General features: G+C 40.4%; 4 protein-coding genes across 4 annotated transcripts; 3 read left to right on the top strand and 1 right to left on the bottom strand.

Moving 5' to 3' along the window:
• Positions 1 to 12,271: 12,271 nt before the first annotated feature.
• gjb9b (gap junction protein beta 9b) lies at positions 12,272 to 19,010 on the top strand. Its single transcript, XM_079368179.1, has 3 exons — positions 12,272 to 12,358; positions 16,774 to 17,254; positions 17,844 to 19,010. The coding sequence occupies exons 2-3, from the start codon at positions 16,865 to 16,867 to the stop codon at positions 18,270 to 18,272; spliced, it is 819 nt and encodes a 272-aa protein (XP_079224305.1). The 5' UTR covers positions 12,272 to 12,358; positions 16,774 to 16,864; the 3' UTR covers positions 18,273 to 19,010.
• A 422-nt stretch (positions 19,011 to 19,432) lies between these two features.
• pef1 (penta-EF-hand domain containing 1) lies at positions 19,433 to 23,938 on the top strand. The gene is made up of 5 exons (XM_079368715.1): positions 19,433 to 19,557; positions 20,332 to 20,557; positions 21,857 to 22,012; positions 22,511 to 22,654; positions 22,757 to 23,938. Exons 1-5 carry the CDS (start codon positions 19,537 to 19,539, stop codon positions 22,984 to 22,986), a joined length of 777 nt encoding a protein of 258 aa, XP_079224841.1. The 5' UTR covers positions 19,433 to 19,536; the 3' UTR covers positions 22,987 to 23,938.
• A 4,230-nt stretch (positions 23,939 to 28,168) lies between these two features.
• On the top strand, positions 28,169 to 30,322 carry smim12 (small integral membrane protein 12). The gene is made up of 2 exons (XM_079368412.1): positions 28,169 to 28,271; positions 29,342 to 30,322. The coding sequence occupies exon 2, from the start codon at positions 29,363 to 29,365 to the stop codon at positions 29,633 to 29,635; it is 273 nt and encodes a 90-aa protein (XP_079224538.1). The 5' UTR covers positions 28,169 to 28,271; positions 29,342 to 29,362; the 3' UTR covers positions 29,636 to 30,322.
• A 10,469-nt stretch (positions 30,323 to 40,791) lies between these two features.
• Positions 40,792 to 45,167, bottom strand: gja4 (gap junction protein alpha 4). Its single transcript, XM_079367879.1, has 2 exons — positions 45,032 to 45,167; positions 40,792 to 42,889 (listed from the first exon to the last, which is right to left on the bottom strand). Exon 2 carries the CDS (start codon positions 42,878 to 42,880, stop codon positions 41,756 to 41,758), a length of 1,125 nt encoding a protein of 374 aa, XP_079224005.1. The 5' UTR covers positions 42,881 to 42,889; positions 45,032 to 45,167; the 3' UTR covers positions 40,792 to 41,755.
• Between the last annotated feature and the right edge of the window lie 26,922 nt (positions 45,168 to 72,089).

A 72,089-nucleotide genomic window follows, 5' to 3' on the forward strand; every position in this document is an offset into this window, starting at 1 on the left:
ACACTGAACAATGGATATGAATGCATCAATACTCTCAAGGTTCCTTTCATGGGGACTTAAAACACTTCTTGGTGAAACCCACATTGCTACGAGCAAGGGTAAAATTAAAATGTCTATTGAGATATTCAAAAGATGAAGAACATCAGTCTTCCATTTGGTCATTTAAATGTACATAACTCTACAAAGCATGCATCATGCTAAAGTTAATCTCACCGTGGGTTTTTTTTTTTTTAAACAAAGCACAACAACAAAAACCCTTACAACTTCCCCCATTCCAAAGTCCAATTTGGTACGTTTACGATTCAAACTACCTGGTGAAGTGTGGTGCATTCATGTGCGCATGTTCATGAGAGAACCATCTTTAAAGTTGATCTCATGAGAGAAGAACATTTAATGTTTAAAGCAATGAGATACAAGAAAACAACTACTTAAGGGTAAGTAAAGCACATCACCGAGCACATAAACTGATGATAACACATAAACAACAACCGGATATTCAAATAAATGTTAAATAAAGATTTCCCCTGATTGTTGAGCAATTGATGTTCCCTCACACGTTGGCTGTGAAAAAAAAATACTTTTGGCTGTATTAGATCCTAAACAGGACTTTGTATCTGCAGAGATACAAACTTGGCTTAAACCTCAGTGGCTGATTAGTACACGATCCAAAAAGCAAGGAGATAAATTCATAGAAATAGAATTCTTCAGAGGTTAAATTCGCAAAGGAATATTTATAATATTACTCAAAAATGCTTTCATTTAACTTCAAAACACAGCCATTTTAAAAAAGTTTTTTTGGGGAAAACAAACTGTGACAGTATGTGTCATACACCAGCCCAGCAGAATACAGATTATGTAATCCTTTTTATTAGGATAAAGGAAAAAGGAAAAGTGAGAACAGTCAAAAAGCTGCCTGTTTTTTGGTTCAAACTAAAATATTTAAACAGCTGTTGCATGGATTGATGCCAAATTTTGCAAAGACATTCATGTCTCAAGGGGATGAATGCTTCATGATGCACAGGCCTTTTATTTTTTGAAAACCTCAAGTTCGATTCCGTTGTTTATTTTCTTCTCTTTTCACTTTTGTGCACATCAATTTGGAGAATGTGGACAACACTATAAATGATCTCCCGCAGAGGAACTTGTAAATCCCATTTTAAAATGCATGATGTCCGGCTTTGCTCTCTGCGTTAACGAGGAGCTGGTCAGATCAGTTATCAACACTTTGGATAAATAATGGGGAGAAAGTGGGATGATGTTGCTAGGAAATCCTGATGGCTAATGTGTGTATGTAAATGCTCACTACTATCCTCCTGACTCATTATACAGACACAATTAGTGAATGATTTTCTGTGAATTCACTGGTCCTCCTGGAATTAAAGTCGTTGCATTTTAGAGTGGATCATCAAGCCTTTTCTGCAGTCAGAGATGCTTGTCCTTGTGCGCTTCTGTCTTTTGGCCTTATTTTCTTCACAGTTTGAATTCAGACTTTTGTGAAAGTATCAGGGAATTATTCGAGGTATTTATGCTGTAAACACCAATATATACAATCAATTTGAAATACACTGCTCAAATAAATAAAGGGAACACTAAAGTAACATCCTAGATCTAAATGAGTGAAGTATTCTAATTAAATACTTTGTTCTTTACACAGTTGAATGTGTTGACAACAAAATCACACAAACCTGATCAATGGAAATCAAATGTATTAACCAATGGAGGTCTAGATTTGGAGTAACACTCAAAATTAAACTTGAAAAACACACTACAGGCTGATCCAACTTTGATGTAATGTCCTTAAAACAGGTCAAAATGAGGCTCAGTGTGTGTGGCCTCCATGTGCCTGTATGAACTCCCTACAACACCTGGGCATGCTCCTGATGAGGTGGTGGATGTGAACCTGATTTCACCTGTGAAGAGCACAGGGCACCTGTGACGAATTTGAATGCCAAATGTCTTGCACGGTGTTGGGCTGTAAGCACAACCCCCACCTGTGGACGTCGGGCCCTCATACCACCCTCATGGAGTCTGTTTCTGACCGTTTTAGCAGACACATGCACAATTGTGGCCTGCTGGAGTTCATTCTGCAGGGCTCTGGCAGTGCTCCTGCTGCTGGGTTTGTGTCCTCCTACGGCCTCCTCCACATCTCCTGATGTACTGACCTGTCTAGCGCCTCCATGCTCTGGACACTACGCTGACGTGCACTGATGTGCCATCCTGGATGAGCTGCACTACCTGAGCCACTTGTGTCGGTTGTAGACTCCTTCTCATTTTACCATGAGAGTGAAAGCCCCGCTAGCGTTCCAAAAGTGACCAAAACATCAGCCAGAAAGCATCAGAACTGAGAAGTGGTCTGGGGTCACCACCTGCAGAACCACTCCTTCATTGGGGGTGTCTTGCTAATTGCCTATAATTTCCACCTGTTGTCTATTCCATTTGCACAACAACATGTGACGTTGATTGTCAATCAGTGTTGCTTCCTAAGTGGACAGTTTGATTTCACAGAAGTGTGATTGACTTGGAATTACATTGTGTTGTTTAAGTGTTCCCTTTATTTTTTTGAGCAGTGTATATTTGCAGCAGGAAAAATATTTAGACACTTGTACTTGTGTATTTCAATGCATCCTTGAAGAGAAACAAAAAGGTCATGACAATGTTTTTCAGACAGTGAAACATTAACACCCTGTCGACACTTTCACATGCTTCCGTGGGGAGTTCCTGGCTGATCGAAGCCCGTGGTCAAGCTGATTGCACTTGAGACACTCCAGGGGTCTGGCTGATCTAACATTGTTGTCTGGCTGTGCACACTGGAGACTCTGCATGGGAAGGCGGTGCTCTGTCTCTGGTGCCTGCTACTCTTTTAAAATTGTATCCAAAATAAACAAAACCAATGCATTTGACTTAGTTATTTAGAATATTTAAATGATCATACAGAGACTGTTAAGCTTTGTTTTGAAAAAGTTGTCCTTACTGGTGTCTGTGTAAGCAGTGTTTGTGTGTTAGTGTTTTGCTATGCGTTTGCTGATTGTGCCTAAAGTCAGGAAAAAGACTGTTGGTGAGCGAGCCTTTTCTTTCCATGCACCTCATGTCCAGAGGAAGACTGGAACAGTCTTCCTCTGGACATGAGGCGGGAATGCTCTGTGGTTGTTTTTAAAGCAAAGCTCAGGACCCACATGTGTACTCTGTGCTATATGTTTTGATTTGTTCTTGTGTTAATACAAATCAAGTACCTGTACAGAACTTTGATTTTTTATTTTTTTAAGTTAAGTACTGATGTTTGTGGCTCAATAACAAATATTTCCTTTGCTGATGAAGTTGAAACCTACAAAGGAGCTATCTGCACAAGATCCACACAAATATAACGTCTGTACATACCCTAGCATCATGCTGTATTGTTAAGCATGCAGAGGCTTAAGGCATCATTATCTCCAGGTATTAGATTATTCAGTAAATCATTTGTGTATTAATTATTGATCAGAGGTTAAATAATTATTGTTTTTTTTAAGAGATGTATGTGAGTGTTCAAATATATGAAACATTCATCACATAAATCAATTAAAGTTTGAACAAATTTAATTAACAGGATCAGCAATTAAGTTAAACCTCGAGACGATAGCCCCCCAATTACTCCCAGACAAAAGGCATCAATTCATTCACTATTTAATCACAAAAAGCCAAATTTCCTGCTTTAGCAGACAACAAAACAATGTTGTTTGACATGCAGCTCACTGCTCGCTCAAACACCACCATCAGCACCGGACCCACATACAAACAGGAATGCTCGCTCTCTGGAATAGCAAATCCTGGCCGACTCAAAGTGGCAGAGAAGACAATAAATAACACATTCTTAAACAACAGCACAGAAATTTCCTAAAGCTCTATCACATGTACTTAAGTGTGACTGATTTTAGAAAGGATGCATTAGCAGCAATAATTTAAACTAGATTAAAGTGATCACAAATAAAGCAACCTTTAGTGGAGGAATTTGAAAAACTTTACAAGACAGCACATCATTAAAACGAGATGATATCATAAAAAGATACATCATTGAAGCAATGCATGGTTACATGTGAGGGATGTTAAGCACTTATTTCAACAAGTGCAGAGTAACAAGTTCAGACCGTCTCTGATCTTGTTGAGCGGCTTGTTGCCCCATCATGTAAAAAATGTGATGCCTCTTCTAGTACACATCCTGGACATCCTGAACCTTTGCACTGAAGTTCAAAGTCAATTCAGTGGGTTTCCTGTACCTGCACAATGAAGTTAAAAGTAGATATTTCATAGTGGACATCCTGTGCAGGTTCACTGAGTGTACTTGCATGATGAAGTTAAAAGTAAATATTTTGTTGTGCATCGTGTACCTGATGGTGCAGTATAAAAGTATATATTCAATTGAGAGTGATGCAGATAGTAAAGAACTTGTGGGCCAAATTTAATGTGTATTGGTCTGTCTTGTAAGAAATATGGCACTTTAGTTTCCTATTTGTTTTCCGACCTAGTTTGAACACCCTGTCCATATTGTTCTTGTTGTGTAAAGACAATGCCTCCCAAAAACACTGACTATTACTTTCAGTGTAATTCTTGTGGGCGATACACCAATCAGAGTATGTTCTTTTCTTAAACAGTTGGCTGTGATTTTCCTCACAAAAAAATAAATAAAACTCATTCAGAGTCAGTAACTGTTCATTTTGTCGGGCCACGCTATCAAAAGCTAAGTTTGAGCTTTCGAGACTTAAAGGTAACAAATGATAGTCCTTGTTGAAATAAGTCTCAGAGCTCCCTAAAAACATGTCTTTGAAGTTTCTTGCTAAAAATCCACTCTGATCCATTATTTTATCATGCCATATAAACCCTCCTACTTCTTCTCAGAACAGGCTGTTTCTCTGTTTATAGCACCAACCCCACGATGAGCGTTGCAAATCCCACCTCGAGAGGGTTCGAATCCAGCCTGGGTTACTCTTGTGTCTCAACTCATAAACCAGTGTTTCTCATCAGGTGTTATTGTTAACCTTATATATCAGTAATCTAAAAGCATGCACATCTGCAATGTTCAACAATTTACGTGCAAACATAAAGTAACAAGATGAATCAACAATAAAGTAACATAAGTGTTCTTGATCTATGTTTTACCCCGCCCCCTCTCTGGTAGGGGATGTGCCTCTCGCTCCATGCCCAAAGCATTGTTTACTGTGAGAAGGCAAGGGAAAATCTCCAAATAACCTGTTTAAGCACACATTTTCTGAAAAGCCAAGCAGGCAAAAGACAGAGATGATGGAAGTATTTCATAATTGGGAGATTTGAAGATAGACTTGGGACTCGTATTTGTTAGAAAACCTGGGTAAAGTGCATATTTCATAATATGTGACCTATAAGATTATTTTATTTTGTCACTTTTATGTCTCAGACAGAACAGGAAACGTGAGGAGAAAGAGTGAGGCACAACATAATACGCCTAATAGCGTCAGGACCATCAGCTGCATTACGTGGTGGTGTCATATGTTGTGTATAAGTTACTGAGACACAACAGAGGATATTGAGAATGAAAGTCAATTAAGTTCCACCGTGCAAGGCAAAAAGACAATACTTTATTCATAATAATTGTTGCATACAGTCATAAATAAGAATGTAACATGGGATATTCTGTAACAAGACATATTTAAATTTAACCACATGGCACTCTGGGAGCCGGCATTAGAGTACCAGTTACATTTTACATGCTTTACATTTAACACTGCAAGTTTTAAACAAGTTACTTCAGTAAAAAGCTGTAAACTGTGAGCAGATAAATCTAAACTTTAATCCTCTCCACACACTTGCACCCTTGTTTTTTTGAAGTTTTGAATCCTTAAAAAAAAAAAGAAACCAACTGCCAAACTCTTGAGACACAGTATCACTCAAGAGCCTCAGGCAAACTCCCACACACGGAAATTAAAGCTCGACGGGCTTGTCATGCCTAGTAACAGTTGCTAAGCTGTAACTGGACTGTTGCTGTTTGAGTGTGACGTTTACAGACCTGTCGATTTAAATGATCCAGAAAGTAGACACAGTTTACCAATTAGCTCCATTTGATTTCCAAGATCAGGTTGAGCAAACTTCGGGCAGAAAAACTGTTCTTCTTTTTCAAAAGTGTAAAGGTGTTTACTCTACAGGGATGAGAGCATGTTTCAACACATTTGTTCCATATTCGGTGCCAATCTTTCTTTTGCCAACAGAAGTACAAACATGCTGTGTGAGTTGTTACATCCACTGTCAAGGTCTATTTTAATTTCAATGTCAGGTTGGCAGATTACATTACTGTATTTCTTTAACTACAGTACATCTAAATGGTACTAAAATCTAGCAGCAACCTCTAAGAAATTAAGTACTGAAGCAGGGAAGTGCCAAAAACAGAACTTCTTCAAATGGTGCCTGAGGCTGGCTCTAAAAGCATTTCAATCTCAATTTGGCAACACATTAAAAACTCCAACTTCCTGCAGAATTAAACAAGTGCACAGCTCGGTTAGAAAAAAAAAGTGTATGGTTGCTACCAGGTAGTTTTTCTATTCATGCCAACTCGATAGGGTCAAGTCTTTATAACGTAGCTGTTTCAATTCAAGTCTTAAGTTATGCATTCTTAAAATGCTGGTTTGATTTAACAGCCAAGTGAGTATTGCTAGCTCTCTACTAGCTTTCTTCGAAGCTAATTCTGTCATTGAACTTTACTAACAGGTTTTCTGTGCAGTTTGTTGTACTAACAGTGCATCGGAGCAGTCTGTACTATTCAAGTTAAGTTATAGGGTTGTTATGTTGGCACTTATATTGTAAGTAGGTGTAGGTTAACCACATCTCGCGAGTAAGATCTGTTTGTTTTCTTCTTGCATAAATGTCTTTGTGGTGACTCATGCATGGAAGTAAATGTGAAATTGCACTTGAGGTTGTGTAGAGCCATTCTAATCTTCTGATTACTCAAAGCACTTCACACCCTGACTGCAGAGGCTGCTATATACAGTATAGACTTAGACTAAACTTTATTGATCCTTTGGGATGACTCCCTCAGGAAATTTAAGGTATAAAGTATGCATAAGTCTTACCTTATACCATAAATATACATACACACGCCACTAACGAAGCAGCGCAAGCAACTTGGGGTTAAGGTTCTTGCACATAAGACACATTGACATTGTGACTACAGGAGCTTGGGATCGAATCCCTGACATACCGGTTGAGAGACGATTCACTCTACCACTGAACCACATGGGGCATGTGGGGCAATCTTATGGGGCCTCATAAGTCATGGATTCTTGATGACTTTTCCATTACAGAGAACACAAATGCTCCAGAGATGAGAAGAATGTTTTTAACTGAATTTACGTTACCTGGTATGCGTTGTTCACCTGCAGGACTCTCAACGAAGATGGCTGCAACCACTACTTCCCAAAAGCTTTTAAAGCACTTTTAGTTGATAGTTCACTAGTTCATTAGCCAGCTAATATCTATAGACCAAGGTTTGTTAATTGGTGGTTTGCATACCCTTCTCTCGTAGCATCTTGAGGGCTAGGGCCAATATTTGCCCTACGATCAACATTCATTGACATTCCAGTACTATTGCTACTCCGCCTAAAATTTGCTGAGAAATGTAAGACGGTAAGTGAGTGGTCTTTCACATTTTTTTCTAGGCTTAAACAGAGAAAATTACAAGTTAATCTCAGTCAAAAGCGCAAGTGATTGTTATCCCAGTGGTAAGTCAGGTGCATATGGAGTCAAGTCACATTGTATTGTGCATTTAATCCTGAGCCATTAAGTCTTATTAACCGGATTTTGATTGATTTTAATCAGCAACTCACAGCATATATCAGCTCACAGACAGTATGTGTTTTGTTTTATTTGAAAAATCCAGACATTTTGACGAACATTTCCTCCCGCTGATGAGCACCCCATGGAGTCCGGGTAATGTACAGAAAATACAGAGGGAGAAAGAAAGAAGATGGTGACCTCCTAGAGGGGGCATCCTGACATCATCCACAGTGGCTGTGCAGACACGGTGCTGTCACAACAGAAGGCGAAGGGGGGCTGGCTCAGTGTCACCAGCTCTGACACGCTGGGGAATAACCTAAGCTGGAGCAATGACTGTGACAGTAATGGGACAGGTCTCTGGACAGGGGGGTAAGGCGGTGGAGGGGCAGGAAAAGGGAGGGGGAAGGTGGAGGGGTGAGTTGTCAGGGGGAGGTTTGTTGAGGATGATCAGAGAGACAAGGCATAAGACCAGACAGGATGACTGTGTCAGCACAGATGGAAACAGCAGTTTGGATACTTGAAGTTAAACAGTTCAGACCTGACAAGTAAAAAGCTCTGTGTAGCATTTTTTAAAACATCAGTACATCATAGTCAAATGAATGATAGCGCTGTAAAAACATAAGCAACACAATCTTCTTTTCATTTCTTTGCTGTGCACTCACTTCAAAAAGTCATTTCATAATAACCTTTTTTGACCTCTACCTTTCTCTTTATCTCTGTATTTTCTACAATGAAATATTATTTCTAATATTTCCAGTAAAGAAGCCTTAATTTTTTATAATAATCACCAGCAGTAACAGCACAAGAGTTGTTGTTGTTGTTGTTGTTGCAGGTGTTAGGGGGTGCTCATCTTTTGAGTGATGGTTCCTTCAAATAGAGGATTTTCAACAAATGGGCTGCGAACACCACCGTCGTGCGAACACACCTTGATGAACACGGACGCACAAGCCCACATGCAGGCTAGCATATAAACATCTGTCCCCGCATTTGAAAAGTCTTGGCCTTTTTTGCCCTTATTAGGTAGGACAACCGAACGGAGACTGGAAATGTTGGTTGGAGAGAGTGGGGGACAACATGCAGCAAAGTTTCAAGGCTGGATTTGGAAGCCCCTGCAGCAATGACTCAGGTCATCAGCAATGCTAAAATCCTCAGGAAAAAAATGGTCACATAAGTCCCCTTCCTTGACCCTATCCTCTGGCTTTTCTTTCAGTGACTGCCATTTCTAAATGTTTATCAGCCCAATAAATAGAACCTGTATGAGTCCTACCTGGTTTATCATCACTCTCTCTTGCAGTCTTTGGTTGAGTCTTTGCTATGGTGGCCCATTGTAGGCGCGTGCTTAGGAATAGCTGAAACAAAGTATGTTTACCATGACATACTTTGAATGGCAAGTTCAACCTGGGCTCTGACAGCGGGGATGACAAAGACACGGTGGGTCAGGCTGACAGTAGGGGGATGTGTTGGAGCCATAGCAAATTAGACCCACAGCTTACACTAACTCCAGACATGCAGCCACTGAACCCCTGCACGGCTGTCAACATAGTCTTGATTCCTTCTAAATCTCCCTGTTGCTGTAATATTGATGTTATTCTGTGTCGGTCGACGATGCAACTTTTTTTTCAAACAAAACTTTCCATGCCTGGACTCCATTATTCTCCCCCATACATGAACTGTCCCTCAGAGCGCCCTTACTGGCCTGGAGTATGTACTTCTATTGAAAAGGCTGAACTCACAGCGTCTCTCTGGATGCAGCGGTTTGTGTATATACACATGTATTTGCAGCCAGGTAATGTGATAGCATTGTTTTAGCTATGCTGTGTGATTCTCTTTATCTGCGTTGTCCCAGTTGTGGCAGAGACTTCGCACCTATGGGCCACCGTACTTTGTATGTGGAGGAAGAAACAGATGTGACCATATTGGACAAGAGGATGAGAAATTATACATCTATTCTAGTGGACAGGAGTGCTTGGAATCACACGTACCTTAAAACATTTCCTGACATGTTTCTTATGTTATCACAATGAGTGGTATTTCAATGATTCTGTTTTTAAAGCAGATGCTGCCATCACGTCATAGCGCTATGTATGCAGATGCATGACAGAGATATTCATGTGCACACAGAGCCAAAGAGTCTGAGTTTTATGATGACACAAAGCTACTTTCAAAATGATTGAAAAGCAAGACTCCACAGGGTATAAAAGGCAGGTTTATTCAGTCCGGTTCTTAACACAGGTAGTCACAAAATCACTAATCCAAAGAAGCAGGCAGAAGAGAGGGTCAAAAAGGCAGACAAACTTCATACACAAAGAGGAAAAGTAGGACGAGTTACCACAAAGGTAAAACACAGTGAAGTGGCCAAATGAGGGAGGACTCACAGGGAGTAAATACACAGGCAATCAGACGACAACAAGACGCAGGTGAATTCAATCAGGCTGAAACACGAGGCAGGAAGCATGAGGAGAAGGATCTGGAGACAGACGAGAGGAAGTAACGCAACCAAATAGAAACTTACTATGTTGAAAAAAAAAGAAGAAAATAAACAGAAACATAACGTCTGCACGGACTGTCACATTAATATTTTGTGGGCCGTCACCCCACAAAGGCAGAGGAAACAAGACTCCTTTGTGCATCAAGGTTGTGCAAACGTCATTGTTACATTCTTATGGGAGCCACCCACACTTAATGTTATCTGCTTGGGTTTAGGAAGGAACCGTCTATTGATAAATATATATATCCCTCAGTTTAGGTTGACTCCTTTCGGCCTCTAGAACTCTAAAACATACCTTTTGTGACAGGCGTCTCATAAATTGTTTGCACTCACTCTGCACTGCAGACCCTCAAGAATGAGTGACCTGAGAGCGCTGTATGATTCACCGCTCAAAAAAGGCTGTGAATCATCCAGCTCTCAGCGAGGGCATGCACCCCCCAAAAAAAATGTTTTTGAATTCATTCACAAAAAAGTTGTCCTTGCACATCTGTTTGCAGATAGATGTACGGAAGAAAAAATAATGCCTTCAAGAAAGCTGCCTGATCGCAGTGCTGACCGTGTGTGGGAGCTGATGTTGCTACCTTCCTCTGCTTTTTAGACTTTCTCAACACTTTTCATAACCAACTCTGAAGCAGTGCATGGCTGCTGCCTCATTCTTTATCACAGATGATGCGGCTGGTTAGTTTTAATAGGAGAGATGAGATCCTCTGTCTCTCTCTGTCTATTTAACATTTTTCCTCCCTTGCTCAGGCGAAAAAAAAAAAAAAAAGACTGCAATGAAACGATGGAGCATCAGCATTCTCTAGAGGCCAGTTCAGGGCATAACATATTCTTTTAAAAAGGCATTCATCTCTCCATCTGTCTGATCCTTCCAATGCAGACAATATGATTTATTCCAGACTCCAGAATTTAAGGAGGAAACAACTTGGCTTTTATTAATTTGTTTTAAAGTGGACTGGTCTATTGTCAAAACAGGATCCCAATAAAAGAACCTGCTTTTTGTTTTGTTTTTAAGCATATACGGAAGTTACAAGTTAGGTTGGCTGCCATTAGTTTACCACTCCCTAACTGAACTCAGTAATTATTCTGAGGTCTGGCAGTCTTTGCCTTTCACTCCCTCTATACATAACGTTAAAAAAGACATTTTATGTATCAATCATATTTTACACATATATGCTTTGAAGAGCACATTTGTCAATGTGTTACGATACACTGAATTCTTAGCCTTCTTGGCAACTGACAGGCAGCACAGGGGTGTGCCAGCATGTCACTTGGAAACTAAACAAAAAGAAGTTTAACAAACAAACAATGATGAAACAAAAAAACAGGGGTGATGGAGGTTATCCAGCCCTCTTGTGGAATGTATGGGATGGGTTCCATGGTTTCCTTAGTCAGTGATTTATAGGACATGTGATACAGAAGTGATACCGGTTTTGAATTAACCACCATCGGGGATTGTTGGTTGTGTGTCTGATGACATCAGCAGGTCCATTATAAGTTTATTACTACTTAGATTTCCCAAGTGTTTTCTTTCACTTTTTATTCATTAGGTTTCATTATTCACAAGACCTTCATTGGTAGTAACATCAGAAAGAACAACATCCCCATGTGTATTTATTTTCCTGTTTTTGTCTGCGCATAGTTAGAGCAGTAAATTCCCCTTCATTGGACGTTAAACCTCAGAAACCAGCTCAGACCCAAGCCATCCCATCGAGTTTGCATTATAATTTGCATCAGTTTCAATACTATTTAAACCAATTTACCTTGTTTTCTTCTTACTATCATAATAAGTGAGATTACTCCCACTTCTGTTTCACTGTTTCTTTCTCTCTTGATATCTCTCACTTGTCCTTCCTCAAAATAACCAAAACCAGCTCTGCTTATGCAAAACAAGCACAGATTGGAATTGTCTGTGCGTGTGTCTGCATGTGATGCTCCACCCTTTCCTGAACTCTTCCAGTGGTTCCACACCTCTCAGCCAACCCCCATCAAAGTATCCAGGTGAGACGAAAGCCAGTTCGCATTGACACAAGGACAGCTGGGACGCACTCCCTCCCAGTCAGGAAACACCGCTCTTATAATGCTTCTATTTCTAAGGTAAGGTGGCTTTACTGTATTTAAAATGATGTTAGATTAAGAAAATAGTTCTCATGCAGATGGATTTTGGAGTTCATGTCTGATTTTTAGAAGGATAGTGGAAGGAATTCAAGAAGACAGTAAGAAAATCGGATGGTAAAAGGGCAAAAGGATTATTAGTCATCTGTTCCTTTTCTTTACCATACAGCGAGGGAAGTTATTGTATGTCAAGGAAAGAGCTCAACCTCAGAGTGTACAAAAAAATGAGATTTGTAAAGACAGATAACTTGAAGCAAAGCGAACAAAACTATACAAGGATTGCCTGTACTCTACTCCTCCGGCTGATTCGTGTTCCCTTGAAAAATGGAATGAAGTCATGTCGAAGGTAAGACAGGGAGATGTGAAAATGACAGAAAACGAATGAGCTGGTAAAAAGTAGAAGGGAAAAAAAGCCACACGAGAACTTCAACCCCACCTTTTTAGCTCGTAGCATTGACTCATACTGACAATGCAGTCAGTTGGTGGATAGAAAAAGTATTTGCAACTAGCTCAACCTGTAGAGCAAGTCAGAGTCGAGGAGTTATCACTGTTTTAGATGTGGGAGTTAAAGTGCACAAGAACAAAGAAAGGAGATCTGTACTGAGGATTTGCAGAAATTGAACAAATTAAAGGGGCTATGTCTAAGTGGAAATTATGCCGGCACATTTGGAAATCCCTTCAGAAAGACTTCACCCGTTTTCTTGATGCCTTGATTGTTTCCAATAAAACCCAAATGGAACACTTGGACATTTTACCACAAATAATAAGACTCAGGAAGATACAGTTATCTGAATGAAATCATCACATAACAGGGACTTCTCATTTAAGAAAACAAAATATTATCAGTCTTTCACACCAGAACAAAGAAGAACGACAAACATGCTGTAAAGAGACCGGCTGCTGTCAGCAGGGAAGGCAACATTGCAAGCTAGAGCAAATAGGAAAACAAATTGTGGTCCAGCTCTACCATCTCCCAGAGACAACAAATACTGTTGCTTCTAATTTAAGTTTCTTTTTGTTTGTTTGTTTGTTTTTAAGCGAGGCTCAAGGTCACCTCAAAGTCTGTAAATGTGAATTTTGTATGAAATTAAGAGAGAAAGCGAGACATTATCACACTGATGAATAGCATGCTCTCTGTTGTGTATAGGGTCTGAACTAAAGATGTCCCTATAGGAAAGTAATTTCAGAGTCAAGTATTGGCAAATTTAGATTCAGGCTAATAGTCTAAAGATAAGAAAATCAAATTGGAGCACAATTTATTTAAAACAGCTAAATATATACAACAGCCTCTGCAGATAAAGTATGTCCAATTGGTATGCTGGCTAACATTAGCTGTGCTAGCACCGCCAGCTTTTGGTCGTCCAGCTTTATGTCCACTTGCCAGCACTATGTGGTAATTTGTTGAAATTCTTGGTGAGAGTTAGAATCCAACATGGCTGCAACAGTAACGTCTAAGCTGTAAATATTGTGTTTATTTTCAACTTAGTCCTTTTTGTGTGCAATTAAATCAATTGATTAATCACACTGATATTATATTTTAGGTTCTTTCTATGGACATGTCGTCATGTTATTTTCTTGCTACTGTATCGTGTTGTGTGTTCTTATCATCTGGTATAAGACTCATGGATGCTCTCATGTTGCCCGTCTGACTTGTTGCCATCTTACAAATGGAATGCAGACAACTCGGTTGTGATGTCATTCCCAGCTCCGACATCTGACTGGTTGATCAAAAAGAGAAGGCCCAATCACCAAGGCAACAGCCAGTTGATGAAGTTGTTTTACTAGCTAGTAATTATGGTGCAAACTAGAAATGGTGACAACTTTTTTATCTTTCAGTCGGCTAGTCGTGCTCATCAGTTGTATGAACATGCAAAGAAAGCTAAGGAATATTATTGTCCAAAGAGAATGTAAAGCACTTAAAGATTCATAAAACCCGCTTTTGTCATCCACTTAGAAAAACAAGGTTAAGCGCAGGTATCATCAGCAGTGATTGAACCTGTCTGGCTCACAATTCCATATATTGGGATTTCAAAGCCATTCATTGAGTCAAGTCTGTTTTATGCCATGTAATTTAATACTCCGAAAAGCTGGATGAGAGAGAAAAATAGCAACTGATTTGACAGCTCAATTTGTCTACAGTGATGTCGAAATGCTGATGGAAAGTGTTTCTGAATTCAAAATGCTGGGGATTAGACGAGACAGAGCTGAAATGGAACAGTGAACAGCGCGGCTGTTATCCAGCTCGCTCTGTGTCAGGCTGTGAGTGTTCACAAGAATGAGATGTAAATGCATAAGAGGACGTTTTTTGGGGGGTTTTTTCTCCTGAGCCGAAAAGAAATCCTCAAGAGATCTTTGCCCTTAAGTGGCACTGCAGACTGTCCTTGTGTTTGAACCTATAACAATCAGAGAAATATATGTATATTTATTTGGTGTGCCTCCCTCCCTAACAGAACCGTCACACCCATCAAACCAGACATTCCATCTGGGCGCCTTTCGAGATTGGACCACAATTCATTCATTTAAACACATTTTCTGTAATACAGATACATACACATCTGTTGGACATCATAATATTCCACATCAAAAGAAAAAAATTGAAAGGAGGATCCACATGCAGCAAAAGAGATCTGCATTGACCTCTACACACAAAACAGAGTCAACCAACTGTGCTGGTGATCCACAAGAGCTCCATCTTTAAAGTCTGCACACGATTAGGCTATTAAATCCACAAGGTAATATTTCAGCTGGAACTCCCTTTCTCTCTCATAGCACGGGGTGCCATGGAGCGATCATGGCATGTTTAATATTCACAACAGAATCCCTTAGCAGTCCTTTGAAGATAAAAGACTGCATTAGACATTTGGGATTACAGCGAGCGCCCACACTGTTCAAATAGCTGACTAATAGAGTGCACAGTATTGGTTTGTCCTTTCAGCACAGGGAGGCTCCATTGATGACTCTCCTCATTGGTGCATAATGAGTCTGCATTGAAAAGGTGGCTCTGTGTGTAAACACAGATCAGCAATGACAGAGGGCTATGATTGTGAAAAAGGTCTGGTTGTTTTGTTTCCTCACAGCAGATGATTGTTTCAAAATTGCTTTTTGTTTGTGACAGTTTGTATTAGTCATGTGGCTTTGGAAAGATACAGAAAGGTTGCACTAAAATTATGGTTTTTATTATATAGAATTAGTTTGAATAAGAAAAGCTGTTAAAAGAATAATCAACTTAAATTCCATAGCGAGACTATTGATTATCACTTTTCCTGGAGAGTTAATGGACTGAAAACTATCAAACACATTTGTGATTTAAAACTACATATCCCCTTAAAGTAAACAAATGTGTTTTTGTTTTGCTCTATAATCTGGGGGTTTTAACTGGGCTCTACCTCCAAATGATTAGACCTAACAGTTTGTTGTAAGTAAAAACATGTAGAAGAAGAAGGGAAATGTTCAACCCATTAAAGAGGAACTTCTCCTTTGCTTTACATGTCACTTCTTGAGCAACACTTCTGTTAAGGATATGGGGAATCCCCATTTGATGCAAATGCTTTTTAACACTGAATGAGAGTCTAACACGCAGTGGTGCTCTTCATCTTGTTGTATCATGTTATGCAATGACATGCAGGCTTTCTATTTTTTTTTTAATTCAAAAGCTCTGTAGAGTCTGATGATGTGATAAATGAATGGATTGATTGTCATCTTAAAGTTGTTGGGTTTTTTTTGTTTTTTTTTTCCAAACAAACACCTATAGGTTTTTGTTTTTCTCAACAATAACATGTTCTTCATATGAATGACTTCAGGAAAAATAAAGAAGAACTGCTGTTCATACATTTACTAGACCAACCCCATTGCTAAGTATCATAGAATGCTTTGAGCAGCAAATGGGACAGTGGCATTACACAGGGAATCGGGCACATTTTTCTTTTTTTTATTGTCAGACAACACAATAAAATACCTACAAGACACCTGTATTTGTAAAACTACAATCACCTTTAAGATACTGGGTTTTACAAGACAACATCCGAAACAAATGACTAAAAAACACTTGAAAGACAGTTATTAGTACATGTCAGTTAAGGTTGATAAGCACAGTCTGTGTAGGAAGGGTACAGATAAAAGTAGAGTTGGTTTCAAAATAAAATCATTTTCAAACAAATAAGTGTGTATGTGATTTGTTGGTATGATGCTTGTGTGTGTGTCTGTTAGAGGGTATTTTGAATGACTTTCTGACGTTGAAGGCAATCTTTACCCTTAGTGTGAGGCAGCATGCAGTGGCAACTTGTCAATCACAGATAGCCACATTTATGCAGCATTAAATATCTGACAAAATCACATTGATGTGCTAGGACCACCCCTAATTTCTTCTATTATTCTCTGTCATTCTTTTATTGATTAAGGTGAGATCATCAAGAACTTCATCCTATCTGGTCGGGAGATCGCTTATCTTCATCCTCCTCCTTCCACTCCTCCACCCCTTAGGCAGCAGTCATGAACTGGTCTGCTCTGGAGGCGCTCATCAGTGGGGTCAACAAGTACTCCACTGTGTTCGGCCGCATCTGGCTCTCCATGGTCTTCGTCTTCCGGGTGATGGTGTTTGTGGTGGCAGCGCAGCGAGTGTGGGGCGATGAGAGCAAGGACTTCGTCTGTAACACGGCCCAGCCTGGATGCGTCAACGTGTGCTACGACCACTTCTTCCCAATCTCCCACATCCGCCTTTGGGCCCTGCAGCTCATCTTCGTCACCTGTCCGTCACTTATGGTGGTGGGACACGTCAAGTATCGGGAGAAGAAGGACTTGCAGTACACACAATCGCACAAGGGCGCCCATCTGTATTCCCACCCTGGAAAGAAACGTGGAGGCCTGTGGTGGACATATCTGGTGAGCAAAGAGGAAAAGGAACTTGTATTTCCCCATACAAATATATGTTTTATAGGAAGTTGACCTGCATTCTTTCTGTGACAAACAGGGGCAACTAAACATGTTAAAAATTATGTCTCATTGAAAGAAACCAGATCGATAATCATCCTATAACGCTTGATTAAATAATACAACAAACAACTCCCCATTTCTTTTATGGTCTTAATAAGAGAAATCTTTTCACACATGATAAAAAAAAAAACTCCTGAAGGTTTCCTGAAATATTAAGGGTGAACTTCATGTAAACCACACAATGAAACTTTTTAACAAGAGTTTATCCTAACTTTTTCCATCAAAGTCAAAGTCAAATGTAAACAACAAGTCGGTTTGATTTGATGAACACAGCGGGTTAAATGTATGAGTGACCACATAACAAAGACAGGAGGAAGTTGAAAATGCTCTTCTCTGACAGGAATAACTTTTTTTGCACCTTTCCATCCAATCAAAATTAAGTTGTAGTTTGTCCTAACTGGAGATCTATTGACCTTTCCCTTGTATTTTATACACGGCCTGTATTGCAAAGTTTAACCTTTATGTATTTTCTTTGCAGCTGAGTCTGATCTTCAAGGCTGGATTTGACGCGGGCTTCCTTTACATCCTGTATTACGTCTATGAAGGCTATGACATGCCCCGCCTGTCCAAGTGCACCCTGGCCCCCTGCCCCAACACTGTAGACTGCTACATATCCCGTCCAACAGAGAAGAAGATCTTCACCCTCTTCATGGTGGTCTCCTCCGCTTTCTGCATTTTAATGTGTCTCTGTGAGATGATTTATCTCATCTGCAAACGCATACAGAAAATTATTAAGAGGAAGACAGAGGCAGACAGAAGGATGTTTTCTGAAAATCATGAGCTGGCACCACTGGCGGCACCCAGGTCTGAGTTCATGTCCAAAACATCAATCAGAGTGGATCCCACAGCATCCATCCAAAACCTCAGTAACAACAGGTCTGAGGAGAAAAAGTCGAGAAAGAAATAGCAGGCCAAGCGGCGGCAGCCATATCGGGAAAAAAAAGTACTTAAGGGACCACTGCAACCAAATGCGTTCATCTGTCACAGAGCTGCTGCTGAACAGCAAACATTTTCATCGGAGGGATCAGTTTTTTGTAAATATGATCACGTTTCAGGACTTTCTGCAGGAACGCACACCTTATGCATGTAAATGAACCAATCAAACAAAAAGATCACGCAGAGGGTGTTTAAGGGTAAAGAGATTTGTTTTGTGACTAAGTGAAAATGTTTGATTCTGTATTTGTGTTTTTATACATTGTTTGCCAGTATAGGCTATGTTTAAGCTCCCAGGAACTTTGTAAATATAACTTTGACTTGGAAGGTTCAAGCTGAAGAAAAGATAGTGGAACAAGAGTTAAACTATCTCATTGCATTTACATGCTGCGCCCTAATGAATAAAACAAGACAAAGAACTTAGAGCACTATGGGTAACAAAGCCATCATCATAAAGCACTTAAGTTGTCCTTAGATATAAAAAAAATGAAGAGAAAGCTGTCTTTTATTCAGGAATTACTTTGGTACTGACATTTTGCATTGTCATGTAATTGCCAAAATATCTTCATGAAGTTTGTATAGACTTAAAGAAACTCACTACTAAAAAATTGTCTACTTTTAAAAGATTTTATTTGAATGAAGTAAAATTCAGAGAATATATTTTGTTCTACATTGTGTATTTATTGTTGTGATTAAAAGGTTGTCGACAATTCATTTGTGCGTCTCATTTTTTTCTTCTGAAAAAAAAAAAACCTCTCACATTGTTCATTGTCAATAGCTCTGTTAAGAACTTATGTCTAGCCCATTATGGAAGAAAAAGCTATTATTTTCTTGTTGTTTTTTAAAGGCCGAGATACATGTTTGAATAATTTAAAAAATAAAACAAAAGCATTTTAAGCATTAGCTAAGATACCACAATGTATAGTAGACATAAAAACCCCTAAATACTGAGGTAAAAACTCAGACTCTCTGTAATCCATGTAAAAAGGGGTGTTGGATAAAGGGATTACAAAGCAAGTGACTAACTCTAAAGATATTCGGTAAAACTGTATTCAATGCGCCGACGGACAAAGTGATTCATACAGTTTGGCTTTGACGTCATGACTTTTCCACTCATCTGTCCAATCAGGAGCAGGCGACGCGGGTGCGGTTTTGACAGACCCGGAAATGAACCAATAGATGTCCTGGAACGGACGCCTTCACTTCGTCCTTGTTGGAGGAAGTAAAGTCTGTCAAATATGAGTTTCCACTACGGCCAGGTATTGAAACACTTCCTTTATTGTTTTATGTATGTTTATTACAGTGTAATATCGTTAAATAAGCATATTATCGGTGTTATTGCCTCCATATAACGTTACTGATGGTTGTGTCATGATAGCAAAAGTAACGTTAGCAGTGAATGTGTAGCATTATGATAACGTGAGAGGATAAAAGTCAACTGTTGCAATGTTATAGCAATAATGAGAAGCTAAATACACATGCGTGTTTTATCTAAACATTGCTTACTTTATATCTCCCGTATCACCTTTGTTAAAGTCATTTATCTTATCAAAATGTCAACGAAGCTTGTTTTAGCGAAAGCTCGTCGTAGCTCATGTTTTTTCCTTTTCAGAGAAGTTTTGCAATTTTTTTGGAAAAGTTAATGTGCTTACAAATACTCCCCTCTTAATAAGGCTTTTGTATAAGATTGTTTTGGTTTATGTCACGTGAGAATTGAACAAGTACGCACAGAAGTGTGTACTTACAATCCTAGGACGCTTCATCAATAGCAATGAACCTTTAATAAACTGACTGAAGTACTCAAGCTTCCTCTTTTTCTTGTGCTAGAATTAAGCTTAACTTGAAAGTGAAATTACTACGGTAGGCTACTTCAGAAACTGTACTTAATCAAGTGTGTACTACCTTTTAGGGCGCACTTATTCTCTTTACTAGACTATATGTTTGTAATGAAATATTCATTATCCAACTATAACTAATTTTTTGTTTGATATGACGTGGTATTATAGAAGCCTTCTGCTCTGCTCTAACCTCAGGGCTATCCAGGAGGAGGTAACCAACCACGTGGCGCTCCATACGGGGGAGGAGGCGCTCACTATGGCCATCAACCATCTGCACCATATGGAGGGGCGCCGGGGCATTATGGAGCCCCGGGCCATGGAGGGCAGTATGGGCATGGACCAGGGGCTGCCCCTGGCGGACCATACGGGGGTTACGGTGCACAGCCTCATGGAGGGCATTACGGACATCAAGCTCCTGCAGGTAACTCCAGACTGAGAGCGGAGCAGTGTAAGCTCTTGCAGTACGTTTGCACGTGAACTGGAAATGTTCTTTATTCAGAACACGAAGGGGCTGCAGATATAGGCTCTCATTCCCCTTCTTCATTGCTTTTACCTCTTTTCTCCCTACCTCCCCCCCTCTCTCTTTCTCTCTGGTGAGATGATGGATAGAAAATGACTTATGCTCCCAGACAGTCGTGTAGAGCCAGGGTTCAGTTTGCGCCCCTCAGCAGGATTACACGGTTGGAGTGATGACTCTGGTAATACTGAGTGAGAGCTAAAACAGACTGAGAGACGGATGGGTGAAGATTGTGTGTTTTTGTGTATATACATGTGATTACACTGCTTCCTATAGCACCTTTGCTTACATCAAAATCATATAGTGTGTGTAGCTCTTAGCCCCCCCCACGGGGACAGAATCCATCAGGGACTAGCCTCAAGTGTCACCTGTCCTTCTCTAACCATTCATTTTTTCTGACAGCGTGCACTCCCCTCTCCACTCCCCCCCTCCGTCTTCACCATGTTTTCCAACACTCAGTGTCTCTTCCCTCTGTGTATCCAGTTTATGGCCTCTTGTCCTGACACTATCTCCCTCTATTTGAGAGGACTTATCCGCGACCTTTGACCCTGCACTCAGCTGTTTGTACACGACCTGTGCCTTCGGTAACACTGGGCATGTATAACTAAGGTTGGGGGAGCGATTCTTTAGCAAAATACACACCGGTACATAATGAGAAATTCCCCTTTATTAACTTCTGTCCTCGCTGTAATGTTTCCCACATTCTTCCAGAAAGTACTCTGTTGACGTTGTATGTACGGAGAGTTCAAGCCATATAGATGGAATTAGCTGTAGGAATATTTGGCATTTTAATTACATACCTAAAGCGTCTTCAGATAACCTTTGTTGTGAATCGGTGCCATACAAATAAAGATTGGCTCATTGATTCAAACTTTTTTTATTTTATTTTATTTTTTAAATCAGATTCTTCTAAACGCCAAAGGTTTAAGGACGACACAGATGTTTTATTCATTAGGATTCTGTGCAAAATAGTCGGCACAGTTTCTACTTCCAGACTGTAAAATTGTGTTTCTCTCCCCTCCCAATAAAGAAGCCATTCTTGTTGGAATGGGAACGGAGCTGCTGATAGAAAGCGAGTAAATCAAACACCGCCGTCTCAGACAGACGGAATGAAGAAAACAATCCCGCAGAGACGTGCATCTCCAAAGGGAGTCTGAATCGGCCCTGCGCGTTCTCACTCTTTACTTCTCCTCCTCTCTGTAGGTAACATCCCTCACGGTGTGAACCCGGAGGCGTACCAGTGGTTCCAGACAGTCGACACAGACCGCAGCGGCTTCATCAACCTGAAGGAGCTGAAGCAGGCGCTCGTCAACTCCAACTGGTCTGCGTTTAACGACGAGACGTGCCTCATGATGATCAGTGAGTCGTCCAGCTGCTGCCTCCGTTCAACAGACTGAAGGACCTCTGCCTTCAGGGAGTGGTTCAAAATGTTTTCACAGTGAATCCTGCAGCGATTAAAAGAAGAAAAAAAAAAAGACCCAGAAATACTCTCAGAGACGTAAATGGGAACAGCAAAGGGGAGGAGGACTTTTTATTTATTTATTTATTTATTTTTTTTTAAGGAAGGATTAATAAAAGGAACAAAAATATCTTAACTGAGCCAGCCAAAGTCTGCCTTAAAATGAGTCCTGTTTGTCTCTGCGCCTGTTGGTTTCTCTGCGTTCCAGCAGTGTTTGCCCGGCAGTGACTAATGTCTTCCACTTAGCGTAATAAGAGATGTGTGACTTGTGATAAGACGAGGAGATGGTTGAAGACGGTGGGAGCAGGCTTACTGGAAACAAGAGCATGGAACGTTTACCATAAACCCTGTCTGAGTGACGTTTGACTAAACGTGTCTCGTTCTGTTTTTCCTGTTAGACATGTTTGACAAGACGCGGTCAGGGCGAATCGACATGTTCGGCTTCTCCGCACTGTGGGACTTCATGCAGCGGTGGAGAGCTCTCTTTCAGCAGTATGACAGAGACCGCTCCGGCTGCATCAGCAGCATGGAGCTGCACCAAGGTAACAGGGACAGCTTCTCAGTGGGGGGGGGGACGCAAGGCGATCAGGGCGTGCGAAGTAAAGTTTCAGAATAAAGACTCCTCTCCCTTCTTTTCTCTTCAGCCCTCGCTCAGATGGGATACAACCTCAGCCCCCAGTTTTCGGAGACACTGGTGCAGCGCTTCACCGTGCGAGGCGGACGACCCGGCATCCAGCTGGACCGCTTCATTCAGGTGTGCACCCAGCTCCAGACCATGACCCAGGTCTTCAGGGAGAGAGACACCAGCATGACGGGCAACATACGCCTCAGCTATGAGGACTTTCTCTCCGGGACCGTCACAAAGCTCATGTGAGCCGCATGTGCTTTCGGACTCACAGCCGCTCTGTTCCGCGATCAGGTCTTATCGGGCGCCGTTTCTAATGCTGTGTCAGCACGTCGATACCTCATCCTCATACAGCAGGTCCAATAGATGAGGCAGAGTTAGAACGTCTCTTTTTTAGACCGAACCAGTACTTGAGTAAGATTATAAAGACTTTAACTCTGATACAAGAGATAATTAATCTAACTGAACGTTGCCCTGACAACCAAAGTGATTTTATTATCTATCCCAACTGAATACATTGAAAGACTTTGGAGGTCACATTAGATACCCAGTAGAGATGTTTCTCTGGGCGGTAATTGCGCTGATTTTCAGATACATGTCTCGTGACTCAGCACACACTGACGAGCGCAGAATCGTGTTGAATGAATACATTTAAATGGACGTCTATCAGGAGTATCCAGCGATTCCACAATATATTTCCAGGCGATGATTGGCCATTCTATTAAGCGTTCTTTTCCCTGTTGAAATGGTTCTAAAGCAAAGTGTGAAATGTGTACTAAAAGAAAGAAATGTGTCATAGGGTTTGCTTAATTTCACTTTTGTTAGCCAGTAAAATGTTGAAATACAACAACAAGTGGCCAAAAGACAAAGATGCACTTTCAGCTCCTCTGTGACGTCTTCAGAGACTGTACAGTAACGCACTCCAATAGTGTTCAATTCGATTAAAACGCCAACATGATTCCTGATGCCAAATCATTCTTTTGTATCACATGTTTTATTGTATAAATAATCTTGTTTGAATGAACATTCAATGCTAACAAATACAGTTTCATGCTTCTTCTTCTTTTTTTTGTAATTTGCTTTTATTTCACTTTCAGTTTCAACATCATGTACAAAAGTATTCAAAGTTTCTTTGTTTGTTTACAGCTCCATCTATATACGTGTACAAGGATAAATCTAATAAAGAAAGACACAGATATGACTTTACTCGATCTGAAAGTTCTTGGGATGAAGCAAGAATATCCAAATAAGAGGTGTTTAAAAACCGTGTGTGTGTGTGTGTGTGTGTGTGTGTGTGTGTGTGCGTGTGTGTGTGTGCTAGCGTATAGGCAGTGCGGAAACAGCAGGGTTCCATCTTCTAATGATTTATTTCATTTTGTGATATCAGCACATTTGTTGTTCCTTCCATGTGGTAAATATCCACATTTTAGAGCTTGCAGCCTTTTATGAATGTTCGTATTTTCCAATTAGTTAGATGATGTGGTTTGATTGAGCAGTCAAAAGTAAAACACTTTTCTAATCGCTTCTCTTTCACCGAACAGAAACGAAGTCCGAGCAGAAGCGCGTACTGAAGCGGTCATGGTCAAACTTAACTCTCGTTTCATCTGACCTCAAAATGCTTCGAAACTGTTGCTCTTTTTTTTCTCTCTTTGTAAACAGACAAAAAGAGCAAGCAATAAAAAGGCTTCTGTTTTCCCCTTCCACATCTGCCACTTGTGTCCTTCACCATCTGTAACCCTGCCTGATCACAGTCTGTGTCAAGAGTCCTCCTGCCTCTCCCCCATCGCTTTCCAAATCAGAGGAAAGCCATTAATTCTGCATCTATGTATGCTCACATCGCAGCTGCAGCTCCTTCTCATCCTTCTCCCTCCGTCCTCATGCACGGCTGAACTTCGCTGTCTGAGCTTTGATGAGCACACTTTGTGTTCTGTTGACACATCAGCTGAACATTTATCTGGCACTTTGAAAATGTGAATTGTGGGGCTGTAAAATGAGGTAAAATGTGCACCATACACCTGTAGAGAGCATGGCAACAGCCATTTCCTGGTTTATGTTTACCACTAGTGATTTAACCTCAGAGCTGACAGTCATTTCCTGTGTAACGAGCTCATTTCCCACCACTGACCATGCCTGACGTATATTTAAACTGGGCAAATAGAGCAAGTCTTTGGGGTTTCAGTCGGTGAGGATGTGAGGCTGCACTCTTGTCAGCCACAGTTTGTGATTTGGATTGATAAATTGGCTTCATTTTTTAAGCTCAAATCTTGGCATGTGCGGCTTCAAATCTCATTTACTAATAAAAAAAAAAGGGAGCTGATGAAATAATCCTGGCACAGCTGGGGGGAGCTGGTTAAGCAGAATGGGCACTGGTAATGTTGTTTTCCTGCGGGGGATGAGCACATCTCACTTTATCTGACAGGACTGATTAAATGCCAGTTCTGGCAACTACAGGATGGACAGCAGAGAGAGAGGGGGGGACTGCTTAGATGAGTAGTTTTGAAGCATGACGCATCATCGCCCACACAGAATCCTTTTAACCACTTTTACTTATGTTGTCGTTTGAAGTAATGATATAGGACTTAGATTTGTTCCTTGGGTTTTTTTTTTAACTGACTGCTGCTTTGCAAATAACAACTGAGTCAGAACTGGTCATCCCTCCATGAAAGCATTCGATTCATGCTGTCGAAAGCATTGGAGCGTTTCCAAGTTTTAAAATGCGCATGAAACACCTTTCCGGATTAGGAATTAGGTACCCGACTTCATATCAGAATCGTCATCAAATGGAGGACAAAATTTGTTTTGTTAATGTTGATATATTTTTTTGTTAATTCAAGTTTTGCACTTTAACTTTTTGCTCAATTTTACCTTGTAACAGAGATATTTTAGTGCCCATATTCACCAAGTCTCTAAAAGTTGCTCCCAGCAACAAAATTCTGAGAATCGAGGCAATCTCTTTGTATTTCCCCTCACAGTTCAAACTCGAACCTTGAGATGAGAGTTATTCACAGAGTGTACACTAAGGTGTCAAACTGGAGTAGTAAGGAGGACTTCTAACAGACTTAAGAGTTTCTCAAACTGACACTACATAAAGATTGTTTTTGACCCATAGTTGGGCAGAACAGACAAATGATTTATGCAGACATTTCAATCCATCTCTGACCTTTTTTAGTTAACAGTCTTGAGACATGCGTGTTGAGTTTCTTGACGTGTAGTTACCTTCACAGGTGCATCCAATCACTAATTAAGGCTTCTTCACCTGCTGATGTAACGATCAGCAGGTGAAGAGGCAGCTGCTTGTGATTTCATGTGATGGCCATGTTAAAGTATGTCTTGGAAATTATCGCACAGACGCTAATTGCATAGTGTTTACAATGTCTGACTAGATTCTGTTGTTGTTTGATTTTTAATCTACAGTTTTTGTTTTGGTAATCCAATCACAGCTTCCGAAAAATGTATCATACCTAGTAAGGGGGTCAACCATACCTCCTCTTTAAGATCAAACTTTGTCCATTCCTTGCTCAGAGTTACTCTACGCTAAGACTCCTTGCTAGGTTAAGATAAGACTTCTCTGAAAGGATTCTCAGAATGTTTGTGAATACGCGACCAGATCGTCTTCGTAGCTTTTTCGGTGCTGTTGTAAAAAAACACAGTACAGAGTGAAATCCCGTGAACACTTGGAACACACACATCAGTCTCTATAGAGCAGCTATATGATTGGTGTTGTTACATGGAAAATGTTGTCTGTAAAGAACACTGCATAGAGTTATAGATCCTCCCCCTAGTAATCAACTCAACAATCTTTGGTTTCTTGCTGGGTGGTTGAAATGTTTGCAACCTTTCTGCTTCCTCTTACAGAAACCCTTAAACGAAACTAATGTTTGTGTGATGCAGTATACCCATCTTCTGAAAGTGTCCTTGTATTTCTGAACCTCAGTGTTCTTCTAAAAAAAAGAAGGGGGAAATGCTCCTCCACTTTAGGGGTTTGTCTTTGAACAATGTTGGCTGATGCCTTGTCAGTGTGAAAAACAAAAGGCGAGATTTGTGCAACAGTTAATGTGTGAACACAGACACAGTTGGTGGTCATAAAGGTCCCCGAAGGGAAAAGTTATCCAAGTTATTCTTGTTGTGTAAGAACATTTCCCTTACACACAAACCACCTGGGGCTGAATTCAAGAAGCCTCCTCAATACTAACAGTTCCTCCTCGTGACAAAACTCAAACAATTAGGACATTATAAGAATTTCCCCTGATAGTTAAGATAACTCCTTTTGAAACTGGAAAGACAAAGCTTCATAGCTCTTAAAAAAAACTGTTCGGAGTAGTGAGAAGGACTTTTAACAGGCTTAATATTTTCTCAAGCTGAGGAGAAAATAGAGAAATGTTTCTCTAGCAGTTCATGGAGTGTATTCTTTTTGACTCTTGGTTGGGCCAAAAACAAACAGTGCAAAGTGAGACATGCGTGTTGAGTTTCTCAACATGCGTTTACCTCCAGAGGTGCATCCAATCACTAACTAAGCCTCTTCACCTGCTGATCGTTATGTCAACATGTGGAGGCTGCTGCACAACTGAGCGTGTCACTTTAAACACCTTGTAAATAGTTTTAAAGCAGACTAAACATTTGATCACATAAGTAGGTAAAATAATATCTAACTGGATTCTATGATTGCGCACAATCTATTTAAGTGTATGTCTATGCCCATTATCATTAAGAGGGCACTTTTTTCCCTCAGTTTTCACTCATTCATTCACAGCCTCTGAATTAAGAAGTCATACCTAGCAAACGCTGCCAATCACCCCTCCTCACTCTAACCATTTCTGTCCCTTCCTTGGTCACAGTTCCTCTAAGAATGTTCCAAAATTAATCCTAAAAAAATGTATTGGGAGCTCTCTGAAAGGATTCTCAGAATGCCTTGAGGGAATTGCTATTGCTGCAGAGCAAACACACATGCACACAAAAAAAAAATCCAAATGCATTTTATTGTTGGGAAAAAAATCAACTTTTGAAAATGATCGTAATTTTTTAATTTACTGCTTGTGTTCATTTTTTAAGAGTTTTTTTTGGTGATCAAAATGGGTTTTTTTTGTTTGTTTGTTTGTTTGTTTGTTTACAATGGAGGCAGGATTGTACATCACAGCAAACCATCAAATCACCCGTTTCCCCCATTTTCAACCCCTTTCCCTTCCCCCCCCCCCCCCCCCCCCACCCTGCATAGAGCCTAGGTACACATTTAATGAGAATTACCAACACATGAACATACAACACATATCAATATACACTTACATAGGTGTGTGGGCATATATATATATATATATATATATATATCCTGCAGGGCAGAACCACTTCATCACAAGAGATTGTGTGAATTTTGAAAGTTTGAAAGTAAAAGTATCATTTCTGTCCACTAGGTGGTACTATATCCCCTAGAATAAAGCTCGGCCTCAGCCAATGAGCTTTCATGTCTTTTAGCAGGAAGGAAACAGAATCACACGGAAATTGCGTAGAGTCACTGCTGTCCAAACGTGCTAACGGTAAAGGTGAGTGAACACTTATGAAACAAACTTCAATAAATATTAAACGATTGGATGAACAAAAGCCAAACGGACTGTTTAAGCTAGTGACCATTACACTTGTTATTACTGTATTAGAATGACATTATTACGTCACACAGAGGCAGCTGGTAGGAGCTTCTTTAGGCTAAATGACTTTTAGTCTGCTAGATTAGCCTGGTTATATAATCTAAACTAGACAAAAAAACATGAAGAAATGTTCTCTCTTCAGTGTTTCTAGAAGCTTCCTTCACTTGGTTGAACACTGCTCATATCAATTGCCTTGCTACGTTCACAATACATTATCTTAACGCCAAACTCCATAGCAAAATCGACCATTGATTTGTCATCCTCATGTAAACCGTAAATAAAACTCTTCCGGACACAAATAAATGAGATGTGCGTATAGTAGACAACCGCTCTTTAATTCGGCATGAAAGTAACAACGATCACACACAATGAGCCTCTAAAAATTAGACTTTTGTATGTGAAGACTGTTGTTATGGGGGGAGCAGAACCTTCAGTGTGTCATTACATGCAACACATAAAGCTGTGTAGAACACATGAAGCTGCAAAAATCATTTTTGTTTAATTGTTTTTATTATTATATGTACAGCACTTTGGAGACATTTATTTGTTGTTTAAATGTGCTATATAAATAAAGTGGATTGGATTGGATAGAAAAAGTTGTTTTCTTGATTGTTTTATCACCACAATAAAAATAATAGCTCGATGCATTTGAAAAGTCGACTGCGACATAAATAGTTTGAATAATTAGAGATATCATTTAAAAGCTGACGAAAAGAAACATGCAAGTCCTTCGTCATCGATCAGTCTGTTTGTAAAATAATGTAGAAGTTGGCAGTCGTCAGACGTTTGCGAGCACATTTGATACAGCCTTAAACCACCAGGGGGAACCAAGTGGAAACACTTGAGAATAGAACAAGTGAGGTATGCTGATGTTTACGTATGGGATGATATTTTGCTTGAATGCCTGTTCACCCTAAACCCTCAGCCAAATAATCTAACAATGTGATTTCCTGTTTTCGCATGCCTAGGAGCCAAACCAGTGTGCAGTCATGTGGCCTTTGGTCTGGACAGCGATGCGCACCTATGCTCCTTATATCACTTTCCCCGTGACCTTCGTTGTGGGAGCAGTGGGCTACCATCTGGAGTGGTTTGTCAGGGGGACCCCGAAACCTCGAGAGGACAAGAGCATCCTGGAGCAAAGGGAGGAGAGGAAGCTGCAGGAACAAATGGGCATGGACAGCACTCAGGTGCTTAGCTTAAAGGACAGACTCGAGTTTGCACCCAAAGCGGTCCTGAACAGAAACCGCCCTGAGAAGAGCTAACACCGAGCGGACGGCAGAGACTGGTTAGTTTGTTGAAGGAAGAGAGGTGGTCGAACCAGAGTGACTAAACACTCGCTCTCGCCATTTATTTTACCAACAGTTTGTCACTCCTGGAAGCATTAGCATACGTGTGTAAATATGAGACACCTTTTACAAGCTGCGCTGAGGAGAGAAAAGAAGGTATTCTCTTAGGTCTCTTGATCAACTCGAGTGTATGCGCTGTTGGTGTTTTTGCTTTTTACCATCCCTCTCACGTCGCTCGGGCCTGTTTCTGCATAGATGTATAACAAAACCAAGACACTGTAACAAACTCTTAAACATTGAACCTCTGGATGAATAAGTCATTTAAATCTCAAATTTTCCTTGTTTGTCACTTTGTCGAAGTTGAAGTCTGTCACATTGCGTTTCTCCTTTAATCTTCTGTGAACGTTGAGGAAGGACGTCAGGTCGTCATCATGAAAGCAAAAAAAACAAAAAAAAAGCAAGACGTGTGTTGTGTTGGTTCTTTTATCCGGGCCGACCTTTGATGCTGTGTGACAATAAGCCAACAGGAGTGTGGGAGGTCTCAGGAAGTTTAAGCTGCTTAGTCCTATGAAGCATCCACACATCTATTTATTTTTAAAAGGGTCCACGGTTTGCATGGTTGTGGTTTGAAAAGTGTGATAAATAAAAAGGAACTTGTGTCTATGACTCTCGCTGTGATCTCATTTCTTAATGTGGGCTTTTTTTTTTTCTTTTCTTTTTTTAAAGAATTTAAAAAATATATCACCAGGTTTTCCGGCTGATTATGTCCGTCAAAGTTAAGTTTCAGATTTGTTCCACTTTTGTTTTCACTCACATTGTCACATTGAGGACAGAGAGGAAAGTCGACATCAGAGGAAGGAAGCAATGACTCCGTTTATTCTCTTGAAGAAGGAAATTGTTTGCTGGACAACACTGTAGACAAAGCAATGATGAAAGAAGGAAAGCATGAACTCATTCACCTTTTTGGAACGTGACCTGTGGACAAATCTTTAGTTAGAATTTCTGTGTTCCTGGAAGCTGGTTTCAAATGTATATATATATATGACCTCTGAGCCAGACATCCTCAAATTGAATTTATTAGCCAAGGCGTATTTATAGATTCAGATTCACGATGTGGCGTATTCAGAGAGAGCTTCATTGGTGGTTTTAGAAACATCACAGCTTGTCAGGGCAGTAAAATATAGTTCCCATTTTACTATAAAAAGCATCGTAGGGTAAGATATAAAGCTTACACAGTACTCAAGTGAGATATAGTTAAATAAAACCTAACCTAACAAAGAAACATATTAAACGAACAGTAAGATATTTCATGATCTGTTTCTTGATTGTGAACATCTGATTTTCTTAAATGAGGAAACGCCTGCGAGCTAGTTCAGGTTCAGTAGTCAAGTCGAGCTGCACGGGTCTCACACTTGAAATGCCTCATTGTCAACTTTCACCTGACCACAACTCCTCACAGTTATGTCTATTTAAGCTGCAGCTTTCATTGGCTGTGTGTAGTAAAGTGTTCCTAAGATCGCTGTGGTGATTGATGCAGAATGTGTGTAGAACCTATTTATGGATTTGGATACGGATTACATTTGGTCATTCGGTTTCATTTTGAAATGCATTTCCTGCACATTCAACAACATAGTTATGTGAAAACATTCCTTCTGATAGACACATCAGTGCTATAATTAACTGTATCCTTTTAAGGTCCTCTTTCCCTCCACTCTTTATCTTGGATTTAATAAGAGATGTATATCGAAACAGGAAGTCCTATTTTTTTTTAAATAGTGAAACCTCTGCAATAATCATATTGAAAGAGATAGTTGGTACTTTTAAAAGTTGGGTAGTAATACGATGTATAAAAAAAAAGAAAAGAAGAAAAAGAATAATGGATCAGACTGTGAAAGAATGTAACCCGCAATGACAGTGTGTTGGAAATGCAATGATCCTAAATAAAGAATTATAAAAAAAAATAAAAGTTGGGTAATGTGACATACTTGTCAGAACAAGTGCATTAGTTACAGCAGAGGCCATCTGTAGAGAAACCAACCAAGTTGAAGGCATGTATAGGCTAAACTTGTTTTTATTTTATGGACATTATTAATCTCAAAGGGTTACACTCTTAACATGTTAAGTCATCATCTGCAGACAGGGCCATGGCCATCAGTAACATGTCATCATACTCATTTTACTACACTCAAAAAAGACAATGAGTGCACGCTATATTTTGAGGGTTTTTTCAGTGCTTTTCGTTGCCCTTTTTGTGTTTAGCACTACATTTCAGCATGCTACATAAGTACTGTGGATACAAGAGGATATCTGTATGGATCAAGTTTACAACAGAGGAAAAAAGTTCAGCAGATGAAGACCTAACTGTGGAAATTGGAGGACAAGTAACGTAGGCGTTCCAACTGCGAGCACACGGTCACATGCCCAGAAAGAGGTGAGTTAGACTTGATAAAAACGCTCCTACAGGATCTTTCTGGATACAGGGATTTCAGCAGTCTGCTGTAAAGGATTTTAAGTCCTACAATATCGAATAAGTCCAAAGAGTTGACTTAAAAAAAACATTTCTTATATTCAGTGTTAGAAAGCGACCTTGAGAGAGAAAAACAGACTGCGCTGTGAACAGGAATGTTACTCTATAAATAAACGTGCTTTGCCTTAAAATGGTTCTATTATAATGTGGTAGTGATAGTGTTTAAAGAAGATGGTGGAATGTCAATGTTAATGTCAATGTCAATTTTATTTATATAGCACATTTAAAACAGCGAGTAGCTAAACAAAGTGCTTTACAGTGATCAACAGAGTTAATTACAGAGAACCGTAATACTACCCCCCCTCCCCACGAACAGCAAAAACAATAAGCACAACAAGAAAACCCAATAAAAAAGCGACTTATACATATAAGTCATAGGTAAACGTGTGTTTTTAGCTGTGTTTTAAAAGTTGAGTGCAGTTTGCAGTGCACACAGTCAAAGGTAAGGAGATTTTAAATTACTCAACCCCATTTGTTGGAGCTTTTATTGTAGAGCGAGGATAGGGGATAATTTTAGGAATCACTGAGAGGAAGAGAGAATAGGGAATGACGTGGGAAAGGAGCCATATGTCGGTTCTAAAACTGAGCTGCCCGCTTGGAGCATTGTAGCCTCCATACGTGTGGCATGCGCTCTAACCACTCTTACCAACGCCCCTCCAACATGTCATTTGAAGGCAGAAAAGAGGGAAAAAGTTTCCACATATTCAATCAATAAAATCTTAATTGCCCTCATTGTAAAAAAGAAAAAAAAAAAAAAAAAAAACACCAGCAGGGATGTGGTCAGGGAACAAACACTTTTAATCAGAATCCACCATTGATTAAAGACGGAGAAGTTATTGGTGTCATAAAACGCTACAAAATGGGAAAACTTTATGAAGCTCTTTGAAGCAATCAGCAGCACTTTCAGTAATCTCTCCGTTCTTTTACTCCAGCCCTGCAGCCGTTATTGTGTCAAGTAATGAAACAAAAAAGCTCCACCTCACCCAATGCTACTTGTGCTCTCTCACTTCATGGATGATAACCTTACGAGTGTGCCAGGATGAGTTCCGCTACATTAGACGGCCTGCTTGTGTAATGGGGGGTGATTATGAGGCCCAGATTTACATTGGCAGTAGAGTGTAGCCTGTGTCGGCAGTCATCAGCTTGAAGTCTTCTCTTTAGTTTGGTATCTATGGAATGGCCCGCTCTTCTCCCGGTGTTATGCATGTTCAGTGTTTCAATTACTTCAAGCTGCTGGAAGTTTCCATCTGAACCCAGAGGAGGATGGAGAGGTGGATGTGAGGCTGCAACTAAATTAAATTGTAAGAGAGAGAGAGAGGTAACAAGAAGTACAGTGTGAAAGGTGTGTGCGACCCCCTGGGAACAATCAGACGACAGGTCGAACGTCTAACAATGGCTCAGCTACGCAGAACTGGACAGTACTGTGGGAACCAAGCACCGAGGCTCCTGGGAAGGGATGTTTAGAGGTGCTCCATTGTTCTCGCTGGATGATAGGGATAATGGGTGCGAGTGATGCTGGCAGGTCCTTCCTTTTTTTTTTTTTTTTTTTTTTTTTTAAGGAGGTTCAATCTGACATCCTGAGTGGACAGGCTGGAGACGATGTTCCCTCTGTTGCAGGAACAATAGAGCCGTCTGCCTGCTGGACGGGCACCACATCCCCTGTTAAACAAGCACCTACTAAATAACACACACACATACACAATCCAGGAAAACCAGTACTGCTGTATATCAAACCAAAAGGGAAAAGAGCCAAAACACATTCATAAAGAGCTTGAGATGTGTAGGGGAAGTCAAATAGGAAGGAAGGAATATATAGGAATATATACATTTCTCACAAGTTTTTTTTTTTTTTTTTTAACTGGTTATGAAATGGGCTGAATTTAACGCTGGTAACTCTATATGAGCAAGAAAAGTAAACCATAATTGACAATAATATATATTCTAAATAATATTCATGCACATCGTGCATACTTAAAGCGTCTTGCAAAAGTATTCATATCCCTTGAACATTTCCACATTTTGTCACATTTCAACAGTAAACGTAAATGTAATTTATGTGGTATAGTAGTGTGGTAGCACCCTAGTGGCAGCACATCACAGCAGATTAATGTGACGTGGAAAGGAACATGGTTTTATCTTTTTTTTTTTTTTACAAGTAAAAAATGGGTCCTCCCTGAGGCAATGCTCTGTAGAAAGCACATCTGGAGATGGAAAGTTTTGCCCAGTCTTCTTTGCCGCGCAGCTCAAGCTCAATCAGATTGGATAAGGAGCGTCTGCAAACAGCAATTTTGAAGTCTTGCCAGTGATTTTCCATTGGATTTAAGTCTGGACTTTGACTGGGCCATTCTAACATGAATATGCATTGTTCTCAACTATTCCATTGTCGCTCTGGCTGAATTTGTGAACTCTCACAGGCTTTCTTCCAAGATTCCCCTGTATTTTGCATCTTCCCATGAACTTTAACCAGTAGCTAGTTTTGCGATTTACTTCAATTTTTCTCTCATCTAACCAGAGCACCTTCTTCCACATAATAGCTGTGTCCCCCACGTGGCCTGTGCCAAACTGCAAACAGGACTTCTTATGGCTTTATTTTAACAATGGCTTTCTTCTTGCCACTTTTCCATAAAGGCCCAATTGATAGAGTGCCTCTTGACAGCTTTTCTGATCAATGCTCTCCTCGCTTGGCCTGGCAGTTCAGGTGTACGGCCATGCTTTGGAAGGGTTTGCCATTGTCGCCATACTCCTTTTTTGGATGATTCATTAAACAGTGCTCGTCTCATGTTTAAAGCTTTGGATATTTTTTTTTAGAACCTAACCCTGCTTTAAGCTTCCCCACAACTTTAACCCTGACCTGTTGTCTTCCTTGCGCTTCATGATTAATTCATTTATTTTCTCTAACAAACCTAAGGCTGCCACAGAACAGCTGTATTTATACTCACATTAGATTACACAGAGATGGACTCAATTGACTAATTGGGTGACTTCAGAAGGCAATTGGTTGCACTGGGTATTATTTAGGAGTATCACAGTAAAGAGGGTTGAATACTTTTGCGCACCACAGTTTTTAGTGTTTTATTTGTAAAAAAAAATAAAAAAATAAAAGATAAAAAATAAAAGATTATACACTCAACAAAAATATAAACGCAACACTTTTGTTTTTGCTCCCATTTGTCATGAGATGGACTCAAAGATCTAAAATTCATTCCAGATACACAATATTACCATTTCTCTCAAACATTGTTCATAAATCTGTCTAAATGTGTGATAGTGAGCACTTTTGCTTTGCTGAGACAATCCATCCCACCTCACAGGTGTGCCACATCAAGATGCTCATCAGACACCATGATTAGTGCACAGGTGTACCTTATACTGCCCACAATAAAAGGCCACTCTGAAATGTGCAGTTTTGTCTCACAGCAAAATGCCACAGATGGTGCAAGCATTGAGGGAGCGTGCAATTGGCATGCTGACAGCAGGAATGTCAACCAGATCTGTTGCTCGGGCATTGAATGTTCATTTCTCCACCATAAGCCGTCTCCAAAGGCGTTTCAGAGAATATGGCAGTACATCCAACCGGCCTCACAACCGCAGACCACGTGTAACCACACCAGCCCAGGACCTCCACATCCAGCAGGTTCACCTCCAAGATCGTCTGAGACCAGCTACTCAGACAGCTGCTGAAACAATTGGTTTGCATAACCAAAGAATTTCTGCACAAACTGTCAGAAACCGTCTCAGGGAAGCTCAACTGCATGCTCGTCGTCCTCATCGGGGTCTTAACCTGACTCCAGATCGTCGCCGTAACAGACTTGAGTGGGCAAATGCTCACATTCGATGGCGTCTGGCACGTTGGAGAGGTGTTCTCTTCACGGATGAATCTCGGTTTACATTGTTCAGGGCAGATGGCAGACAGCGTGTGTGGCGTCGTGTGGGTGAGCGCTTTGCTGATGTCAATGTTGTGGATCGAGTGGCCCATGGTGGTGGTGGGGTTATGGTATGGGCAGGCATCTGTTATGGACGAAGAACACAGGTGCATTTTATTGATGGCATTTTGAATGCACAGAGATACCGTGATGAGATCCTGAGGCCCATTGTTGTGCCATACATCCATGAACATCACCTCATGTTTCAGCAAGATAATGCACGGCCCCATGTTGCAAGGATCTGTACACAATTCTTGGAAGCTGAAAATGTCCCAGTTCTTGCATGGCCAGCATACTCACCGGACATGTCACCCATTGAGCATGTTTGGGATGTGCTTGACCGGCGTATACGACAGCGCGTACCAGTTCCCACTAATATCCAGCAACTTCGCACAGCCATTGAAGAGGAGTGGACCAACATTCCACAGGCCACAATTGACAATCTGATAAACTCTATGCGAAGAAGATGTGTTGCACTGCATGAGGCAAATGGTGGTCACACCAGATACTGACTGGTTCTGAGTCCCCAGACCCTCAATAAAGCAAAAACTGCACATTTCAGGGTGGCCTTTTATTGTGGACAGTCTAAGGTACACCTATGCACTAATCATGGTGTCTGATGAGCATCTTGATGTGGCACACCTGTGAGGTGGGATGGATTGTCTCAGCAAAGCAAAAGTGCTCACTATCACACATTTAGACAGATTTATGAACAATGTTTGAGAGAAATGGTAATATTGTGTATCTGGAATGAATTTTAGATCTTTGAGTCCATCTCATGACAAATGGGAGCAAAAACAAAAGTGTTGCGTTTATATTTTTGTTGAGTGTAAGTAAGGTCCTTTACCTGCTTTTTGTAAACATAACAATGAGCATGGTCTTGTTACCCGCTCTTTTGTTAATGTTAACAGACAAACAGTAAGGTCCTTTACCTGCTTTTGTAAAGTGTCTCGAGATAACACCTGTTATGAATTGACGCTATATAAATAAAGATTGATTGATTGATAAACCGTGTATCGTGTTCCTTCCACTTCACAATTTTGCACCACTTTGCGTTTGTCTACAGACAATGTCTGACCAACTCATCACATAAAATCCTGATATAATACATTTATGTTTGTTCTTGTAACGTGACTAAATGTATGCCACTGTATCTGCCTGTGCATGCTTAGGGTTCCTCCAGGAACTCCAACTTCCTCCCACAATCCAAAGACAGGCTTGTTAGGAACATTAGGTGACTGTGAATTGGCCAAAGGTGAGAGCTAAATCAAGTTGATTTGATCACAATGTGGTTTAACAACTCACAAAACCCCCTCGAATTCATGTTGACACTAAAAGCCAAATAGAAATGCACACACGTGTGACTATAAGAGGGTTAGCTTGGTTTCGTTCCACTAGCCAACATGATTGATAAGAAAGGCCATGTAGAATCCCACTCAGAGTTAAGCCGCTCCGGATCTTCCATGAGGCTCTTATTCAGCAGGGGCGAAAGAGCAGCAGATAGCATGGCTGCTGTTTGGCGGTCAGACAGAAGGAAAAAATGCTAAATTGTGCTCCACAAGTGGCAGCCACTGGAGAATGTGTTGTGTGGTGAAAGGAAGGGTCTATGTTCTTTCCTCATAATCCATGTGCTGCTTGTCCTCCTTTGTCATTTTCTCTCCTTTTTTCAACAAAGGTTGGAAAAGTTTCTTTGTGTTTACCAAGCATTCACCTGCCTGGTAGTAGGAAGGGAAAGTGAAGTTAGCTGGTTTCACACATTTTTAAGATAAAGATCTGAAACACAAATCTGTTGTTGTTGTAAAATTGTATTCAGACAACACTGAATACATTTTCGGGAGTCTTTTATCAAGAAATGAGAAGATTGATACCGCTTTAAAATTTGCTCTGTACACAGTCGCACGCACGCCCACAGGCACACGCACACAAACTCAAGATATAAGTGGTACCAGCCCTCCTTATTGACTTCAGCCATAGTCGGCACTCTGCCCATTTCCCTCATCCTTCACTGGGCTTTGATGGAGCTACCCTGACATGAGGTCAACTAAACACAGGGGACTGAAACAAGACAATATAACAATGCCAACTGCAGCCCCATTGTCAGGGCGAACAATCCCAAACGACCAATCTCTGGGAAGAAACAATATTGGACCAGGAAACAGACACCGACCCATTTCCTGTACAGTGTTTAAATTTAGCAACTGCTTAACGCTTTTTTGTTGAGTAACACAAACGCCCAAATTAAGAACTGGATGCATGGACGTGGCTTTGTTATGAATACAGAGAAAGTCGTGTGTCGGCATTGTGGATATGAACATGGAGAGAAACAAAGGAAGACGGCAAACACAAGCTTGTGTGCATCTCACATGTACACACTTTCTTACATAAACACTAAACCCTGAAAGTGGTTGTTGCTCTCAGAAGCTAATACGATTAATTATGTCCAAATGAGTACATGTTACATCACATTGATGATCATATTCACCCAGTTCCTTGCTTTTTTAAGCTCTGTTGGTCCTGTGTTTATAATTATGTGTGTTTAAGTCTGATTTTAATCACGCATACATCTCACACAAACGCACTCAAGAAGAGTGCGTTTGTGTGAGATTGCCTCCTTTGCCTGGTCACAATGCTTCCTAATGACATGCTGGGCTTTTAGATGCACAGCTGGCAGGAAGTATGACAACAGAAAACCTGTTTTGGACGCCTCTGACACAAAAGCTGGCGTAGAAGCGGCCCCTCCAGCACAGTGCAGGGCTCAGCTGTCGGACTTAGTTAAATTAGAGTGGCCTTTGGGCATGACTGTTGATTTTTTCATGGCACCTACAGGCGCCCAAAGGCTACTTGACCACACCATGGATTTTTCTCTTCAGCCAGAGAGCTTGTGTACTGTTGTGTTAGTAAGCTACGAGTGCTTAAATTCATTCACCGAATATCTGTCTGTGTGTGGGAGCAGCCACATGCAGCTTCACAAGCAGAGTGAGGAAATGCATCAGCAGTGATTCCAACAATGTGAGGAAGTGTGGTCTGAATGGCAACTGATCCCACAGGTTGCATGTATGACCGATAAGAATGACCTGTCTCACAGATTGGGTCTCTCCGGCTAATAACTCCCACTGATTTTATTTGCACAGCTTTAAACAAACAAATATCAATTGTCAAGCTTTAATTGCTGTAACCTCTGAAAGCAGTGTGTCTTTTGCAATTGCCTTGAGTTTGGGAAATAGTCTGGAAGTGAGTAATAGGTAACCAACCTAATGAATGGGAGAACATTTTCAAAATTGTACTTATCTTCTCTGCTTTGGGATTTGAAAGAAAGGCTTTTTTTTCCAAGCAAAAAGATATTGACTCTAGAAATAATGTGCTGAAGGGGCTGATAACCTGCACAGTTGTTTTCCTCTCAGGGTTTCTATTTGCTTCACTGAACAGGAGGTGAGAGTTTACACTGCGGAAAGAATGGAGCAGAGCGTCAGGCTTCTCCGGCTTCATCGGATATGAGAAAGATGGAAGCACTGCTGGCTTTGGCTAGCAGCAGTGGGCAGATACGAGTCGCCCCGTGCAATCTGTTCCCTGACCCTCTGGCTTTTGGAGAAAACACACGTGAACAATCGCATTGACACATGCAAGCAAAATCACACACATGCACACACCCACCTGGACTGAGATAACAAGCGTGCACTGGAATGCCAGCCAAGTTCTTGTGAACAGACATTGAACTGGGCAGCTTCGGCGGCCTCTATTTATTTTGTTTTCTGTACAGCATGTGCCAATTTATCCTCAGCAAAGGGAGGAGCTGCCCACAATGAGAAAACATTCCTCTCTAGAGACTAAAGTAATTGCTTTTTACTCTTCAATCATAAAAAAATGACATCGAACTGCAGCAAAAGAGTCATATTCTTTCTGTTTCTATCTTTGAACATCTCATTGCTGCCTCTTGTTCACTTCCAACTGTTTGTCTCTCTCCTCTTACAATTCTCATAAACCTCCTTTCCACCTCTAGATAACTGCTGATTATCATGAGGAAAGCTCAGTAAGTCGCTGGAAATGAGTTGCCTTTCTTCAAAAGACGGCTACATTCATCGAGAGCCTGGGCGAGCACCTAAGGTGCTGAGTTCTGGATTTTATCAATTACTTTCCGAGAAAACAGTGTAAACAGCCAGTGCTCCCCGGGGAGGGGGGTATTAAATAGAGTCAGCTATAAGTGCATGTTCCCCCTTGTGTAAACTCTTACTGGCAAATAATTGATGCATTTATGTCCATGTACAGCCAAAGCTATGGTTTTAAAAACAGCCTTTAAATCAAAGTTATCCTCTCCATTCTTCTTCCCCCTGGAGGTTACGCTCACGATACCCCGGAAGACTGATCCACCTCCCACACCTTCATCGTTCTGTTTTATTCCCGGAGTGCTTTCTCTTGAGTGATTCAGTGCCTCCGTATTGTGACAGTATTTGGATAGCAGAAACTGTTTGGTCGGAGACAGAGGGAACACACACTTCGGAGACATTTTACCAACAGAAATCTCTTCCCTTGTATCCAGAAAGGAAGAGAATAAAACAAAGTGCACATCCAAGAGACAAACTTGTATGGTTCGTACTTTCTGTACAGCATCTCCAGCATATTGTGTCGAACATGAATCTGTAAATAGGTGATCTTTTTTTAGTAACTAAATTGACAATAATGACTAATTTCTGGTATTTAGACTTTATTTCCAACAAATTAATAAATATAAATATTGATATTTCTTCACATATTTCTAACATTAAATACAGTTTTCACATAGTAATTTCTTTTCATTAAGTTTGCACATTTCTGTACCGCTTTCAGTCCATTCAATGTGCTAAGTGGACTATTTTCTTTGCTCTGTTATTCAGCTGTAGTCCTCTCCCTCCCTCCATATTCAGAGCTAAAATACTATGGTAATGGGCAATGATAAGTCATGTACAATCCAAGAATTCCCATGGTTTGGCTTCCCTTTTCCATCTCAGTCCATGACCCAACTCAAAGTGACCGAAACATAGAGGAGGAAAAAAAAAAACCACTTTGTGTGTGTGCATGCATGCATGCAAGCAACGACGCAACCATTATCCTCATGGGAGCGGAGCAGAGATCCAGAGACCAGAACATTCCACTGTGTGAACACAAATGACCACAGCCATGGAGAGAGAGGGGGGGGGAGAGGGGGGGCTTCAAAGAGCTCCAGGGGTTACAGTGCAAACCTCAGAGGAATACACTTAAAAGCACCATATCCATAGTCCCTGTAAGCTTTAAATGTCACTGTTTTTTTCCACTCGTCTTTTTCAGCACCAACAGCCCTACAAGTTACATGGCGACGTCTCATGACTGAAATCATTGTGGGGCCTAATTTTGTTGCCTCAGGGAGTGTTCTTAAAAAGTTTCGTTTTTTTCAAAAGCTTATTTTATGTGTTGCTCTCCGCTCAAATTTCAGCCTCCCTCTGAGGCATTAAGTTCACAGTGCATCATTTGTTTTACTTCCTTTTCTCTTTCTTAAAATGATTTCTCGCCCTGCCCTCCTGATAGTCAGGTGTCATGTGCCGGATGGTTTTTATAGAAAAACATAAAAAAAAAAAAAATCAAACATCGAATTAAGCTTTCATAGTCACAAACAACACATCACCCCATGTGACTCCGTCATACGTAATGTTTCTGCTTTGAGTGTCCCTTATGGGCACCCTTAGTGTTTTTCACTGTGTGTTGTGCATGTTTCTTATAATGTACTCTTGGCGAATGTGTCTTCCTCATAGCCCCCATGCAGTTCACATAACTGGGCAGCAGGTCGCTCTCCGCTGGCGCAGCTCCCCAGTTCACTTCAATCGCCAGATCCCTGTAGCTCTCACAGGGGTTATGACTTGGCAGCTCAACATGGCTCCCTGGTTGGTAAGTCTGTGGCACCTCAGGTGGAAGTTCTGGAGCCACCTCTTGTGTTGTCACCCGCTCCGACGTGGGAAAGCAGTAGTGTTGCTCGGTACGGTAGCGTTTCTCCAAGCGATGCGAGATGGCGAGCTGAAGAAGGTGGAGGAGCTCGACGAGGTTGAGCAGCAGGGAGATGATGGCGATCACCTGAGTGTAGATGGTGAAGATGGTCTTCTCTGTAGGACGTGAGACAAAGCAGTCCACCGTATGTGGGCAAGGAAACCCTTGGCACTCAAACCTTGCTGCGATGAAGAAGCCGTCATAGAGAAACCACAATCCGACTATGAAGCCAACTTCTAGGACGACTTTTAACAAGATGCTGAATGCATACGCACACAGTAACCCCCCTTTCAGTTTAGGAGCCTCAAAATGAGTCTTTTGTGCTTTTCTGCCTCTCCCACCCTCCTCTTTCTTCTCCTTCTCCCCAGCATCCTCTTGAGTCACATTGTTATTCTCCCTTTCTATCACAATTCCTCCTCTGTTACCTTCCTCTCCATGCTTTCCATCCTTCCTCTCCTCTTGTCTCTGCTTACTCCCCACCCGTATCGCCACATATCCAAAGTAGAATATTGTTGGCGTCGAGACGAAGATGACTTGGAGGACAAAGTAGCGGAAGTGGGAGATGGGAAAGGCTTTGTCGTAGCACACAGCAGGGCAGCCGGGTTGTTTTGTGTTGCAAACAAACTTTGCTTGTTCGTCATCCCAGGCGGACTCAGCGGCAGCTCCCAGGACTAACATGCGAAACAGGAAGAGTACGGTGAGCCAGACGCGCCCAATGCCTGTAGAATACTCCTGACCCTCCTCCAGCAGGTTCTCCAGGAAGGACCAGTCAGCTCTGGACATCCTCTGCTCCTACGAAGGCAGGTGGTAGTCAGAGATTGGATTTGATGAAGAATACAGTATTTGTTTCACAAACCGTTTGAAAAAACAAAATGTATATTAACAGAAAGAAACCATAGGCAAGCATGAATCTATAAACTGTTAGTCTATTTACTCTATTTTGCTGTCATAGTGCGTTACTTTTCGGTGTTTTCTCACGATCTCAACCTTGCTTGCCTCGCTATCTTGGGATAACAAATTGATTTTTTTTCACTATAAAAGGCGCAAATTTATGTCATTAACTCGAGATAACAATGCTGTGTTCTTGAGATGCCTCGATAATTTTCTGGCGATCTGGAAAAGCAAACAATATGATGGTGACTGTGATAGGCCAGGACATGCCAGGCTTCCATTGCCAACACTAATGATGCAATTAAATTTCTTTGTTTCTTTTGAGATTTTGTAGCTCTGCGGGAATTAAATAAATGTGCCAGGATCTTGAGAAAACGTCACTTGTATAGGGAGAAAAAATGAGTAAATAAAAAGTATGGATGCAAGTCTATAAAAACTGACCTTTATCACAAGCTAAACACGCTGGTTAATACCCTCCTTTTACTCTCCATTACATGCTGCCTGCAGCTCTAAATGTAATTGCAACGCAGGCCATATAGTTAACTTTCCATTTACTGCTGCATTGCTGAGCAGCTTGGCTTGAATATACCACCTAACTGCTATGTTTTATATCCACGTCAGCACTCTCTGCGAACACACAGCTAATGCATATGTGTTTAATGATTTCTTTAAAAAATATGATCTAAGTTTTTCCGACCTTTCCAGAACAATGGCGTCTTTTCATACTTGAGAACCTGTATCTATCTCAAGCCCCCTTATTAGCTCTTCCATGAGTGTTGTTAGGTTGGGCCAACTCCTCAACATCAAAATGTGAAAAACAAGGCCCCCATACACTAAAACCAACTAAAGCAAAACCACATGCTACTAAAGTGGATATTCAACATGAATGGAAAATGTGTTTGCTTTTATTGTAAAACTAAATTAAGCCACAAAGAGGCCTCAGATCTTTATAAGATAAGATAGATAACATGTATTGTCCCTGAAGGGAAATATGTCTTGGACCTTGTGTTGTACTTACAAAAGAATAAAAAATACACAAATAGAGATCTTTCAAAACATGCAACAATTCCATACATATATAAAAAAAAACGTTCCTGCAGTCATAAAATATTGATATACTGCGTTGCCCCTCAGCACATCCTTCATTATAAAGCGTTATTATATTTACTCTCATTTTTACAGCTGGATCTATAAAATCAATTAAAGCAGAGACAAATCTGTGACTGACTGAATAAAAAAGTTGAAGGGGAGTTGATAATAAAAAATGACAGTCAGTGGCTTATCGGGAAATAAGCATATGCACGCAGGCACGCACACACACATCTGAATAAACATCCTGTGTGGGGGAGTTGTGACACTGCTGTGACACTTGTCTTTTTGTTGAGACTGTTTGTGTTTTTCTGTTATTTCTTCTCCTCTGAGAATTTTTTTTTTTTTTTAAACATTGATTGTGAAAACACAAACTCAATTGAGAGGATGAGACAGGACAATGGTCTGTTAGCTGCATTCTGAGACCTGAATGATCTTCAAAGGCAACTGGACTGATTCATTTCTGGGACTATTGTTCTGTAACAACATTATAGTCACCAAATGGATTACACTCAGATCCATAAGCATACAGTGCAATATATTCTATGGAAGTAGAACAGGGGAAAACCACTTTATAAATAACAAACCACAATATTAGTTAAGTGGGCTTTTACCATAGCTATTCACAAGTGACGTTTTTAATGTATGATAACTCTTACTGGAAGTTTTTGTTGTTTCTAAATAAAAATGTAGCCTAAAGGACAATTAATTCATTTGAATGGATAGGCATATAGGCTACTTATGTTACTTTAAAAATATCAGGCAGCTCGTTGTTATACACTCACTGTATAAAGAAGGTAAATTAAAAGAATAAAACAAAAGTGCCTTAAGTCCATTAAAAGTGTCATTGCCCTTGCCCACGCAGTTGTGACTCAAATCAACGCATCTTTTTGTTGTCCTCATGATAAACATCGTAAGAGATTTTTTCCCCCCCTAATTGGAGACCTTTCTCACCTTTCTCTCTCGTGAAGTGCTCTTCTTCTGCTTATTGGCTCAGCGGCTTCAGCACACCTTGTACTCTAAAAGTGTCACCCTGTGCTCCTCGCAGTGTAGTTCTCCACTCTGTCGCCCGCCACGGTTTGTGTCTGCCTTCTTTAAAAAGAATCGATGTAATCGGAAAAAGTAGGGAGAACTTTCCCATGGCTGCTTGTGGTGTCCCTCCCTCAGGAACTGAGTCCAGGAAATGGGATGGATGAACTCAAAGTAGCTACTTCTGCTTTAATGCGCTCTGGCCCCGGGATTAGTTTTGCCCAAAGAACAGTAATCGGCATCAATCACACGGGAACATCGCATGACTTCAGTTATTTAAAGGTTAGAGGTGAAGAGGCTCAAGAAATGGAGGAAAGAATGGACAATAGGCTTTTGGAGACAGGTCTTAGCTGTCATGTATAAAAGGGGGGAAAAAACACATTTAAACTATACTGCCGGCGCAGTTTACTGAAATACACAATCGAAGCAGTCCATCCTCTGACACACTGAAACCCTTTAAGAAGGAGCCTATTTATTTTCTTAAAAGAAACTGTGTATTCTTTATTTTTTTTAATTCTATATTTAGTTTAATTTCCTATAAAATGTTTCCTTTTTGTTATTCAATAAAGTCGTTCTCTAAGGGTTTTTTTAAATTTTTTTAGACAATTTAGGTCTATTAGATGGTGGACTGATGTTGCCTACCATAATGCAGACTCGTGTAATTTTCCATTACGCCACGCAATGGCGCCAGTCACCTTATTTACAGGAAGCACATGACGGGCTGATGACTGCTGCCTCAAATACCACCCTCGTTTCTAACAACCAGAAGAGTTCATGGACTGTATGCTCCAAAGTGAACCAAACTGTTTGAGCTTTAAATCAAACCTCCTTATGATCATATGTCAACTGCATGATTTGATTAGTAAACTGTGCCATAATATCTGACACGACCCATTTTTACTGCAGACTGTGGCTCATCTGTGATGGAGTTGTGTTTTTATTACAAGTTGTGTGCTTCCACATCAAAGTTAGGAGGAATAAGTAGGGTGGCAAATATGTTTGCTTTACTGCACTTTTAGAAGTTTTAGCTACTTTAGTATTGCCATACTTACTTTACCACTTCATTATTTTTCTTCCAACTTTCTACTCCCTTAAGATATGTTTTATTTTTCTATGTATTATTTAGAAAAAATTAAGAACATTGCTTCTGATCAGAGTTTTGTATGCAAAGCTTGTTTTTCAAAAACATTCAATGCTGTAGATGAATATTTCCAGTATATATGCTGTCATCGGCTCCAGCTGGAGACAACACTGGAATGCATTTATTCTTAATTCATAACTATGATGCGATTATACAACGAGAGAGAGAGAGAGAGTGGGGAGCCAAAGGTTGCATTCAAACCCAGGCCGCCCACTTGAAGGACCCCAGCCTCCACAAACAGGTCGCGCATAGTCGCACACCAACCAACAGGCCACTGACGCCCGACTTCAGTTCATTTTTTTGATTTTAATTAATTGCTTTGTAGTAATTAACATTCGTAAATCAACTGTTTTTACAAATGGAAATTAGTCGATGCTTGATAAAAAGAATTGTTGAGAGTGAAATCTACCTCCCATTAAGGCACACATGAGTTAAGTAAGAATAAATATTAAAGCCCTACTGTGTTTTTCTTTCTGTGGGCTGAAGGCTGAAAAATGGTTTTAAGTTTTTTAAGACGATTAATGTGGAGCACAAATAGGCTTTTCATAGTTTTAGTTTAACATATTAAAATCTTAAAATAACCTTCTTTGTAGCATTTAGCTTTTCCTTCAAAACTTTCAAATAAAGGAAGATCTCTCTAATGGTTTATTACAGTCTGTCTTTCTTTTATTAAGTCATTGCTTTGATGTAATTCAGTGCACAGGCCAGCCACACTCTGATACTTCAATAACTCACATGCTGATCTGCAGAAATCCTTATCGAGATCATTTAAAACTTTTGTGAGCAGCGAGTAGAAGCATCTTTTCAAACAAAGCCTTCTCCTTTAAAAGATGCAAACACATTTTGCCCTGGAGTTTGCTTTCTTCATGAAACAATGACTAAACAACGCTAAAGAATCATTTCATTTAAATACATTCGCTGCAACACAAATGAAGACATAACCATCCTTGACATAATTCTATTCAACATCATAACATAGTCTGAGATCCCACTTCCATCCCACTGAAACTCGAAATCAGCCCAGAAATCATCTCCTCCCTGTCGCTCCCGATCAGCGCTTCCCCGTCACATGTATAAACATGTAGATTATGAGAGAAGTTCGGAGGCTGGGTTCATCATCCCAGCTGTTGTACAGAGCAGACCTTTGTAAAAAAGCAAAGGAAAAAAAAAGGCTCTGAATTGACAGTGAATAATCCTGACAGATCAGTGTCTTGCTCTTTCTTTGGTCATTATATCAGCAGATGAAAGTTGAGGAGGGATGTGGGGATGGCAGACAGAGAGTAATGGGACTGTTTCCATTCAGGAGATGTGTTACATCTTCCTGTGCTCAACGTGTTCCTCCCAGCCCATACTGTTATAAATGAAACTAATTGCCAGTTTCAACTTCAATCAGTCCCTCACTGGTGGACACATTGAAACATGCACCATTGTATTATGAGAATAATTCAGTCCTGGGTGCACACCAGTGAACTCAATATTGCAGATATGAATGTTGAATGAGAACATTTATTCAGAGATGGGTCGGAACACCAGACTCTGAGTTTAAGAATGAAAAATCTTTGGATTTGTGTCAGTTTCTATCTGTTAACACCCTCATTTCATGAACATAGAGGCCAGTTTATCATTGTGGGTTTAAATGTAACCAGATACCCAATCTATTAACTTGACAGCATAGGCCCCTTTGGAAAAAGGAAATACTGACAGCCTACAAATCATGTTCATGTTTGGTTTTTTTCTCACATGAATAAGTAATGGGGGAATGTTAAATCAACCTGTTTTCTGCTTTGCTAAATGATTAACTGCAACCATCACCTGTAAAAAAACAACCAAAAAGACAAACAAAGTACAAGGTCCTACTACACAGTCATTTATGTACTTTCATAAGAAATTCATTTTAGAACATACTTTGCATACAGCTATTTTTAGCATCGAAGAATGGCTTCCGGGATAGCTCGAAATTGTTTATTTTCGTGAAGCGTTGACACCCACTAGATTCATTGCAATTATTCCCTGAGGATTAATCCTTGTAACTTTATGACTTTGAAGATCAAATGACTTTCATTTAACACCATCTTGAGACTGACATTTATCTTTTTATTTATTTATTTATTATTTTTAGTTTTATCTATTGGAAGGATAATCATGGAGTTCAGTTTCTGACATTCATCGTTCCAAGAGGATGAATCCTTTTGTGATCCTCTGACTCTCCTGCCAAAGCTTCAGACTTGTCAGAATGTTCACTTATGAAGAGAATTATCCCAACATCTGTTACCTGTTTGATTGGCGCTACATGTTGTGTAATCACTCATAAGTCTCTTCTAAGAGCCCAACTGAATTAAACACAGAATGTTCAAGTCAGTTTGTCACATTTGTGGTTTGATGAAACAATCTAAAAAAGTGTTAAGCTTCAGAATTGGTTGCTATTTAGAATTAATGTTTGGTACAAACATTCATGGAGGACGAACTGTTATGTATTTTGTTGATACCCTGAAGTGACTTCTACCAATGTCACCATCAGGGTTAGGGTTAGATCAAACCCTGATCTTCAGGTTAAGAGACGACCGACTCTACCACTGATCCACAAACATCCCCATTGTGCAGTAATTTAGTTTGTGGGTATTTGAAAAACTGACAATGCTCAATGTTCATGTAAGTATGCTAGTAGAGAAGCTAAAGATGTTTCACCTGGTAAAGTTAAAACCTGCTAAACATGAACATTGGAGATTTAAGCAATGTAAGCCCATTAGCATGCTAATGAGAACATTTTGCTCAAGGCAACACTGTATAAAAACCTAACCCCACAGAGATGCTAACCTTGGCTTTTAGTCGTGTTTATCATCACTTTATAATCTCCCTTGATAATCATCAGCCTCTCTCTTATACATGAGGAATTGAGCAATGAGAAATAAGGGCTCGGTATTGCAATGCTGTTCTTTCTCATTTAATATAATCTGTCTTTAACTCAAAGATATTTGAGATATAAGATATAAAGCTTCGGCTTTGAATCTCTGAACACCGCTATCTTGCACACTGTGCAGACTAAGAAGACCTTGAGGAACACTAGAGTTCTTTTGACATGTTATATCATGCAAAATTAATCTGCAAGACTAAGAATAAATATATCCCAAGTTATTCTGGGGATACATCATGCGATATCGACTGTGCTGTGTTAGTGTGTGTTTGCAAGTGACAGCAGAGGAATGGCCCTTTGTGTCGGTCCGTCACGTTAACTGTAAATGTCCAGCACAGACTGCGGTGAGTCTATCAGTGCTGCCTAGTTAGTAAAGATGTCAAAGCAGCATGAGCTATGGGCTCCACAGCCTTGCATGTTGTTTGATGAAATATGCATGACACTGGCAGAGCCGTACATCTTCTGAAGTGATGGATATATATGTAAATATATATATATATATATATATATATATATATACACACACACATTCGTGCGACTAGTCGGTTTGCTGTATATATATAGATATATATATATTTTGTATGTGTTGAAGCCTTGTTGGCTGGTGGGAGAAGAGTGATATCGCACTGCGGTAACAGAGTTTGTGACATCACTGCCCGGCCTACAGAAACTAAATAAAGCTGTCTGTAAATGGCATACATCTTCCATGTATGAAAGAATGTATACATTCCATCCCATGTGTAAACATGGGAGTGTCATGTCTCCTGGTAGAAATCAGTGCCCATGTCCAGTCACAGCGTTGCCTTGATCCCCCTTGTGGTCTACTTACCATGTGTCTCCCAGCCTTATTATGCCAAGGAAGCGCCCCCCCCTGACAGGCACTATTGATCTCAGCCAGCTTGGAGCGACGCCATGAAAATGCACATTGGCAGCTGATGACAGCTGTATTAGAAAAAGGAGGACATAATGGATCAGCAAGTTTCCCTACATCAAAAGGCCCAAAGGGAATGAACCGTGGATAGATCATCACATTTGCTTGAGGATCAATTGAGCGGCGAGTTATTCGAAGGTGATCAATTGGTGGAGATTATATTCTCCAGTCACAGGTAGCCATGAGCCACCCCCCCCCCCCCCCCACACACACACACATTGGATATTCACGATGTTCTGTAATTCACAGGAATGATGGAATGTATTGTTGAACTTATTTTTTAAATATTATAAATCAATGCTGCCCTAAAATGATAATTGAAAAACATAAAACCACATTATTTTAGCATCATTGTTTCAGGTTTCTATTAAATATGGCAAGTCCTGTCTTGCATTTCAACCTAAATTAAGTTACTTCTCTGTTAAGAACGTGTCTCTTATGGAAAACAAAAAGAAGATGCCTTTTGCACAGCACTGTCAGTCCTTATTACTTGATGGCAGGAAACATCAGCTTGACAAAAAAATAAGTGGAATCAACCCACACAAGAAGACTGATTTTTTTTGTTTGTTTTTATGATCATTGGATTGCTTGTGAATTAAATTGGCCCTTTATTTAGAGATAATAATTAGTACGTGTTTTGGCCATTGACTTGCATTTGTATGCAGGACATTCCTTTCATGGGAAACACCTGCATTGCTTACACTTGGATTACAAAATCACTAAAAACAGGTTAGAGGTTTTAAATAAAAATCCAGTAAAAGGCTTCCAGAAGCATAGAAAAGTAGTACAACTTATCTCAGACTACACAAAACAGAGAAAACATTGACAATGCAATATAATGACAACAAAGGTGTTGACTTGATTCAAAGATAGACAGGTCAGGGCCTTCTGACGTGTGGTGTTAGAGTAGCTTGGACCAGTGCTAATGAAGATACAAACAGAACTACTGGCAGGCTGTGATGCAGGTGTTGCAAGGCCGAGCTGTAAACAATTGTGGCCTGTTGATGAATGCCCTGCCGCATACATGAGGGGTGAGGACGCCTTTTGTGTCAGGTGAAAATGCGGATATCACACCTTGACCCACTGACTCCATAAATATTCATTAGGCTGCTTTCCTCCGAGACAGAGAGTGCACAGTTACATCTCAGTGGCCTTGTTATGTAGGAAAATGCTGTGCCATGGCTTAACGCTATACATACTGGGAGACAAAAAAGACACCACAAACATAATGAGGCTAATACACTTAAGCAGGGTTTTCTCTACTATAGTTTGCTTGAGTTTATATGCATGCTGAGTGAGTAAAACTCACTGCCTATGGCAAAGTTTAGAACTCAGACTTACATGTTGATGTTCTAAATGTGTCCCATCGTGTCAGTATTGGGACATTTAATATGCATTTTATACATATCTGTAAGCACTTCTTACACACAGATCCACATTTCTCATGTAGGCAGTTCCCAGCAGTTGTCATTATTTGAAAAATATGCAGAACTCAAAAGCAGTCATGATGGCACCAGCTTAAACATGCTGCAGAAGGTTCACCAATGAGACAGGTTGTGCTCACAATTTAAATTTCAGGACTTTCCTGTCACAATGTTACAGGTAATCTGTAAATTCTGATTTTAAGATAGACAGATGATTATGACAAAGGATTAGAAAAATATAGCTAAAACAGTCGTGCAGTATATTCAAGGAGAAAAAAAATGCTATGCACAAATAGTGCAAGTAAAAAAGCATAACATGTTTTCTCTCAACATAAGACTCCACATATTGGTATCTGGTGCCAGTACAAACTAAAAAGTAAGCACAAACAGACACTGCACCCACATTGGCCTGTAGCAGTGTCACTGACCATGGTGCTGAAGCCAAAGCCAAGCGGATCCTGCCCCCTGAATAACATTAAAACTTGTGAAAAATGTAAGAAATTGAGCATGATGACAACGACTTTGTGAATCATACCTATTTTGTTTTCTTTCTTTCTTTTTTTTTAGCTGAAGGTGGCAAATCCTTATCAGGCATGCTGCAGCAGTCAAATAAACAGTGGATGATGTAGCCCACTGAATGACAGCCAGGAGTGAAAATTCAAATGAGTACAATCAACAGGCCTACTGTTAAACAAACAATAACTTGTTAGGTAGATGTTAATTCAAGGCAATTCAAGGTCGTACAGTGTACATCACTATGTGCCCATAAATACAGTAAGCTGAGGGTGGATGTTTCTTGTGCCACAGCCATCAGTGTCAATTATTATTTGGAGGTAAAGATTGATGTTTAGATTACTGCACTGTACAGTATGTGATCAAATGTATTACATGTTTAAACGTGGATTAGATATTAGGGATCTCAGCTTCGGCTCCTGATCTGTGTCTAGTTCTGAAGCAGCAGCGCTTAATTTATTCATGTGAAATTAACACTAAAGTGCATACGGCTGTTTAGCATCCCATGGGTTCTTCCTGCGAAAAACCAAAAGTAGACAAACAGTTTGTCAATGAAAACCAGTGAAGGAAAATGAAGAAGAATTATCTGTTCGAGTGTTAAAAAAAAAAAAAAAAAGACTACACGGTGGTTGTACCGGCCCCCAATTAATTTTTCCCTAAGGCCCCAACAGACTCTAGAGTCGCCACTGAATCGCCACCTCGCGTGGACCAATCGGTTGCCGGTAATATTTAAGTGAGAGAGAGAGAGAGAGAGAGAGAGAGAGAGAGAGAGAGAGAGAGAGAGAGCGGATGAAGCACCGCTGGGTTTCACTGCTGTCTCTCCAGCCTCCGTTCTCCTGCACACAGCGATCGCGGAGCCGCGGAATAGGCGTGCGTGTCTGTTTCTGTGACTCCAAACAACATTTCCGTCCAGGAAAGGCAACGCAGAAACCTCAACTTTAAGGTAAGGATAGTAATGAAGCGGATGTGGTTGATAAGCTGAAGATGCAGGTGGTGCAGATCAACTGTGTTCTTTGAATGCTGACTATCCTGTGCATGCTGCCCAGGCATGCTGTGATGTGTTTTTTTGTCTTATGTGGCTATGAGAATGACTTGATCTGGGCTTGTCCTGGTGCATTGTGGAATTGGACACCAGACTAGTCGGTTTGCTGTCAGCGGGGCTCCCAGCTGTGTCAACTTGACAGGAAAAACACGAGAAGTTGCGCCATTTGCGAATGCAGGACTACCCCCCTCTCTCACACACACACACACACACACACACACACACACACACACACACTCACACAGACAGACTGCAAACACACAAGAGCTAATTTGTCTTTGGCTGGCAAATCGTAAACACGCATGGAAAGGACTCGAAGATGTTCGAGATCGCCGCGTTTCATTCGTGCGTAAATGTTCGCTGACCGTGAAAGCGCTCTTCTGCGTGTTGTGTATGTATGCGTTATATGTGCAAGTATGTACGTCCCGGAGAGGAATTCGTACTGGCTGCAGAACTGTGCAGCAAAGGTTCACATAGCAGCCTGATTAATCACTAAAGAGTCGCGCACAGCGAGCATGGAGCTCGATCGGGACAGGAGGGAGATGATTCTTCAACCAGGACCACCCCGGTCCAATCCAACAATCCTCCGGGGGGCAGGGGACTGTGCTGCTGTTGGCACGGTGGGGGTCGTTTAGGTTGTTGCACATTTATTACTCAGCCAGAGGTCTTTATGGGAGGCGAGCTTTTACTGCATTTGGCGCTGCTTTGAAAGATGCTGACCGTTCTCCCAACATCTGGTTTCGTATGAATTACCTCAGTTAGTCACCGCCCCTTTCCCCGCAAGACACATCCATGCTGCTGCTATCCTGTGCCTCTTTTGGCAACGCCTCACTATATATCGTGCTTTGGTTGGATTATGTGTGAAAGATAATAGGGATCAGTCAGAACATGGCTCATCCACACCAGTCAGGTGTGGTTTGATGCTTCTTATTTTATTCTGTGTGATATGGAAATCAGATTAAAAAGAATGACTGGGTGACATGATGTGTTAACCACAGATTGTATGCACTTGAATTATGTTTACTTGATGCATATTATGTTAATTATGAGCCTGATTGGGAATCCAGCATGTGTGTGTCGGCGTGGTTATGTATGTGGAGTTCTAATGTCATGTGTGATAAACATTTGTCAAATATTGTTCCACCCAACAAAGACATTTAAAACTTAATGAAATGAGAATGAAACCAAAGTTAAGGGTTGACTAATAAATGATGAACTCTTCAAAAGGGAATCAGAATTTTCATCCTTGTCAGTATAGAGCATAGGCCCTCATGTTCAACTAAAGCTTCAAACCACAAGATGCATTTCCTACACTGAGTTGATGTGTTATCCCAGCTTAGTCCACTCTGCATCCTCTTGAGGTTTTCCCTCTGATATCAACGGAGGTACCATCCATCAGTTCCAGTTTTCAGATGGAATCGGTCAAAGTTCAACTCTGCAGATAATACAGCAGTATAAAAAAGAAATGTTTCCGTTGTGTCCATTACATGAAAAAATGAGCACGTTTTCACTCAGTTTCAGTATTCAGATACATAGTAGGTCTTTATTGTAAAGTTTCTGTACATCATATTTCCCTTCTAATTGTGCCACCCTGTCCTGTGGGTGTAAATTAAAACTCTAAACCACAAACAAATCGCTAAAAAACGGCAAAGGACTGAAAGCAAGAATCCCATTTGTTCTCTGGCCAATCAAATTGTCTCATTTTCAAAAACAAAAATCAATGTGTAGGTTCACTGTCACTGATCAAGTTTCACATTTGATATAGATTTTCTCTCCCTAAACCATGCAACATTAGTAACTTTATATGGGTTGGGCCTTTTTTGCCGTGTATAGGGTTAAATTTGCCTGAGCAAAGTTTTGCTGCACCATGAATCCAGTTTTTTTTTTCAAAGGCATATTGGTGTTTAATGATTTTGTTGTTGGTTAAAGGAAAAAGATCTCAGGGGGTTGCGAGGGTTTGTATGACGGGAGGTTGTCAAAATGAGAGTTGCGCATATGAACTCGATAAAACACGATAGCCGTTTTCACAGATTCGACTCCTAAAAATATTCAGACAATACCAGGAAGACTGCTGCCGGAGATTCTCCTGACCTGGCTGTTCACATTTGCTCGTCACAGCAGGAGGCTATCTGTGTCAGGCAAGAGAAGTGGGCGGGGGGGGGGGGGGTCTTCTGGAAGTAAGATGTGACGTAAGAAAAACCAAGCGGAAGTAGTAGACAGAGCAACAGAGTCCACTTCATGATGGTGTAATGACAATATTTATGTAGTCTAAAGGAATGACAACATCAACAAAAGAGCATGTATACAACTCTATGGACTGTGCAGCAGTCACAGTATTTAAATGTCACTCCCTCTTCCCATTGGCTCAAAATGAATTATCCAGAAAATATCCTGCTGCATTCTCACATCAGCTCACTTGGACTTTCTGCAAAAAATGTGGCTGTTTGCTTTCATGCATACAAGCCGTATGACTGGATAGTTTATACAAAACTGTTTTGGTAAGAACAAGTGTGTATAGACCTCTTCTTTTGGTATTTTATTAGTGACAACTGCTCATCTTGATGTTAATATTTGTTCGCCATAACATTTATTTATTTATTTTCCCAATTGGGTCCTTGACGGTCCAAGCTCTTCCTAGATACAAGTGGGAGGCTCAATGGAGAAAAGATTGGGAACCACTGCTCTATCCGACAGAATAATTAGATTCTGTAAGTGTCAAACAGCTTGAAGAATTGACTGATGAGGTTCCATAATTATTTGATTATTGCGCATATTGTGTTCCTGATAACACAAGTATACAGTGCTGCTTGTAGCACCCTGAGGCTGATTTAAAGCTGAAAGAAGCAGAATATTGGAATTCCTGACATGCCAATATTTTTCAACTCACTTTTGCAGGTTGTGAACTCCAATGACAGTATATATTGCCCCCCACAAACAATTGCTATTGGATGTAAGGGAAGATGGGAATTTGAGCAGGAATTTTCTACACTCTAAGTGTGGAGTTATTGGCATTGATACATTTAAGAAGCTGATTCCGCATTTGTTTGGATAAACCATGATGATTGGTCACAGAATTCCCTTTAGAGGTGTCCATCAATTCATTGAGAACCACAAGAATGAACCCTACTTGAGTGCTAGATGTTAAACCAACAGGATTCCTCATCTGAGAATCATGCATGTGCTACATGCTAGTCAGTGCTAATCTAAATGTTGAAATATTTTTCATGCAAAAGTTACTGGATAAATCAGGGATGAATCAAAGTAAAGTATGAGTCATCCTCACAGAGCCATGAATGTCACGCAAATATTCATGGCAATCACTTACTCTGCTCTGGTTGTTTTAGGCATGCTACGAGCATGACTCAAAGTGACCAGCTCAGTTTGACACATAAATAAAGCTAAGCCATTCAAAAGTGCTGCAAAGGAAATAGAGTGCCAAGATCATTTTACTTATTTTGCATTTACATGATTCCAGACTTAAAAAGGAAAACATATATTGGACTTGATTCAAGAGGTAGTTCTCTCTTAATGTAGTTATTAATGTAAATAATGGTTTGTGGACCATCTTAAAATATTAAATATCAGATTTCCCTGCCATGATCGTTTTTCAGATTCCCCATTACATCATTCTTCCAGATACAAGCTGGCACTGATCGGTTATCCCTTTGCAACAGAGCAATTTGTCTTCATCTGTACAGTAAATCAAAGCCCTGAGCTGAAATACTACAAGTAGTAGTTGTGTGGGTGACAAGGTGAAGGGCTTTAGGTCGGTTTTTTTTTTTTATATTGCTTTGGAGTAAGTCAGCATCTCGCCAACATGCTGCAGGAAAATGCAAGGCAGAGGAGATGGTGTTATTTGAAAGGAAAGACTTGTGCTTATGTCTTTTAAATGACATGAAATCTAGATGAACGGCTGCTGCATGAGAAGCGTTGTCGTCATCTTTTCCTCCCTGCTTCCAGTCACTCTACATCTCTCTACCCGTGAGCTCCAGCTCTAAACCATACAGTGTGTTATGCCCGAAAGAGGCCATTTTGCATATTGCATATCAATAAAAAGAATTCAACGCTTGAGCTGGTGTTTTTACTGGGCTTGTGCCGACAAACAGCAGATTGGTGGTTATACAAGCATGCCGTGGTTTGTCATACAGTACGTGTGCTTTATGGGGGTGAGGTTTACTGTAAAGATGTCGTCTGCCTGATAAAGACTTCAACCTGTCAGCCCTTATGAATACGGGAGCAGCCTGTCATTAAACCCATTAATGGTCACTAGAATGGAAACCTATTAAAGAACAATTACAAGAACAGATCTCAGGTTAAATATTGCAATTAGCAGTAGGAATTTTTCTTCCTGGTCTAATTTGAGTTATTTAGTTAATATCCTTATTGTGATGTAACAACATCACAATAGTCATTTCAAAAGGTTGCCTGTCCCTCAGCTGTATCGTACCAAACAGAGAAGGGAGACTACAGTTGTCACGAGGCCTGCAAAGATTAGAGGATTTGTTGCTGCAGACATTTCTGAAGCTAAATAAGCAGGTACATTCACAATTTCTTGGATACAGTGTAGACTCAGCTCTGGCTGAAGGACAGAGAATGAACAAATCAGTTTTTCTTGAGCTTGGCGGAGAAAAAAACGCTTTGTCATGATAACAATGCACATGCAGAGGTGATCTGAAGCAGGTGTATTACTGATATGTCAGTTACAGAAGTTGAATGAATCATACCAATTACGGAAAATTGCCTATTAAAGTCAAATATTTTTCAGGTATTAAGACGATAAAAACACTTAGAGTAGGTTGTGCAGGCTATTGCAAGATCTAATGCAAGGACATTGTTTTCAAGAAGAAAAAAAAATGACTGTCACTATGGTTAGTGTATAATTCTTATTGGCCTTTAATAAAGGTTAATCCTGTTCAAATTGTTAACAGATACCATCCTGACATTTAAGCGTGTTTGTAGTAAGGCAATGCCAATCTTTTGGCCTCTGACGATGAGTTTTATATTCCCACATCTCTGTTGGCAGGCTCAGTGCGTTGGTGACAAGACAAACACAAACAAAACAAAACAAAAAAGCACGATACCATATTATTAATCCACGTTTGTTTGAATCAGAGCGTCACACACATACACACTCATGAGGCTGCTTTTGAATATTTTTCACACTTCTTGAAGTCATCATAATTAGCACTCCCCCTCAGGTTCATGCAAACCCCAATTGTTGCTGTAATCAAGATATTCTTCCTAGCACCTTGTTTTGACATGTTCCTCTCAAATGATGAGTATTTAATCACAGCTGTTACTGCAGGGTCAACCCAGACCCACTATCTGTACTGTACACACTCGCAACACATCTAAGGACCACTTGTCATGCTGAAAATGATGCAACAGAGAGAAAGGCACCCATCAAAAGCCCAGCTCTCTCATATAGGAAATATTGTATTTGAAATCTTCTTGAGAATGGGGCCTGAAACAGAGCTTACAGGCGAGTGGTGAGGTTAAACAGGCGAGGGTAATTGCTGTAACCTATCTGTGTGGAAAAAATGTTTGCTCGTGTTCCCAGTGTACTCGTGTACTCAGTACTCTGATGCACTTAGGCATGAAATTGTTCCCCTTTCCACCCTAGCAAGCCCCCAAGCCCAAGTCCATTGCCTATCCCTAGCCGGACGAGTTGGCCTTTCCGCATGTGTGTCTTTGTACGCCAGGGCTGTCTATTCGCTTTGCTTGTGTGAGTGTTTATTTGAATGTGTTTCTGTTTTCATGTGCGTGTGTTAGTGTGTTTGCAGGGAGAGTGGAGGATGGGTATTGGGTGTCAGCTGGCCCTCTCCATTTCTCTCTGACTGACAGAATAAGCAAGCAACGCTGCAATGATTATGGGCTGCATGGAGAGCCGACGCAGAAGATCACAGAGCATTTCACGCTAAAAGCAGAGAGAGAGACGAAACAGTACGAGAAGCTGATTTGAGGAGTGCAACTCAAGTGCTACTGGAAATGAATCACATTAGCATATATGTTCATTCATACGGTATATTGATAGAGGAGAGTGTGTGTGTTTTCAAGTTGGCTTTTGTTAATGATTGATGATTCAACACATTTCTTGATTGATGACCTTGAGTTGGGGCCATTCCATAAATTAAAGTTCAAATAGTCACATAGGATGAAAAATGTGTCTCCTTTCTTGTGTGTGTATTTGTGTTTCTATATGAGTGCGTCTGTGTATAGAAAACCATAATAGCTTATATATCCTACATGTGTCCTGCTGTGTTATGTGCTCAATAAAATGTGCCCATGGGGATGCATGTTTGCACTACATATTCTAATAGTATGTTCTATAGAAACTGTCAAGGGGAGTACGCACTCTCCATGTTTCCCATGACAATTTTGAGCAGGAAAATTAATCTCAGCAGTTGGCACTCAGTTGTGAAAAAAAAACACGTTCTTTTTCCGCATGGCTGCACTGATAGGTCCCATACTGTTGCTGAAAATGTCATGAAATAAATAAAGCTACGTGAAAGAAATTTTTTAAGTTCACTTTATTGAGCCTAAGAAGTTTTGTGTGACTATATTGGCATTCTAAACCTGTTTTAAAATGTCAATAAAATCTATCTTTGAATTAGCTAACAGCCAACAACCTGCTAGTAATTATTAAACCTGCCAAGATTTCACTTCTAGCAAAAAATAAAGTATCCAATATGGTATTTTTTGAAAGAAACTGTCTGCTTTCACAAGTACAGTCATATTTTTAGGCTAAATAGTGCTGATGAGCCTTCAATCCTAATATAACTTAAACATTTTAATTTTCGAACAAGAACTTGTACGTGCATGATGAGTACATACATGGCATAATTCTTAAAGGCTTAAAATAAAGGTGCTTGGGGAAAAGTTAGCATGGTCCACAGGTGGGTGACCTGCACTGATCACACAAGGTGGTAGGCGAAGATGCCCTCCTTAGCAGTCCCTTAAAATATATCGTCACCAGCTTCACTTAAGTATGTAGTTTAAATATGGCCCTATATGGTGGAATACCCATTGGTTGTGTATGGTGGCATATTCCCCATGAGCATCTGAAAATGGAAACTTGCACTGTGTGCAAAATGCAGCATTTTCATTGCCTGGTACTTTTTGAAGGAAGTTGCATTGGAATGAGCCGACTTGTTTTTCTGTATGACAGCTAGCCTACCTATCATTACCAGGTCCTAATATGATAAGCTAGGCTCGCTAAACAATCGATCGACTGACTCATGAACAGACAAATTTGACACTGGTGCATAAGTAATGTTTTTCTATTGGTTAAAACAGTGACAGCCTTGGCAACGACATTGATTGAAATATTTACAGACAAATCAGTGTTCCAAGCATGGTGTTTTATTTTGATTGGTTAGAAATAAAAAAAGGGTTTAAAAACGTGTATCGGAACTGGGTACACGTTATGCAAAGTGAATGTTCCAGACCTAAAATTATGAATTTCTCCGAGTTCACAAAAAGTTATATAGTTAACTAGTTTGTAGTTAGCTCATATTTGAGGCTGAGGTTGGACCTTCACGGTTCCTATTTTTCTATCCATTAAAAAAAAAGAAACTAACTGTACACAGTAAAACATAGCTGGATAGGATAGATGACTCACTCAAGAGCTTGTAGTCTGATTTATGGAAAATCATTGAAACAAGATTGATTGGATATGAAATGATCTCTCCCGAGAGGCAATAAATGGGAACGACATAGAAGGACTTGATACTAGATTAAAGGACTTGTTAAAGGCAATTATTTTATGGTCAAGGCATGGATGTCCCCTCGTAAGAGAGATGTTTTCTACCTGAAGATGATCAGCGGATGGAGAGGGTGAAGAGGGGGAGCAGGAATAAAGGAGGGCCGGATGATGGCCTAATGGAGTGGATGAGCAATTGCGTCGATGACTCAGGATGAAGGGATGGCACTCATTTGATGAATGGATGATGGAGGGGAGCGAGCTGGGAGGGAGATGGATGTGATATGATAGAGAGGACTAGTCTTTAAATGCTACATCATGTGGTAGCAATTTCTTTACCCCCTTTCTCTCCTTAAGGTGCATTTTTTTTTGTTTATTTCTTGCTGCTTTATCTTTTTTTGAACATTTACTTCCTCTCCTCTTTCCGTATTTTCTCAGCCTGACTTCCCTTATCTTTGAGCTTTTATTTTCTCACTTTGCCTTCCTCCTCTTTTATGCGTCCTCCTTCCTTCCTTTCCCCTCCATTCATCACCCCAATCTCTCATCTCCTCCCCCATCTCATCTTCTTTCTTTTCCCTAATGCCTTCTTAATATCTGCATCCATGGCTTTCTTACCCTTCCTCCATTTTCTCAACCATGCCTCCGATCTTTATTCCACTACATTTGTCTAACCTCTCTGCCTTACTCTAATAGCTGTCATGTGTAATTTCTCCCCCTCCTCTGTCCTCATCTCCGTGCGACCTTTATCTCACTACCTCGATGTCAACCCCTCCTCCAAACAATAACATTTCGGCTCTCTCTCGCTGCACTGTTCCCTCTCCTCTTCTGTATCAAACAGCTCCTTGCCTCCCATCTTCAGCCCTCTCTCGCTCTCTTGTAAGCGGGGCAGGTGGCACTGCAAGTACATGCTTTCAGTGGGACATGCCTGCGCTCAGATTTAAATAGATAATGGCAGAGCCTGAGCGCTTGTTGGGCTCTCTGAATAATGCAGGAGATCCTGAAGGCATTGTTGCCGGGCCTCACTGATGGTGACATGCATATGCCAGCTCCCAAGCCTGCAATATTGATATCAAGAGAGACGAAGGGACTCCATGAGTTGTTTTTTCCCCCATATACGCCAGCTTTGTTCTTTGGAGTCAAAGTTGACTCTCAAGCGGACAAGTTTATCCTTTAAAGAAATTACCGTTTAGATGGTTATACACGTGACAAACGCAGGACATCCTGTTAGGTGCAATGGGAGAAGTAGCGTGACAGTCGTTTGTCCAACGCAGACACATTGTCACAGCTTTATTTGTCTCATGAAGACACACATACCTTCAGCATTTGCATGGAACACACATGGTGTTCAACCCACTGCAATGTAAACCTATGTGCCCACCCTTCTGGCAACAGAAATGGATAAAGGGCTAAGCATGCTTAGTCAAATCTGATGTCAATCACTGTGTTCACCTACAATCTAACAGCAAGTGGAACAAACACCCAATTTATACTGAGTAAAAAAAAAAGCGCTTTGGGTTGTCAGAAGACCAGAAAAGCGATTTACAAGCTCAAGTCTATTTTCCATTTACCATTTAATAAACCTTGAAACCATTGCTAAGAGGGGAATACAGGCTGTAGCGCACAACTTTGTTTAATTTAAAATTAGACTGCACATTATTAACAGTTTATAGTAAAGATTTAAAGTTAGTGAGGTAGCACTTAACATCACTTAATTTACTGACTGTATGCCACGGTTTAAAATGGGAGCATTTTCCCAGATGAGATCAGGAGAACACTGATGACCTTCTGGGTGTCTTAGTGCCTTTAAGATTTCCCATATTAAGTCCTTAACCACTTCAAACTGATCATGGTGATAAACTAACCAACACAACCTTCATTGTCTTCTGATAAGTCACCTGATAAACTCTTGTCATGCTCATGTGAGATATAATCAGAGGAAATGTGCTTTCGTTTTCCCACAATCCACTGCACTATTAACCATCAGTATTATTTATTGATTGTGATTATTCATATTTCTGGATTGCCGGGGAACTCATCTGAGATCGTCCGGTCTGAATTGATGTTAACTATACTGGAGGACTGTTGACTTTTTATGCTCCTCTGTCTTTTAAAGGTTTTAGGTTCAGTGCTGTGGACGAAGTTTCAGGAAGATATCACAGAAAGAGAATTAAGTGGAGTATGGCCCATTGTCTTGTGGTATTCTTGCTGCCAGCTGTGCACTGGTGCTTGAGAGAGAAGAGGAGGGAAAATAAGATGGAAAGAGTTGTTACTGTGATCTTATCTTGTTATTTTCTCTCTCGCTGGTTATTCACTACTTCTTTTCTTTAAAGCCTTCTCCTGGAGGGTATTTCTCACTTTTCAAGAATACAGGGCTGGTCCCTCAGGGGGGCATTTTAGGGAGCTGTTTGCGTGTGGCTTCCTCCCTCTGTCTTTCAGAGTGAAAAGAGGTGGATGAGATGGAGGAAAGGAAGGACAAGATGCTGTTTGATCAGCAGGGTTGCTTAGCTTTGAGTGATGGAGAGACTGGTGCTTTGCGAAAGAGGAAGAGGAAACAGAGAGAGGACGACAAAAGAGACAGACTAAATGAGAGTTCTCCTCAACTTTCTCCTTCAAGATGTCTTTGACGCAAAAAAAAACATGTGCAGAAACGTATGCACAATCATGCCTTTTACTCCTCCCTGACTCTATGGGGGCCTGTCTCTGAGCCTGAGACTAATCTGTGTGTTAGATGAAGCAAAAATCCTGTTATATTTTGCCATCCATCTGAGGTGTGGAACAGTGCCTGTAAAAGCATCGGGTGACAGTTGTGTCCTCTACCAAGCTGAAAAAATAAGGGCCCCTAAAAGCTGTTGTTTGCACCTTTAACAATACCGCACCTCCTCTTGGACGATGTTGTTTAAGTGTTGTAGTAGGATCAATTACTGTGTCACATACAGACGTAATAGGATTTCTCACTAGAAAAAAATTACAATGAAAAAGATGTTCATTATAATATGCTTACTAGCCACAATTGTGACTGTTGTGAATAGAATCTGCAACGGATATTTAGAATTCTCCCAGGACAATATCTCAAATTTTATTGGTTATAAATTCCATCCATCTGTCCGTTATTTTCACTGCTTTTTTTATATTTCAAATGTCCAAAACGGCATCCATAAGGCATTTTGATATCCTGAATTAAAATTGAAGGTATCAAAAATGGGCGTAATGAACTCAGATCATTTTGAACTAAATAGAAGCATCAGGCTGCAGCTCCTCCCGACTTAATGTGTCCACTGGAATTTGTTGTAGAAGCAATAAAAGCTCCTGCACTGCTCTGAGCACAACAATGTAAGCTACTTGGGGTCTTCATGACTTGTGAAACTTTAGTGGTTAGCCCAAAATGTGGGCATTACATTCTATATAATTTAGCCAAGTTCCTTTCTATTTTTCTTCCACAGTAAAAGGAGCACAAAACACCATACATTTTTCATAATATGTTTTTTTTTTATACATGTCTTTACAAGTTTTTATTCTTTTAAACTCTGTAGCAGTTTGAGATTTAAGAATGTAAGTGCTCTACAAATAAAATTTATTATTATAAACTACCCCATAACAGGACAACTTTTTCTTTGTTAATACATCATAATATAGCACCCCTCGCCTACTGAATTTTTTGTCACTTTTTAATTTGTTTTCACAGTGCTGTTGGGGCTCGGTCCATAGCGGCTTTTCTGCATTGGCTGTTTCACAATGGTGCTTACTGTTGCTAGGTTGAGTCAGTTCACTGAACTTATGATGACCAAACTATCTTTTTTAAATTATTCTGAACTGCCAGTGAAAATAAATAAATAATGGTGTTAGACACATACTTTCTGAAGTCTGTTTATGTATATCCTATCTGATGAGATTTAATTTAAACAATAATTTGACAGCTGAATATAAAAAAGGTGGAATAGCATTGCTGACATTGTAAATTTGTCATTATAACAGGGATGGTTTTTTTCCAGTGTTGGCCAGTTACGAATAAACGTGGCTCATCTGGAGGAGGGCCAGAGGTGGCTGCTGCTGCCAGAATGGGGGGCAGGAGGGGCCCACAGCTGTCACACAGCTCTGACCTGCCTGCACACAGGGGAGCAGAGGTCCAGCAGCCCAACATGATACTGCAGGACCCTGACCTCTGTCTGCCATGTGACGTCTAAAGCCAACGAGGAATCACTCAAATATGAATGATGATTCAATGAGAAGTGGACACACTTGAATGCAGTAATTAACTGCCTTCTTTTGCACGGACAGAAAGAATGATGACAGTATAGGCAGAAACAGTGATGTTGCTTGACTATGTTACCTGTAACAAAAACATGTATACTGTATGTGGTCATCGGGTTGTGACACTATCTGACCCAAAGTGTTTAAAATTAGTGGCAAATGCAGAGAAACCAGCATGTGAACAGTCAAGCAGCACAGTGGGTTGGGGGGGACGGGTGGTACATTTTTCATACACTTATTCACAGACACACACACACACACACACACACAGACTCCTGCCTCTGTGTGACACTTGGTTGCATTAGTTGGATCACCTGAGGGCTGCAGGACCAAGACCATTAGAGAGCAAGCACAGCCAGAGTTCAGGTCCCGATACAGCACCTGCGAATGGAATACATCAGCACCTCTGTGGGTGCGTTTCTTCATTAGGGTGAAGAAACCACGTAGAAACACATTCAGTGTAGGTGTGTGTGTGTGTGGTAAATAATAAAGCCCTGCCTGTTAATGTATAAATGCATGTATTCCCTCATTCCTATATGCTTGTGCTTTCCAGCTCATCCTCCATGTTGGCTACACTCCTCATCCATTAACTGTACTGGGAAATTCTGCACACTCCATGAATGATCAGTGCAGGAATGTGCATATAGTGGTAGAGATGATTGCCTGCAGGCATTCTATGAAGAGGATTGGTGCCAAAAACCATTGGACAGCCCATTAATTGATTTTGATAAGAGAGGGATCATTAAAATGATTTATCACAAACAAATTGCCAAAATTGGCTTTTTAAATCCTCTTCAATGACAGGTTTTGATGCTTTTGGAATCTAAGATGATGCCTTCATACACGAATTTGTAAAGCTGTGTTATTCTACTCACATTTGAACATCTAAATTGTAACACAGACCATTACAGAGCAATTAATAGTTTTCAGAGTTTCAAATAGATTTCAAGCCATCAGTGGAGATGTGGAAGAATAAATGGTAGATGATTTGACTTTGGGACCGATTAGAAATATGCCAGAACAGCTGGTAACTCATTAGAAACATTTATCACATTTAAGCAACCTGTATGGAAGTCCCGAAATTGGGAAGATTAAATGATCGTTAAACTGTGTTCTGAGTAGTGGCTATAATGTGCCACACACATTATTGGAATATGGTCTGTTGATACTTGGTAAAAACTGAAATTGCGAACACTTTTTCTGATGAAAATCTGCTTAAATGAAGAAATTATGGTCAAAATATTTTCAACCAAAAGTCAAAGAAATCTGTTGGCACAGCTACGCCAGACTCGAGCAGGATTACTCATCTCCCTGCATACGGAAACAACCTTATAAACTTATTTGTTGAGATTGAGGAGCATAGTTTGTTGCATATTGTACAGCTTCACTTTTTTAAATAACATGTTAGTTTTTAACAGCTGACAGGATGAGTATTAAATACTTTGAGGGAAGTAACTGTTTCAAAAGCAGAGTTTTGTTGAAAGAGTAGGAAGTTAGTTTTTCTGTGTTGGCCGAAAAAGAACAATGACGTGCCCCCACAGAGCACGTGCCGAAAGTATCTCGTGAGCTGTCTATGGTGGCATCTTTTATAGTGAGTGTGAGCATTAGGCTCAGCTGTTCTCAGTCAGACTGAGTCGACAGCCACACCTACTAATTACATGTACCTGCAACACAAGGAAAGAGAAGGCACAGCCTAACAGGCCAGAGGACCATCACAGTTTGGATTTCATTTTGACATGAAAAATTATGTTTTCTGTTTTTTTTTGTTTTTTTTGCATGACATGTTTCATTGCGATGATGTTTCTGCTGTCTTAAAAGTCCATGTAGGACCAAGGGTGGCAAGCTGGACATGTAATTGGCCATCACAGTGGAAACTCCAAAATGTTCAACTCTGATTGGCCTTTTACCTGTAGTGTAGTGGCTGTATTGTAACATGCTAACTGATGGACTGTCGACATTAAACATTACAAGTGACCAGATCTGATGTGCCCGTCCGTATTGACACTGTCTGATCCACATTGATTTCTATGGTAACACGTTAAGCCCAGGAAATACGCCAGCAAAATGGATGACAGAAAAGTGTGTCTAATCTTGTGGAGCAGTATGTCCACTGGCTTGTTTTACAACACGTTTGTTTTGATTGACCAAAGTTAACTTCCGGCTTGCCGTATCTAAGGCACTGTTATTGTTGATCGTGCGACCGAAACATTCAGATTGAGTAGGATCTGTCGGAATCAGATTTGAATCGCATTCGAAACCACTTGTGTCTGTGGTGTTAAAAATCTGATATGGAGGTGCAATGTGAATAAGGCCAAAGAGTCTGGCTCTGCCAATATGCATGGCACAAAAAAGTAAATGGTATTTGGTAAAACTTGAGCTTGTACAATGCTTTTCTTGTTCTAACAATTCTAAGTACTTTTTAATCAGGTTAAACCTACCCATTCACACCTCATTCACACACTGACGGACTGCTATGTAAAGTATTAAAGGTCACCTATTATACTTCTTTTCAACCAGTTTACCTTTCTTCCAGTTTCTTTTCAAAATCCACTCAGATCTAGGGCCCGTATTAACAAACATTCCAAGAATCCTCTCAGAGAGCTCCTAACTTAGCTTAAATAAAACCTCAGCAAGGATTGTTAGCCTGCGAGGTAAGGAACATTCTTAAAACAACTCTGAGCAAGGTCAAGACATTAACTTTCATCTTATTAAGGACGCATGGTCGACCATGTTGTTAGGTTTGAGTTTTTTGTGGGGGTTTTTCCAGAAGCTGTGTTTGGTTGATCCAACACAATGGAGAAAAAAGTCAACCATAGAATATAGCCAGACATTGTGTAATTATGAACACTATGAAATCAGCATCGGTGTAATAATTTGTAAGACGCATTTTGAAAGTATCTAGCCTGCAAGTTGTTTGTTTTGATTGTTAACTCAGCAGTTTAAAGGGTCTTAATTAGTGATTGGATGCACCTGTAACCGCACGAAGAGAAACTCAACATACATGTCTAACTTTGCAATATTAAAAGTTCATTGTTGGCTTAAAATGTCTGCACACATCATTTTTGTCTGTTTGGCCCGACTATAATATGATCATAATCTTTATGCAGTGTTTAAATAACAATTCTCTATTTTCTCCTAAGCTTGAGAAACTCTTAAGCCTGTTCGGCCTTCTTCACACTGCACCTCCAAATCAGATTTTAGTACATCCAGATTGTATGGGGTCAGGCTGGAAGTTAACTTTGGTCAGTGAAATAAAACAGCAGAATCAAAACAAACAAGTCTGCGGACAGACTGCTCCACAAGATTGTTATTGTCAAAAATAATCACATTTCTCTGTCATCCATTTTGCTGTTGTTTTTGCTGGGCGTAACCTGCTACCATAGAAATCAATGTGGATCAGTCCACGTCAGTCCACTTTCCATTTGTAATGTGGACAGTCAGTCAGTTAGATCAGATGCTGATCAGATTTGGGGAAAAATCTGATTTGGGCGGCGGTCTGAACAAAGCCTTAGAAGTCCTCCACACTGCTAACAGTTTTATACCTTGGGAGCTCTTGTAAGGGTTAAGACACTTTGTGAATAACTGTCATCTTTAGTTGTAACTTTAAGAGGATATTTTTAGAAAATGTCATGGTTCTAAGAATTTTCTTTGGATTTTGTCACTGGAAGGAACTCTTAGTACTTACGAGGCCGTGTGCAGACGGCCCCTGTATTTTATCATGTCTGTAAAGTGCCTTTTTTAGCCCTGTTCAGAACAGGCTGTTTCTGCGTCTATATCTTTAAAAGCAAGTGAGCTGTCTGTGGGATATAACTTCAGACTTTCTTGAACCATGCCATATTGTTTAACGTGGCAAGGCAGACTCGGAAGGCAAGAACAAACACCTGGGCCCATACTCACAAAGCCTACTAAGAATTGCTCCTAATCAGGACATTTTCTAAGAATTTCCCCTATAGACTGGAAAAGTGATTACGTATGTGTTTAGGCCAACCCAGAAGTAGCATCGCCATGGGTTCGAACGAGAATTCGCCAATGGGATTATGCATTGGATTTTGGATCGCTGCAGAAAATAAGCTCTGTGGCAAACACACGTTTCTGATGCATAGAAGTTTTGTTCAGCAGGATAATCTTTTCAGATGAACATCATTTATATGACGTTTGAAGCGTTAATGCAGCCGAGAGAAGTAAAACACTAATGCTACAAGCGAACTACACTGCGGTTGGTTGATTTTAACTGTTACGCTTCTTCGATCTAATCAGCAGTTTTGACAAGCTTGAAAAACTGGAGCTTAATAAGTTGTTTATTAATCTAATATTTGTTAGAGCACTGATAAACATGACTAGAGGTTTTAAGGCAGACTAGTGAGAGAGTTCCCTGTGTGATGTTTAATGTCCCCAACAACCACTGTAGTCCCATTTAGCCACTTGTTAGCAACTACTGTTTTAGGTATGCGTATAAAATAGATAGCTAACGTATCTCATCCAAAAAAACGTCAACATCTCTTAACCTTGTGTTATCCATAGAACGTATTTTAGGTGCCAAACCACAAACCCATTCAAATTCTCCATCGACTTCTAGAGTTAGGAAAAATGGCGCTAAAATGCTAACTCACTCTATAGATTCAGACTAGGTCCTTGAAAGTTATTCAGTGTCTTAGCCCTTAAACGAGCTCCTAATGTGTAATGTGTTAGTGAGGAGGACTTCTAACAGGCCTTAATAGTTTCTCAAGCTGAGGAGAAAATGGAGAAATGTTCTTCAAACACAAATCTCATTAAATTATGGTTGTGCCCAACAGACAAAAATGATTTATGCAGACCTTTCAGTCAGTCTGTGTCTTTTTTCAGTACAAAGTGAGACGTGCATGTTGAGTTTCTCTACATGTAGTTTCTTCCACAGGTGTATCCAATCACTAATTTAGACCCTTGACATGTTGATGTAACGATCAGCAGGTGAAGAAGCTGCTGCATAAGTGGGAATTGGATTTCAAACGTCTTGTCCCCTTAACATCATCGTCACCTCCCTTGATGAAAGGTTACTTCCTTTTGTGACGTCATTTAAGGGAAAATCCTTAAACATCGTGTTTGAGGATGCATATTCTGAAAAGTACAGGCATAAGACAGAGATGGTGGACTTTTTTATATAATATGGGTGTTTGTAGATAGGCCAAGTTGTATTTGTATTTTGCGTAATATGTGACCTTTAACAAATCCATTTCATACACTAGCGAGAGCAATATGGGGTTCAGTGTTTTGCCCATGATATTTCAATATGTGGCTTCAGGAGGTGGGGATTGATCACCCAACCTTCGGACTGAGAGACGATCGACTCTACCACTAAAGCTGTGGCTTTAATAAAAACACATTAGCTACCTTTGGCTTTTAGACTGTTCGTGAACACAGCAAGTGAACACAGGGAAACGTGGCTTTAGACTGTTGGTTGGATGAAACAGGCTATTCGAAGATGACACTTTGGTAATCATTGACATAAACATCTTCTAAAGTAATTATATGAACATTGTGCCGTATAATCATTTGTATAAAGCAGCAATCTACTTGAGCTAATTACATTAAATTGGTTGAATTGCTCTGAGTGTGTTATCTGTCACGGCTCTGTATCAGTTGACAGATGTGGCTTATGCATAGATTACATGGGAAGGTTTTGAGCCTCAAACTCATGTTTAATCACACAGATTTCAAAGTGGCAACGTATATACAAATCTCAGAATTCTTAGATGTGCAGAAGTTGAATGTATTGTTTTACAAGTTTATTGCTGTGTTAGATTTAGATATATAAATTAGATTTAGATTTAGTGTAGTTGCCAAAATAAAACAATATTTTTGATTGTATTTATGTGTATAGCATTTGTGTGTTTCCTGTGAAATTTGGACTGTCCACCAGAGTGTAACCACTTTCTTTGAATTGTGTGTGTATGTCATTACAGTCGGTGTTGTGTATGTGTGCACAATAATAAATTCCACAGCTCACATCTCTCCATAGCTGCCCCTCCAACCTATGTGATTTTTTCTGTCACTCATGGTTGATATTTTCTATACCTCTAGTTACCCCCTTTCTTCTCTTTTTTTTTCTCTCTTTCTCCAGCCTCTTTGTTCAGGGTCTCTGCTTCAGTTCATCAGTCTTTGAGGGTTTGGTGCTACATGCACAAGGTGAGGGTCAAGGCAAATTCATTGGGGAGTTTATGAGAGGGTGAACGAGAGAGGATGTGAGGGGTCAGCAGTGATGGAGAACCCGGGAGATGAGGGACGAGGTCAGCAGGGACAGGTTGGATGGAAGTGGAAAAGGAATGAATCAAGAAGAGAGGAGAATGGATAAGAGAGAGGAAGGGATATATTTAAAGGCTGAAATGGTAAAAGAGGGAGGAACAAAGGATGAAGGAAGATGGTTCAGGTGATTGGTAATTGCAAGAATATTTCCTTGAGAGCAGCAACTTTTATTGCAGGCATGATTTGTCCTTGGTTCTGTTTCTAAAATGATTTTATTGGGGCCAAACAAACAACATTTGCAACTAGACAATTCCAGCAGAAATTGTGAGGGTGGTTGCCGTGTGTGCGTGAGAGTCTGTGTGTGCGTGCATGTGTGGGACAGCAGTAAGAATGGTGCCATCTAACAGCTGAGACAGAACTCTGTCCCATTGAAACGATGATGTCATCACTCTTCACTCTGAACACCTGCTGCTCACTGATTGGTTGACATTCAGCTTTGATCTGCCAGAACATTCCATCAATGTATTTGAATGGGCGTACCACTGCTCGCAAAACCTCAAATATCTTGAAAACTAAACATGGTATCACCAATCTGTTTGGACTGTGAGCGACATAACAAATAGGCGCACGTTTTGATGTATTGTATTTTCATTTAGCATTCAGACTGTGACCACAGTGGCAATTTCAAAACATGAGTGAATACTGGGAAATTCTGGACATCACTTAGAGTGAGAGCCCAATGTGTGTGTATGTGGTGCGTGACTGTCAAACAAATGTCTCTCCTGGGAGACTGGAACATTTTATGTTTTTATTTTTTGCTTTATGAGTGAGAGGACACTCAGAGCTTTCTTT

The sequence above is a fragment of the Symphodus melops genome, assembly GCF_947650265.1.
Source record: "Symphodus melops genome assembly, chromosome: 18".
Classification (NCBI taxonomy): domain Eukaryota; kingdom Metazoa; phylum Chordata; class Actinopteri; order Labriformes; family Labridae; genus Symphodus; species Symphodus melops.

What these genes read in the sequence shown, in the direction of transcription:
- gjb9b (XM_079368179.1), top strand. Translation starts at nt 16,865, where the DNA reads ATGAACTGGTCTGCTCTGGAGGCGCTCATCAGTGGGGTCAACAAGTAC. An exon ending in GCCTGTGGTGGACATATCTG is followed by an intron (nt 17,255 to 17,843) that starts GTGAGCAAAGAG and finishes TTTTCTTTGCAG; the next exon opens with CTGAGTCTGATCTTCAAGGC.
- pef1 (XM_079368715.1), top strand. Translation starts at nt 19,537, where the DNA reads ATGAGTTTCCACTACGGCCAG. An exon ending in GACGTGCCTCATGATGATCA is followed by an intron (nt 22,013 to 22,510) that starts GTGAGTCGTCCA and finishes TTTTCCTGTTAG; the next exon opens with ACATGTTTGACAAGACGCGG. An exon ending in CAGCATGGAGCTGCACCAAG is followed by an intron (nt 22,655 to 22,756) that starts GTAACAGGGACA and finishes TTTTCTCTTCAG; the next exon opens with CCCTCGCTCAGATGGGATAC.
- smim12 (XM_079368412.1), top strand. Translation starts at nt 29,363, where the DNA reads ATGTGGCCTTTGGTCTGGACAGCGATGCGCACCTATGCTCCTTATATC.
- gja4 (XM_079367879.1), bottom strand. Translation starts at nt 42,880, where the DNA reads ATGTCCAGAGCTGACTGGTCCTTCCTGGAGAACCTGCTGGAGGAGGGT.